General features: G+C 33.0%; 7 protein-coding genes across 8 annotated transcripts in view; 3 read left to right on the top strand and 4 right to left on the bottom strand.

Annotated features, from left to right (window-relative positions):
* Positions 1 to 20,610, top strand: part of LOC108781755 (neurotrimin) — a 67,837-nt gene extending 47,227 nt beyond the window's left edge. Inside the window, exons 2-10 of the mRNA XM_018549830.1 lie at positions 17,369 to 17,572; positions 17,828 to 18,195; positions 18,544 to 18,700; positions 18,808 to 19,098; positions 19,324 to 19,430; positions 19,522 to 19,711; positions 20,008 to 20,034; positions 20,127 to 20,238; positions 20,332 to 20,610. Coding sequence (XP_018405332.1) covers positions 17,369 to 17,572; positions 17,828 to 18,195; positions 18,544 to 18,700; positions 18,808 to 19,098; positions 19,324 to 19,430; positions 19,522 to 19,711; positions 20,008 to 20,034; positions 20,127 to 20,221 — 1,439 coding nt within the window. The 3' untranslated portion in view covers positions 20,222 to 20,238; positions 20,332 to 20,610. The remainder of the gene's footprint in view (positions 1 to 17,368; positions 17,573 to 17,827; positions 18,196 to 18,543; positions 18,701 to 18,807; positions 19,099 to 19,323; positions 19,431 to 19,521; positions 19,712 to 20,007; positions 20,035 to 20,126; positions 20,239 to 20,331) is intronic.
* A 1,814-nt stretch (positions 20,611 to 22,424) lies between these two features.
* On the bottom strand, positions 22,425 to 24,868 carry LOC108781754 (Bardet-Biedl syndrome 1). The gene is made up of 6 exons (XM_018549829.1): positions 24,713 to 24,868; positions 24,167 to 24,376; positions 23,750 to 24,045; positions 23,416 to 23,665; positions 23,161 to 23,340; positions 22,425 to 23,081 (listed from the first exon to the last, which is right to left on the bottom strand). The coding sequence occupies exons 1-6, from the start codon at positions 24,857 to 24,859 to the stop codon at positions 22,455 to 22,457; spliced, it is 1,710 nt and encodes a 569-aa protein (XP_018405331.1). The 5' UTR covers positions 24,860 to 24,868; the 3' UTR covers positions 22,425 to 22,454.
* Positions 24,869 to 26,651: 1,783 nt separating this feature from the next.
* Positions 26,652 to 30,877, bottom strand: LOC108781748 (protein dispatched homolog 1). Its single transcript, XM_018549824.1, has 10 exons — positions 30,740 to 30,877; positions 30,525 to 30,656; positions 29,714 to 30,397; positions 29,242 to 29,629; positions 28,957 to 29,158; positions 28,465 to 28,852; positions 27,788 to 28,381; positions 27,392 to 27,692; positions 27,015 to 27,315; positions 26,652 to 26,883 (listed from the first exon to the last, which is right to left on the bottom strand). Exons 1-10 carry the CDS (start codon positions 30,875 to 30,877, stop codon positions 26,652 to 26,654), a joined length of 3,360 nt encoding a protein of 1,119 aa, XP_018405326.1.
* A 1,799-nt stretch (positions 30,878 to 32,676) lies between these two features.
* On the top strand, positions 32,677 to 35,193 carry Ero1L (endoplasmic reticulum oxidoreductin-1-like protein). Its single transcript, XM_018549825.1, has 8 exons — positions 32,677 to 32,802; positions 33,096 to 33,299; positions 33,374 to 33,531; positions 33,630 to 33,815; positions 33,906 to 33,952; positions 34,232 to 34,580; positions 34,655 to 34,948; positions 35,027 to 35,193. The coding sequence occupies exons 1-8, from the start codon at positions 32,677 to 32,679 to the stop codon at positions 35,076 to 35,078; spliced, it is 1,416 nt and encodes a 471-aa protein (XP_018405327.1). The 3' UTR covers positions 35,079 to 35,193.
* A 2,657-nt stretch (positions 35,194 to 37,850) lies between these two features.
* Ric (Ras-related protein interacting with calmodulin) lies at positions 37,851 to 40,188 on the top strand. The gene is made up of 5 exons (XM_018549826.1): positions 37,851 to 38,031; positions 38,123 to 38,179; positions 39,317 to 39,390; positions 39,483 to 39,674; positions 39,801 to 40,188. Exons 1-5 carry the CDS (start codon positions 37,851 to 37,853, stop codon positions 40,020 to 40,022), a joined length of 726 nt encoding a protein of 241 aa, XP_018405328.1. The 3' UTR covers positions 40,023 to 40,188.
* Positions 40,189 to 44,536: 4,348 nt separating this feature from the next.
* LOC108781752 (uncharacterized) lies at positions 44,537 to 48,305 on the bottom strand. 2 transcript variants are annotated; one of them, XM_018549827.1, is made up of 6 exons: positions 47,994 to 48,303; positions 47,267 to 47,567; positions 47,096 to 47,174; positions 46,487 to 46,660; positions 44,958 to 45,059; positions 44,537 to 44,693 (listed from the first exon to the last, which is right to left on the bottom strand). In XM_018549827.1, exons 1-6 carry the CDS (start codon positions 48,158 to 48,160, stop codon positions 44,560 to 44,562), a joined length of 957 nt encoding a protein of 318 aa, XP_018405329.1. In that variant the 5' UTR covers positions 48,161 to 48,303; the 3' UTR covers positions 44,537 to 44,559. The 2 variants fall into 2 exon arrangements, with proteins under 2 accessions (XP_018405329.1, XP_018405330.1); XM_018549828.1 differs by lacking the exon at positions 46,487 to 46,660 and having other exon boundaries at positions 47,994 to 48,305.
* A 7,268-nt stretch (positions 48,306 to 55,573) lies between these two features.
* The window catches only part of Hcf (Host cell factor), a 12,992-nt gene continuing 7,358 nt past the window's right edge, over positions 55,574 to 61,207 (bottom strand). Inside the window, exons 3-9 of the mRNA XM_018549819.1 lie at positions 60,493 to 60,638; positions 58,909 to 60,423; positions 58,600 to 58,777; positions 57,180 to 58,510; positions 56,878 to 57,105; positions 56,393 to 56,771; positions 55,574 to 56,320 (exon numbers count right to left, since the gene is read on the bottom strand). Of these exons, the coding sequence (XP_018405321.1) occupies positions 56,196 to 56,320; positions 56,393 to 56,771; positions 56,878 to 57,105; positions 57,180 to 58,510; positions 58,600 to 58,777; positions 58,909 to 60,423; positions 60,493 to 60,638 (3,902 nt within the window). The 3' untranslated portion in view covers positions 55,574 to 56,195. The remainder of the gene's footprint in view (positions 56,321 to 56,392; positions 56,772 to 56,877; positions 57,106 to 57,179; positions 58,511 to 58,599; positions 58,778 to 58,908; positions 60,424 to 60,492; positions 60,639 to 61,207) is intronic.

The following is a 61,207-nucleotide window of genomic DNA, read 5'->3' as shown; positions in this document are numbered from 1 at the left end:
ATCGGATTCTGGATATTCTTAGAGCAAATAATTCTAGAAACATTTTGAGACCAAAATGATCCCGGCAATTGATTGCTTTAATGTACTTTACTCTTGTACGCGAGTCAGCACAGCCACAATGTGGGTCGAATTTTTCGACGTAAATGATGAGCAAAATATCGGATTGTGAACATTCTTAGAGTAAATAATTCTAGAAACATTTTGAGACCAAAATGATCCCGGTAATTGATTGCTTTAATGTACTTTACTCTTGTACGCGAGTCAGCACAGCCACACTGCGAGTCGAATTTTTCGACGTAAACGATGAGCAAAATATCGGATTCTGGATATTTTTAGAGCAAATAATTCTAAAAACATTTTGAGACCAAAATGATCCCGGTAATTGATTGCTTTAATGTACTTTACTCTTGTACGCGAGTCAGCACAGCCACACTGCGGGTTGAATTTTTCGACGTAAACGATGAGCAAAAAATTCGGATTGTGAACATTCTTAGAGTAAATAATTCTAGAAACATTTTGAGATCAAAATGATCCCGTCAATTGATTGCTTTAATATATTTTACTCTTGTACGCGAACCAGCACAACTACACTGTCGGTCGAATTTTTCGACGTAAACGGTGAATAAAAAAATAAACTAAATATTGTTTATCAAAATGGTAGAATTAATGTGGCGACCGAAAATGAAATTCTAAAGGTTTTCAAATTTCAGGGAAATTTTGTATTAGTAGGAATTAGAGGAGTTGTTGATTTCAAAACAAGTTTCAAAGAAACATAATTCATAATATTTAAAAAGAGTATAATGAACCATCGCGCGCGTAGCGCACGCAAGGAATGTGCTAGTAGATTAAAAAATAAATTTTCTAATTCAACAGAGTACTCTCTAATTTCTTGGAGTGAAATCACAAGAATCTTCAAGAAATTTAGAAAGTAATTTACATAACCGTAAAAATTAATAACTCATACAGAAGACATTTCATAATTTTACGTACATTTTAATCTAGAAATTATCGGGACATAATTAACTTTAAAAGAATGGGAAATTTTTTTACTAAAAATTATATATTTATATTAAAATGTTAATCAAAAGAGAAAATGAATACATTTTATACTGCCATTCTAAGGGATGATAAATATTATCGATCTTCTTAAGCAGCTGCCAAAATTTTGCGTTGGCGGAGTCCCTTCGAGCGGAACGACACGGTACGCGTCTGGCGTGCGAGGGTTGTCTCCCTGTTCCTTTGTTACAAATTCTATCGTTCCTAATAATAGACCCTCTGCTGAGTCGCGGGTCTCGCATGGAGCGGGTGTTAAAAACGCAGGCAGTTTCCTCGTACAACACACAGTGTGCACAAACAGTGAGAGGGAGGGGGGGGGGGAAGGGAGAGTGTTGGCACGCGGGCAAAACGCAGCCGCACGTAGAAACGAGAGAAAAGCGACGATGAAAGGGCCCTGTTGTTCGTATCGTCCCACATTTTCGACTGTCGTTCTCGCAATCACTTTGTGCGTACATTGCGGTTCTAACGTCTTTTTCCCCGATATATACGGATCAATTAAATCTGGAATTAAATATAACCCGACTATTGTTTATTCGTGAATGCGTGTTTTTCATTCATTTGGAGGCAATAATATTTAACCCGGTTCACACAGAAACTCCAGCCATTCGCGTGCCACTCATTCCTTTCTTTCGATTGATCTCACTTCTTGAATTTTATTTGTCACATCTGCGAAATTACACTGAAAAAAAAATTTCTGGTTGAAAATAGATTAAATCAGAATTTTTTAATTAAATTTTATTAGAAAATCTCGTTGAGCTAACCAAAAACACACACAATATTTCTAATAAAATCTACTAGAATTCTTATTTTTACCAGAATAATTAATATCAATCAGGATTCTAGTTATCCTAACTAGGATTCTAATAGATTTAACAAGAAAATTCTGATTCGTCCATTTTTCATCAGAATTACTAGGATTTAATTCAACTAGACCATTTTTCTCAGTGTATGAATTAAAATATTATGATATCTTTTTTCCTTGATGTGTATTACACATTTTTGTAATTGAATTATGATACTTTAAATTCGAGGCATTTTTTTAATCTCCTAGAAAAGCGGCATTGTCGTGTCATTAAAAACACAAAGCTTTCACTAAAAAATGACTTATAAGTGAAAAATACGTACATATCGACATTCACATTATCGATATACATACAGCTAGCCTTTTGGCAGATAGAAGCACTTTAACATATTTCAGTGTTCAATGTTATATACTTTTCCATTATCAATTCTCATAATATAACTAATTTGCACAGATCTGGAATAGATCTGAAATTCAATTTTAAAGTAAACGTTGCAAGTTTGTAACACTTGGCCTTAAGTGGTTAATGTAGACACTGCATTAACTCAGCCAGTATTCTGATTGCATATATAGAGCAATTAGGCGCAATGGCTTTATCGCTGATACCGATCGCGCTTATCCTTGCGCTTATAAACCGAGTAACCGGATAATTACAACAATGAGTGGCGGCCTGATCGTTGGCCGCGACTAAATTTAGTGCAAGTCATTAAGCCACCATGTAAATCAGTCGGGCCTGTTGCTTCGTTACTTGCCCGGGCCGATGACCTCGGTGCGGCATGCAACTAGGAACAGCGAAATTAACCGCCAGAACAACATACAGTCGACCGTCCATCCCGATATAGCCGGCGTATTACGCGAGCCCTTCCTCTGTCTCTCGTAAAGTCGCACTTCTGCCAAGCTTCATTCTCGCCGCGTGGTACTTGATTTTCCTATTAGTAGAATGTACGAGCGCGACACCAGCCTGGACGCAAACCGAACGACCCGCGATGAAAACTACTGACAAGCGCCACGTCTTCAAGTTTGTATGCTTCTTGAGTGTCGTAAATTGACGGGCGATTAGAGGGATTTTCGAATATAACATTACCTCTTTTTAATATAAGACGGCGAACGTGTCGCTGATGACGATATCTTCGAAAGCGTTGAAAGAATCCAGATTACAGTCGCGATTCAAATAGATTTATTCACCGGAAGAGAGAACATTTTGCTGAAAGATGTAATATTTTGTTGGATATAGATCTGAAAATAATCTCAAGTCTGTTACACAATACAGTAACATTTCGCAATTCGTAAGCCGTAAGAAATTAACCAATTGTGATCGATTATTTTTGTCATATTCAACTGTAATTGGCCAATTTCTTACGGCTTGCGAATGGCAACTCTATTGTGTAACAGGCCTTATTGTACCATTAAAAGAACTTTGTTGGAAACTGGTTGCTAGAATTAAAATAATTTCCAGCATTGCTCATATTTTTTTAGTTTCTAATATAATTATTTTGATGGTCCAACAAAATTATTTTCAGATCTATATTCAGTAAAATTTTAGATTTTCAGTAAAATTGTTCTTACCATATTTCTGCAGCCATTTTTATCTTGTTGAAAAATATTTTCTTTATTTCAGTTTTAAAAATATTCTCACTAGTGTGCAACATTACATCATTTTAGATGTTAATTCTACAATTTGTCGACTTACTAACGCAAACAGACGTTTCGAGGAACAGTACTAGACGTGGAAGCGGAGTCGCTAATGATTATGCGAGACGCACGTCTTGCGCGAGGCGCGAGTCGCGCTTTCATTTAAATAATTCCGTCAACGAGTCACTTCAATTTGTCCACTCAACTCGATGGCCCGCTAAACAGTCATAAGCGTGCCAAAGATTCAGAGGCAGGAAACGGCTCATTTTCGTATATGACCGTTGAGCCCAGAAGATTCCATGAGACTTTCTCCCTCGGGGGGATTGCGATACTGAACTTTCTTGTTCTTTCTGCCATTTCATTCAACGTTCTCAGTAAACTGATAGAAATTATCTTCATTACTTCATACGCGATAATGTCTTGTTTAATGTGTGCGTATGATTCACTGAAGTTCGCCGCCGCCTATTCTGTCGCTTTCCGTTTGAATTTTTTTTGCTAAATAACCATTTAGCAAAAAAAAAAAAAACCATTCGGTCACGTCAACATCCACCACGATGCGGCCTGGCTGTTTCCTCTGTCGAAACTTCGTCGAAAACTTTGGCATTAAAAGGCGAGCAAACATTTACCATCCGTTTCAAGTCCACTTCATCATCGCTGTATCATCGTTTCTCATAGAGTCAAAATAAAAAAGAGAAAAGATTGTCAAATTCCTCATAGAGTCGGTTAGCCGTGGCTTCAAGTACGCTTCGCCTTTCACCTTCCATCGCATTATTATTCTGCTGCAAGAGCTGCTGGTCAACAAGGGAGAGGAAGAGACGAGTTTACTGAAGCCCGGTAGCAACCGCGGACGCGGTTAACTTGGCTCCGAGAAGCTTCTCGGTAGCGTCAGCGTTCGCCTTTTTTGCTCACGCGAGAGTGATCCCGCGTCTTGACCCTCGTTTATAATAATGATGTAATTATCCCGCTGTCTCACAAACGTGTTAGCTACCGAAACCAAGCGAAAGCGTTCCTGCGCGCGACGTGTATATTCATATGAATTAATGGCTGGGACATTTAAGAATCATGAATAATAAATAAATTGTATGAATAATGAACATTAATTTGAGATTTATTAATTTTTTATTAATACAAAAGCATGCATCTGTCATTACGATCGATGTCCTCATTGAATAATATACAAAAGTACTTATAAGTGTAATTACTAATATGATTGATGAAAGCCAATTTGTAACTCTTATAACAAAAATGATTGGAGGAAAAGCTCTGCGTTATTTTATTGGCTCAAAATGGTACATTTAAACAATTAGCGATTATACCATTCGATAGAGCAAAGTTTCAGCTTTATGAATTTGATATTTTAATTATGGTACGATGATTTTTAATTGAGTTACGAGCAATTAAAATAAAAATGTTCCTTTACTTAAGAAATCACTCACGAATAACTCAGGAATAAAAAAAAATCGTAAGAACATTTTTGTAAAGACAAATTTTTAGGAAAAACTTTAAGCTTTCACGTTAAATAGTTGAAAATTTTCGCAAATTTTTTTTTGACACATATATGACAGACTCACAATGAGAAGAAAAATTTCCTTTTTTTCAGCTTGTAGTTCTATATATAAAAATTACCAAATTCACATGAACTAAAAAATTATAAACATTTTGAAAGTAAATATTTCAGGTTTTAAAACCTTTTTTTAAATTAAAATTTTGTTAATTTTTGACGAAGATATTGTATATATAGTTTCGCGCTAACAAAAACCGCAGAACTTTTCTCCTCCAATCCAATATAATTAATTTCACTCGTCTCTCTTTCACTCGTATTACTATTTGATGAAGTTCGTTGGCAGTTTTTACAAGTGATATCCGGGCATGATTTATATTCTTCGATGGAAGGCGCAACATAATTTCTCATTCAGAACTCTTTCGATTCGGAGGGATTCTGAACGACACTTTGTACCGAAGCGGGACAACGATCCCCATTGAGACAGAGGCGAGTTCTGAACGGCGAACATATTAGGAAACAATATAATCCTTGAATGCATCTGCGGCGCCCCGGTGAATGAGGCTGAAAACGGGTGGGTGCATCCTCGGCATGTAAATGCGAACGACAACAATGGAGCCTCGCGTAAGCGCAACCGGTTGCGTAACCGGAAGAGCGCGTTCGGTTGTACTAGGCGGCGAGTAAATTATGCGTTCGACTACGCCGCGAGGGTGATTTATAACGGTCTGTAGAACGCCACGTGAACAAAGAGCCATCGAGAAGAGAATCTTCTCTTACAGAGGAATGCAAAAACCAAGTACCTCTATTGAACCGAATACCAACAATATGAAGCGAGCGATCCATGTATATGAAACTAAATCGAAGATTCAATCTAATTACCAGTTCGTTATTTAACGACTCCACGTATAGTTGACTCGCACTTAATTGACAGCTAGATATTTTATCTTGAATTCTTCGTTCTTATTTTTTGCAAATTTTTATGTACACACAAAGGGTAAATTAGGAAGAGAAAAAGAGAGGACTTTTCAAACTGCAACGGACTATTTCTCATCGCGAGATCGTTCGCAGAGCATCCCTCGCCTAACGGCATTCGATAATACATAACGACTATCTGTGTAATGAGTATCCTCGGTGAGATCTCGAGTCGCGATACGAAGGAACCTCGGGGTGTATAGTGTGGACGGTAACATCGTGCCTTTGATAATCTGTAGGACAAAGGTGTTCTCGAAACGAAGGCCAGATCCGACGCGCGGGAAAGGTCAATGTTAGTATGTGATATCATAAATCGATCGAATCACGCGATGGTATATATTCTCCTCGGCTCGAGTGTCGCTCGGTCGTGTGTCACGTAAAGTGGACTGACTAGTAAATTGAAAGTATAATAGTATGCGACCCAGTATATGAAGCACTTTAGCATTGAGGTTTGCGCGCCGGATCTTTAATGGTATTCGCTTTTTCCAAACGGATTATCATTTTCTCGCTCAATCTATTGTAACGATGTAATATCGATCGCCATAGATGGAAACCTAGATGCGCCTAGATACGATATAAAGGTCAACAAAATTGTTTACGACCGCCGCTGTTCTCCCTCGAGGGAGAACAGCGGAATGCATGCCGGTTGACTTTCCAGTAAGGCCCGTTTTTCCATATACGAAACCCGACAAACTGGTCCAACGAAGTCTTCGCAGAAATAATTGCGTCGCGCGGCCAAGTACTGTATAAATTTTAAAGAACTCGCTGATGTCTTTTTTCCTTGCAGTAAAGTCTTACAACGCTCCACACGGAAGTGCTTAATACAGTTGTCACAATCGATTGTTGTACTCAATCGTAATAAAGTTTCGAAAGAATTTCATCGACTTTCTTATATTCCAATAAAATAAATTATAGATGCGTTTAATGACTTTATTAAAATATAGCTTTTGCAGAAATCAATCTGTATAAAAATAAATGTCAATAATATATAAATATAAAAATATGGATTATTTGGAGTAAAAAATGCAGATTGTTTCTTTGCGAATATAATACATTATCATAATGATGAAAAAAAACTGACAAATAAAACATTAAACCTAATCGTCAAAAATCAATGTATATAATCTTGAACGCGACGGACATCTTTCTTGATCCAGCGACTGCAATCTACGATCTCGCTTCTCTGAACGCCGACGGCTGACTGATCAATTAATGCGGTCCATGACACAGCGATGGTCAGCACAATGCACAACGGTGCATCGATCTGTGCAGTGTCAAGGACCGAGTCGTTATCTGGACGAGTCACGACATGGCGTTTTCATCAGGGATTTACGGGAATCCCTCCTCCGTCGAGTATCCTCGTCGTGTGATTTACCGAGGACCGTCGACAAGTAGGTCAACCGTGACTAACGGTGGGTCTTACATTGTAAACCCCCGATGTGCGGTTCGATTTGCATCGAATCCTCCTCTGTATCGAGAGGAAACGCCGCGCAACGTATTTACGGCCCATTAGAATCCATCGCGATCTCTTAGCGCGAACGTGATTACAGCTCGCGCGAGTGTAATTACTCGAATCGGATATCTCTGTGTAATGATCTAATCTAGACCGGCATCCGTTTGCGATTAATAACGGTCGGACGATTTTCATGTACACAGGTGATTGCGCACCAGCTGCAGAGAAAGAGTGAAAACCATCAATCTATGACAATTGCGGGGTAAACGAAATAAATACGTATTTCCCCGAAGGGGGCGGGAACAATTAGCACGGCGAGTGAGCAACGTGAATGGGCAAATGTCGCGAACGGAAAGGTGAAAGGAGGAAGGGGGAATATATCCGCGAGAAAATTATTACAGACGTAAACGGGCGCTGTGTGCCCATCTCATCCCACTAATTGTGACAGTAATGACGACTGCGCGGTAATTAAGGATGTCTAAGTCGTGGAACGTCGGCTTGGAGGATGACATCATCTAATAGCAGCGTGACAGTAAGCCACGTGACGCGATCGAACGACGTGTACCTCGCGACAAATAAGGACCAGCTGGAGGAAAAGGATATCAATTAATTATCACGGTGGGGTCTGCGTGTGTCAGGTGTTAAGTTATGCAATAAATTGAACGGTTTGAACGAAGGCATTTCGCGGCCGGCCGAGCGTTAAACGCCTAGCTTATCACCGATAGACGCAATTATCATGTTTTAAGGTCGGACCTGCATGCTGGCTGTTGAGGGCGTTAGAACGAGTGCATTTTCTCACCGTTCTTATCTTGTCGTCTATTTAAATCGATGTTAGTCTTATCATTTAACGAACCTTGTGCGCGTTTGCTTACACGTAACGTCGGATCGCGGAATCTAAGAGCTTTGTTTTTCACGGGGTTTTCTTCTTCTTTCGTTCTCGGTGGTTGCCATACGAACGCCTGGACGTAACAGTTTGATAATTGATAAAACCTTGGCGGTTGCTGATTGCAGGTAGTTAACACATATTCTCGCGAAAACTACGTTAATTGCGCGTTGCGTAATTTGCGAGCGAAATGAGACTGTTGATTTATAACGCGTGGGAGATGTCCCGAGTAAAATTTATCGTGTATTTAATATACGCTAAGAATAATTCAACTTGACCTCACTACTTCGCGATGAAACAGTCATTAGCAAATGACACTTGGGCAAACGTTAATGTTTCAAGTGCAATTGTGATGTTTTTTTTTTTTTTACAATAAAAGAGCGACCCTAAAGATCGTCCGTTTTTGGACTCTCGATTTTGAGACTGAACTGTGGGACTGAATGGTATCTTATAATAAGATATTAATTACAGAGAAGTTTTAAGTTTGGTGACAATTGTTATCAGAACTAGGGAGAGGAGGAGTGGAATCGAAGTTTATTATGGAATTATCATTGATCTGTGATGTCCAGTATTTTAAGAAGGTTGATCCTGCAGTTAATGGAAAAAATGTATTAGTCTTATCTCTCTTGATGTTGTTTTTTAGAAATAGTTACTCTGGTAAAAAAATTTTCACTGAAATTATTCCATGTTTTCGAACATTTCAAAGAACGTTTTGAATATGATATATCTCGTCGGTGGGCATATCTAAGGGACCACACATAAATGACGCTTGTTTGGAATGTAAAAAAATCAGGTTTTCGTATAAACGTAAAATTGACTTCCCTCCTCTCCAGCTATGATAACAATTGTCAACAAGAAACTTCTTTGTGATTAATGTCTTATCGTAAAGTATCGTTTGGCACACAGTTCAGTTAAAAAATTAAGGGTCTAAAAAATTACGGCAATAAAGAACTATACCCTTTTTAGGTCACTCTTTACTTGAATCGGTACTGCGGATCAATTTCGACGTACGTTTCCACGCTTCCGATTTTTAGCAAGAATGCAACCGATTCTTTCTTTATCTGGATGTCACTGCATTTACGTGGATCGATGTAATACTTCGGATTGAATTTCGGTGGACATTATTTCGTTATGTCATGCAATCCGATACGGTGGGCGGAGAAATGTGAGGTATCCTTTTCTTGCGAGGTAGTCTTTTACTTATACCGACGGTAATGAAGGAGATAACACCATTACGGTGCGTCGGCGGCGATACATTCCTCTACTTAAAGCGAATGCATTCAACGGATTATTAATTATACGTTGCATTATTTGCAGTGTACTTGAAAAACATATAACGTACTAATTGATGCTTGAGAAAGTGTAGGCTTTAATGACGGGAATATAAAGTAATTATATAAATTTAAAAAAAAAATAGCGGACAACACTCGGAGACAACGTCCTTAATTCAGTATTTTATGAAACGAGGCCGTAATATTTTTATAAGAAAAGATTGCTGTTTTCAACTTCCTGGAAAAAGTCGAACGATAGAAATGAAGTAAAAGAATGTAAATATTCGAAAGCTTATTTTCTTGCAGATGCATTACAGCCGATCCTGCTTGTTCACGCCCAACTCAGAGGAAGATTAATGCTATTCACAGCAACATCTCGTGTTCTTGATACCCGAAACGATCCGGTCACGCGCGATTTAACATGGTCATCTTTCTTTCTCTATGAGCTGACTCACTATTTAACGGCCTTTTAAACTGCCTACGATATACAGCATCGAGTATTCTCGTGAAGACCCTCGATAAGACGAAGGAACAAATAAGACTAATAATACTTCTACCAACGATGGAAATTATCTATATATCTTGTAGAGCAGAAGGTACCAAATGAAACCAATAAATCATCATAAGATGACTTTAAAGAAAGATAGAATTAAAGTCGGCAATATTATACCATAATTGCAGTCATTGTTTGATATAACTTGTATATGTATGATAAATTTATCTTTATTTTTTTTATCTAAATTTAGTGAATTTTTTAACTTGAGAGAAACGTGACGATTAATAATCGAAATAGTCACTTAAATAATTTAAATATCTCTCACTATAAGAGACAATTATAAACTGAACAAAATCTTAATTTCAAAGAAATATTCTTCTTCTTCGTATTAAAAAATATTATGTTTTTGGATCATTGAAAATTTCTTTGAAATGTGAAGATATTTTTTTAACTTAAAAAAAAATTATTCTTTTACTTAAAAAGAATATCTTAATTTGAAAGAAATTTTCAGTGATCCAAAGAAATTATTTGTTTAATACGAGCAAAGAAATATTTCTTTCAAATTGATATTCTATATTCTTTTCTCAGTATGATTCGAAAAGAATTACACATTGTGATAATGTAATTGATAATAACACGAGAATTTTGAGATCCGTGTCTGCATGTTTAATACGTGATTAACCGCGTGATTCTTAGAAACATTGCTTTCCAAATAAGGGAAAGTATTGGTAGGCGGTGATGTATGTACGTGTGCTAGGGCTTGAGCTTCTACGTGACGGGACTACAGGCTCGCTACCGTACTGCGAATCAAGTTCATTGTGCTGTCAAGACAAAGATTCACCACGGAAATCATTAGACGATTCGCTTGTTGTGATTACAACGTTATTAGCTTGAAACCCTTCTATATACTGTGAACAATTTTACGATCACTGGAAAATTGTCTGTTAGAATAACGTTTTGTACTTTTTTGTTATTGCACTCGTCCGTATCAAACTTCTCGGAATATCATTACTTTCGAACATAGTGTAGTCGTATAGTCTCCAAAATAGGCGGCGGTTCTCGAGTAGGTCCGATGAAAGACGGTTTCGGAACTGCTTAGAGCACACTAGTTCTAAAGCGCGTGAGCTGAGTCTAAATCAGGCTCTTCTGAACTCGATAAAAGTCCTGCTGCATACGAGGCAGCTCAGATGCTCCTTACGTTATGCTTATACATTTAGATAAACGTAATCTCCGAGACATTTGAATAAAGATAAAATCGTTGCATCGAAATTTCTCTAATAAAAAAATGAAAATAATAAGAGGATGACAAGTATTAGTAACAATACAATAAAACAAGAAAAGCCAAGATATTACAAACAAAAAACGGATCTAATTATTTTTAATCCATTTTATATTTATTTAGTATAGTTTAATTAACTTAAGGAAATTAAGATAAATAACTGCGAACGTTTCGGATAATAAAAAAAATTAAATTTTAGTAAAATTTTTCACGTCATTCATATCAGACTTATTGGTACATATATCTATTATTCACTTGAGGTATTAACATTTCAGTCTCAGTTTGCGATTCAAACCCGACAAATCAAATTGGCACGCAGTTTCGAAGAAACTGTAGAAACTTATATATGAATTATTTCTCTTATCAACCCAAAAAATGTCTACTTACAACTATTAATTTTAATAAAATACTCAATATAAATCGTGTACTTTAATATTCTCAATTTCGACCATATTGATCATATTGAGCATGCATATTTTTTAGCTACAGATTTTTATGGAAAATTTTCAACGTCTTTCCATGACACTCTCTTGAACGTGTTTCGTTCTTATACATTTTACTGTCACCGAGACGATCGTGCGGAGGGTCGCATGACTGCGGCGATGGCGGAGCATCTGCGGACCTACGTTATCTTCCCACTTGGCACGCGGCCAGTTCCGAATGTCGTCCCTTTTCGCTATTTCTCCCAACGGGCGTTATAGCCGCGTGTGGTTATTTTCGCCAATCTCGTGGTGGCGAACTGGACCCGTGAGATCGGTCGCCGCAATAACGGATTATTCCGAATCGTACGTGCTGGAGATTGCGCAACTCTTTCTAGCTCTCTCTTGACGATAACAGTCTCTCTTCGGAAGACACTAACGCAATTCATTACAGGAAGAAAAAAAAAGGCGATCGCATTGCGGAAAACTGAGACGTAAGTCATTTCTGGAGGCTAAGAGAGTTTTAGTTTTATTGGAATGGAGTCGTTCACCTGTTTGACCGCGTTTGACTGCATCCGAATATAGATAATGAAACTCATGAATATGAATGATAATCTTATGATATAATCAGTCTTAAGTACCAAAGTATTAAATAATTAGATTGTGTTACTAGAGATCTTTCATAAATACATATTACATAATTCTGAATCTATTCTTGTTGAACGTAGAGATAATATAATATTTACATATGAATTATGATTCAAAATGATGTATAATATAAATCAGGTCATGATGTACAATCAGAAATCATATAAATTACATTTTCCTTTTAGATTATATGTATACTCCTTTTTCAATCAAAATTTTACTTGTGCTGTAAAGTATAAGATAATAAATTTTAGATTCCCCTTAAAACTCTTTTTGTTATAAATCTTATGTAAATAATAAATCTTAGAATAAGAGAGGTAACATTAATAATATTGAATTGGGGAAAAAGTTCTTTTACATATATATGGACCCTTCCCCAATCCATTTGTTGTGAAATTTTTATTGCAGTTGTATTATTTGATAGATCAAAGTTTCAACTTTAAGAATCTCTTTTTTTAATTGCGGTATAATGATTTTTAACGAAGCTATGAGCAATCAAAATCAGATCAATACTCTTATACTTAACTCACGAATAACTCAGGAACAAAAAATATAGTAACCTTTCAGAAGTAGGGATTTCAAGTTTTAAAACTCTTTTTGTAAAATTAAGTTGCTTTCATTTTTAACAAAAAAAAATGTAAATTACATATTTAAAAAGACTTTTTCCCCAACCCAATTACAAATAGATAATTTTTTATACACGCATTTGCGTTTATTAGAATTCGAAGAAAAAACTGTTGCCTACTGATTCGAGCAAGCACAACGTCAAGAACATTCAGAAGACTCAACGGGTCAATTCGGCCAATGGCACTCCCCGTTTTGTTATACGCTGCACCGTGTTGCACATTCCGTCGACGTCGTCGTCCACACCACGTCTCCCCTTCATGGTATTCGAACGCATGCGTGCGTGTGCGTCGTCTTGGGGGCCCTGTCGGGGGGATAAGAGTGCGTGCCTCCCGACAATAATAACCATTAAGGCGTGAGAGAATGCGGGGGCTGACGTCACCCATTCAACAATCATGTATACCCATCGAACGCTGTCAAATGCAGCCATCGCGAATTTACTCTACGTTAACACGATGACTTTCCTCCTCCTCGACATGTATAACTTGATTGTCGTCGTCCTTGGAAGAATCAGTGAAAACGATATCGATATTTTCTACCGGGAAAATAAGTGACGCGTTTCAATATTTCATATCACTTGCTCGTAAAAGCTTTCAAAGAAAGACTCCGAACGTTATAAACGGTACCTCTATAAAATAAAGTAGCTAAAATAAGACACGCTTTTTTATTCTGTATCTTATATTTATCCTATCGTGTGTAATTGTCGTAAATAGTCATTGGATTTCAACAAAGAAACTTTGCTCTAAGAACCTCGGAACGTGGTCTTCGACATGCTCGCGGAATGTTGGCACAGACTTGCCAAGCCGACTTCCGGGGTGAAGCAGAGCAGTAGCTCTTTTAAGTACAATGCCTCTCTTGTGGAATCTGAACTTGTGTCAAGAATTTCGTATCTTCCACCCTCTATGTTCGGTGCCGCTTTCCCACGAAAGGGAAGTGAGACTTACCGGAACAAACAAAGACATGGTTAGCCAACGCGAGGGGAAACGACGCGATCGATAAAAGAAACTCCGAGATCGTTAAGACGTTTCCTTTAGCGCCCCATGTGCTAGCTACACCAGACTCTGTCTTTCTTGATAATCGACGAATAATTTCGAAATATATACGAGATTTTTCTGATTGTTTGCAAGGCGACAAAAAATCTTATTAAAATATATTTATATATCTATAGAAATATTGAAATAAGAAAAAATAGGTATTTATCAAAATTCTTATTAGTTTTTATCTATTAATCTCAAAAAATAAAAGTCTCTTTAAGAGCCAAACACAAGATAAACGTGTATAAATAATTTTATTTAATTAATACAATAATTATAGACATTTATGTCAATTTCAATATAATTTAAAATACAAATATGATAAATATTTATCATATAAATAAAAATTGCAAGTTTAAATGTAATAAAGTTTCTGCTACAAGTTGCTTCTAAGTTGTAAGTTTGAATGGGTGTGTTCATTATAATTTTTAAATTTTTTTTAAATGACAAACGCCTGGACTAACTGTCTAGTGAACTCGTCGGATTCCATGCTCGAGATCGTATGAATTTATCTGTTAATTTATATTTATTCCTTCTCTCTTCAAACAAATGTATCTTCATTTGATATTAAACTCGAACTTGCGGGAGATTTCGTTGCATCTTGTAACTTTAAGGTTCTTGTTTGTATCTATTTTACGTGGAATCCGAATGGCTCCAGCTGCCCGCGGGAATCTTGTAAACGGAAGTTAACTTCGAGTTACGATCCAATGAACCCGCTCGATTCTCCTCCTCCTCGTCGACGCGAAGAGGAGTTATTTCTGACGCTCACACCCCGCACGAAACCTCAGATTGCTCGTATCGCTGTAACGCTAACCGCAGATGCACCCTGACATTTTCGCGACGCGAGGAATGTTTTCCGCGCTTCTCGATGTCAATAATTTACGGTTACACCGTTGATTTGTGAGGGCGAAACCCGACAGACTGTCTGCGCTCAACTCCGTCTCGTTTGTTGCTGGAACGTACGTGAGGACATATCGCGGCGGGATGACGTGTCTCGTAGAAGCAACGTGACCAAAGTTTACCCCGTCCTTTTTTCGGGCATGCTGTCATGATATGACATCAGCAACGTGAAAAAGCTTGCCCACGATGCAAAATGGATTTGCGGTTTTCTCACATCCACTATTCCTCGCGGATCACGCGGCATTACTCAAACGGATGGAAATGCGGATGAGACCGGCTATGGTAAACACAGGGGCTTTTCTGTTTCGCGATTCGATGAGTCATTGCATTTCTACGTTGTGATTTATGATAAAAAATCTATACGAATGCTTGCCAGAATTGCTTATCACATTTTTCACCGGCTGATCTTTAAATTGAAAGATTTATTTTTGACAAAATTATCACAGGACACATTTCTCTTTTTAATTAAAAACGTTCTTAAATAAGATCTTATCTTTTATGTTAATTATTTTTTATATTAATTCCAGTTGCTATATTACTTTAATCGAGAGAAAAGGAGAAGGATATAAGTTTCGTAAAGTTTTTCATGATTTTTTAATGCAATTTTGTGATTTCCTATGAAGGCATATTGCAAAGTAATAAACTTAATCTCTCACAGGAAATAAGAAATGGAAGATAAATTAGAGGGCTAGGTTAAAAACGCAAATCTTAGCGGGTCCATCAATGGCAAACCACACCTTAATGTATTTCGTGTACCTGATCAATTTAAATCATTGTGCCGTTCCTTCGATCAATATTCTCAATCTTACCTTTCAATTAAGGTCGACAACATTCCAGTATTCTACTTCAAATTTAAGAAACATTTTAGAACTACGATTAGCTGCTAAAATTAACGTATAACAATTTTCAGTTACAAGAATTTCAAAAAATTTATATTTCAATTTGTATCGTAACTAATATATTTTTCGTATATTTATATTAGAGATAAAATATACGATTTTCTGTATTATTTTATTAAGATAGAAGGAATGCATTCATGATATATGTATATACAACGCAATGAATAGAGAGAATTAATTATTATTTTACGAATGACACCAGTGTGAGATCTTTTTTTTGAAAATAAAGTAGGTAGACACATCGCAAGTGACATACATATTCGTTGATGCGCACCGCAAAGTGAATATAAACTATATGAACGCAATGTTCCACGACATTAGACCGACTGAAAGAGAGTGCGTGGATGTCCATGGAGCTACGCATAGATTGAGCAATGGGACATCGTGGCGCCTATTCACGTATAGACATAGTCTTCGCTAAGGGGATCCGGGGTGGATTTATGGGGATGGGAGCTACAATCTAACTGGAGCACAGGGGTGCTGGCATGTATATAGTAGTCGGCCATTAATCTAGATTCATGGACTTCTTCCCGTGTAATCATTGCACATCTTTCATATTCATTTTTCCGAGATAACATATGCAACTATTTTTCATATCAAAGTACAGAGAGATATAAATATGTACAATATAAATATTTCAAGATTTTTGTATAAAATGCTTGAAAGTTTTATTATTAAATGCAGTTTCCATTGCAGCGTACACATTATTGGAGTCAGGTTTAATCCATTTTTTCCTCGTGCATAAGGTGTGGTTTATATCAGTTAAAATCGAATAATGTCTTGATATAGAAACATCATGACCTGTAAAAAAACGAGGTAAACTGATAGCGAACACGCAAAGAGCTTTCTTCGGCCGGTTTCACAATTTTTGCTTCGCATCTCTGAAAAATTGACAAATCATTGCTGAAAAGGGATGCTACTGAGGGAAATGTTATTGGAAAACCTTGTTTGCTTGTGCCGCGCTTATGCTCCATTCTTCTTAAAATTGAGCTCGCTCAGTCGTGTATCAGAAATCTAATTTCAATCGGCGCACTATATTCGTCGTGTCCATTTCGGATACGATATGGATTGCGGTTTCGATGGACAATCCGATCGTCAGCGAACGAGTTATAGGGCAACTACCAACATTTGCGGTTCAGCGAATTACCGGTTTTTGGCGATCGAATTGTCGCTCCGGAAAAGCAGGATTAATTTCGCGTTAATGCTCCTAGTACCTCTTTGTATAGCCACACAAGAAAGAGAGAGAGAAAGATTCTACAAAATTTTTCTATCATTACTGACATAATTTTATAGAAAATGCTTTATTATATCAACAAACAGTGATGATAGTTTTTCCAAGATTAAATTTTATCGATAAAATTTCTTCTTAGAGTTAATCTTATTATATTTTAAAATTACGAAACTTACTCAAATAATTCAATAAAAGTTTATTAAATTAGAAGTTACGATTTTCTGTATTTGAAGGCCACTTAAGGTAATATTGTGTTAATTAATTACAGGCTTATGTAAACCGACTAAGAGTACGGAGGACTTGAATTACGAGGATGATACCCCTTTAGAGGATGAAAATGAGGAAGATGAAGATGAAGACACTGATAATACCGGCATCGTTGAGGTGCCTCCGCAAATCTTATCACGTCCAGAAAGTATTCGCGTAAAAGTTGGAGACACCATTACAATGCCTTGTCAAGTAATCCATACAGGTTTGTAAAACAACAGTAGTCTATCTTATTTACTAATGAGCATGACAATATGTTTTAAAAGCGACTCTCTATATATCTTTCCAAAATTATCTTGTAACATTAAAAGTTGTTTAGTACTTCGTTAGACTTTTTTATTTAACATGAGAAATATTTATATAGGAAGAAATGAAATAAAATAAAGAATTTTAATTAATTTTCTCTGTATGCAGTTTATTATCTCCCGTTTCTTAATAAATTTATTACGGATTATTTCAGATAATTATGTGGTCGCGTGGTTGAAGGACGATAAGTATCTGTACTTCGAATCGCAGACGTACACAGAGGACGACAAGAGAATCGTAAGATTGCCGAATAACAGCTTGGTGATCTACAATGCGACGGTCGAGGATAGCTCCGACAATTACAAATGCAGTATTCTGCGGAATCCTGACCCCATAGATTTGACTCATCGTTTGCGGGTTGATGAAAATCCGCGTCAAGAATCTGCGCCGCCGCAGCACTCGCTTAAAGGGATCATACGCGTGAAGCCCTCGAAGAAGGTCGAAGTGAAGCAGGGCCATAGTATCACGCTCGGTTGCGAGACCGACATACAGCCGCCGCCCGAGATCAAATGGTTCATTGAGGTGAAACGTCATTAAAAATATCATTGATAACTCTAATGTCATCGCTCTTATTCTCTCTCTAAAACGCTGCTTTATCGCTGTAAAAGTATCACAATAATCGTAATAATTATAGACGCTTACCCAGCAAACACCAATTAATTTACATGTAACGTACATGTTATATAGTTATAATTTCCCACTCAACAATATAAATGTAATGTAACACATGTGTTATATAGTACAATTATATTATTGAGTGAGATATTACAACTAATATGTATAGGTATGTTATATGTGTAACTTGGTGTTTGCTGGGGGACAAGGTTTTAATAAGAAAGATAAAGCTGATTCCGTTTTTTTTTGTTTTAGAACAAGAAGGTGGACGGTTACGATCCTGACGTGATCCTGGATGGAAATTACATCACGATACAGAAAGTGAATGAGTCTCATAGTGGCCTGTATCAATGCCTCGCTGAGGATGGTTCGGAAATGCCAGCGATGGAAGCGATCAACGTCATTGTAAATTGTAAGTTAATAATTAATTGTGCATTCTTATTTGGCCGGTATGACTTTCAATCTGTTTTGCATAAGCATATTGATGTTAGCGATTAACACGTTCCGCTTTCGTGGCAGACAAACCTAAGATCGAGGTAGAGAAAAACATAGTCTACAGCGGTGCGAGTATAGAATCGGAAATTACATGCATCGTGAGCGCTCATCCTGTGGAACTCGTAACGTGGTATAAAGATGACAAAAAACTTATACAAAAGAAAGGATCGATGATGTATCATAAGGCAATACCGAAGAGTAATAAGACTAAGCACATTTTAAAGATCCTGCACACTTCAGCACGAGATTTTGGCGAGTACAAGTGTCGGGCAGAGAATGCCTTTGGCCATGACATTAAATCTGTCATCTTAACAGGTATGATATATTGTTATATAAAATATATGTATATTTATCCCAAACAGCATGCAATATTTATAAAAATTTACAAAAATATTCGTGAGGATATATATTTAATACATATACAATTATATAAAAAGAATAATTTATCAGAAAAATATTTAAATGATTTTGTTTAACTTTTGTAAATTTTTATAGAATGTAAATAGGTAAACAGATTTTTATTTACAAAATATATTTTAGGTGTACCTTCGCAAGCAAAAATATATGGTGCCAAAATGACTGAGGATGATGCAGGAATTATTCTGCAGTGGCGTTTGGAGAGTTATTCACCGATCGACGAATATAAGGTAAATTTATACCAAAAATACATATTGTTCTTATTAAAACTTATGCAGTAAAAAATAAAATGTAAAATCTAATACAATTTTTTACTTACAGTTACAATATCGTCGTAAGGGTGATCAGAAATGGATCTTCATCGAGCCTGAAGTCAAAGACGGTAAAGGAAATCAATTTTCCGTAGAATATCCAATTCTAGGTCTTCAGCCTGGATCCTACGAGGCGATCCTAAAGGCTAGAAATGCATTTGGATGGTCTTTGGACTCAGAACCGCATACATTTTCTGGTGGTGCGTATATTAATCTTATATGAATTCAGATTCATATACTATACATATACATCTTATATCTATATTTTTTGCGCATTTAAAAATATTTTCGTGATTGTGAATTATTTTATTATAAATAAACGTTAAATCAAATAAAATATTGTCGTCTATAAGAAAGACCAATTAATCAATTGTATAGTGATTTATAATTTATTAAATTAATTAGATATATGTTAAACAATTTAAAATATTAACCATATAAATAATATAACAGATTACAAATATTATTATTATTATTATTCTTATTTCCTTTTTAGATTATCCACCTGATTTAGCATTAAAAGGTATAAATACAATTTTTTTAAACAGAACATTCATTATTTTAAATAATCTTTCTTTTTATCGTCATTTTTTAATTTCCTATATTTATTTATAGAAAATTCGGCAACTGTGCGATCTCCTGGAACGTTTTTAGCATTGATCCTAGTCGTTTTATCTTGTGCCTTCACAAGTCTGAAACTCTTTACTTAAATCTCTAAAGTATGTAGGTAAGTACGTATGATGATGTAAATCTATGAAGAAACGATAAAAGCTTATGACACATTTCATTAAGTGACTTAAATGATTTACTTATGACGCAGGTAATTTGCTGCAGCCAAAGCAACACCAGCAAACGCTATGGTGGATTTATTAGTATAGGAACACTTAGGGGAGATATAGCGCTTGATAGCGCACTTACATATTTTTAGTGCAAATTTCCCTTCCATATCAGGATATATTTTATGTACATATATATTTAATAAAATATATTTTCAAACATACGGGCATTATTGAGACACATTAATATACATCTCACATAGTCAAAATTTCGTGATCAATATTAATTTACAACTCACCTAGGTGTTCCATTAAGACGCATTGTAAAGGAAAAAAATAAGCATTTTAATTGTACCGTAAAATCATGAATAATTATTAAGGGATATTGTACTTTAAATATATATATAATTTATATATATATAGTTATCATACACACACACATATATATGAATACGTATGTACACACATATATCCATGTATACGTGTGTATGTGTATACACATAATATAGTATTCACTATACATGCGTAAGCTCACAGAGACACACAATCATATTATTATAATTTATTTTTGTATGCTTAAGATTATTAGAAACGTGTTCAAAGAAGTCGCTTGGTGCCATGTACACGGATCTATTACTTCCGAAAAATCATTGTATAGAATCTGATCTGTTGTCCACAGTGCACATGTGGAAAGACATGTACCTAAAATAATATAGTAAAAGAGAAGTAAATACTATAGAAACGTATATACTATTGCGATAATACGTGTATAACCGAGTCGACAAAGAGCAAAGTTGAAAGCATTCATACTGAGATTATCGTTCATACAAGAATTATTCATTAACATATATTACGTCCACATTCTCGTATGTTTGCTCCCAACAAAAGCAAATCTTTCTTTTTTATTTACTCCTATGTTCTCGATATGTACAATGTGATGCGCGAGTAACGAATGTGATTGGAGCGAGTATGAGAGAGAATGACGTTCTATTTAGTGTTTTCCATAATAGTTTGCTAGCTTTTAGCGCTGATACGTTGTTATATTGATTTATAATTAATGTTATATGCAGTACTATAAGTAACTATAATTGTATAAGAAACTGCCCATTTTAGAAACGGCCGGAGTGCTTGTTCAAGATATGAATAACGTAAAGAAAAACAGCCATATTCTTTCTAAAATATATAAAATATTATTCATACAAAAATAATAAGTTTGTGTATAATTTTAATATTCTTAGACAAAGCAACTTGTATTTTTAAATCGTATATAAACGTTGTATTTAAAAAAATCATAAATATTAATTATTTATGTATTTTCTAATAACAACAAAATTTTAGTCATAAAAGTTATAAATGCTTATTAAAGCACAATTTTATATACTATACTTATTTTATTCTATCATATATAATTTCATTATGTGTTACTTTAAAGTTCTTTATAACCATATGATTTTTCTCAACATATATGATTTATTTTTAGGAACGAAAATGGCTATGGGAAAGTTGCAACATATAAAAATTAAATCTTTGTTATCATCAGTCTATTTCATTATTAATTATTAAAAGTTTTGTAAATTTAGTAAATTTGATAAAACAACGAAACTTATTTATATAAATTAATCAGGTTTGAAATTGTAAAAATACACAATGTACGTATTTTAGTTACACAATTTTATCTTATATGTGTAGACTTGAACGTTTATTTTAAAACATGTCGACAATATATATAAGAAAGTTGTTAGTCAAAATGCTTATAAAATATATTAATACACAACACACCTGATGTGCATATGAATATAGCTTCTTGTTGCCTTAATCAATGTAACATGTACAATCAAGAAAACCGAAAGATATATTAATTCGTAAGATTATACCTGCAGATACATAATAAACAAAGTAAATAAAAACATATTGCGAAATTTTATTATAAATTATTAATACAATCCTTGGAAGAATAGTGTCAAAAGTGTAAAAATGTTTATACTATTATAAACTATTTATCGTATATTTATTATTAGATATATTTTATTTTAAATTGTACAACACGATAATATATATATTTGATTTATTTCACATCTATAAGATAAAATTCATGTTAAATTAATTAAAATACGATTTTATTTCATTTGTACTTGGTTCTCAATTATAATTTACATAATTGTGCTTTTCAGATTTCAAAATCTTCCTCGGCGGCTGGTAATATTACAGTCGTAACAATCAAAGGTTTCGGATTTGATTTCTTGCAAAGTAATATTTTAACTTTCCCTGATATTTGACCTTTCAAGTTTGCGTTAATAGCTAATGGTATAGGCACAGCACTTGGTAGCAAGGGTAAATCTATTACACGAGGATTCACATCGGTGTCTTCGGCTCTGCAGAGAATATACAATTCTGTCGAAGATAAATCCTCAGAAATATTTGTTACTATGATACGAATCATGTAATTGGGACCTAAACCAAGAACATTTGTTTCCAACGTGATAGGATTAGATCCTAGTGCTTGGTTTTCGCTTAAATGTTCGGATGCTTGTTTAGCCGTTGTCAAACGTAAACGAAGAAAGCCTTGCTGAAATGTGTTATGAATCTTCTTTGCCTCGGCTCTTTCTCTTATTGTTTGATCGACAAATAATCGCGTTTTCTTCGGTATCGAGAATTTCGATGTGTTACTCGATGATGAATTCAATATTGAATTATTCGTATTAAAATCAGCAGTGCGCTTTAAGATTTTCATGCATAAACCACCTCCAACAGTGACCATAGCTATTGTCCGTTCCTCTTGTCCCATCCGTCCGTACTACATTTGCAAAAAAAAGATTATATACGTTTATATTTTGTTACTTTTTAAATTTATGTAAATGTTGAATTAAGAGTACCTTAAGAGCGGATACAGGCTCCATAATTTTCACGGTATCGACGTGATGTTTTCCATCATAAATACGAATCCCATAGCCTACTGTGCTTACAGCTAACAAAGACAGCCCACTTTGCGGTACCGGTAAGCTAACTAGATCTAATATTATACCGGGAATATTGATATGCCACAATTTTATTCCCTGTAAAAAATTTATGTATCAGAAAGAAATTTAACATAAAAGTTTCAACAATTAAAATTTTTTGTCCAAGCGTACTGTTTTTGAAAGTCCCACTAGGGTACCATCCATAACAGCTACTGCTGCTCCTTGAGAAGTAAGAACGGCAATAGCTATCGCAGGTGCGGGTAACGTTTCCCAAAGTTTTAGAGAACTTCCTCTCCTAATCGTTCCTATTTTTCCATCTCTTCCAAGAATTATTATGCGACCATCACCCGTCCATAAGCCGCTACTGGCAAATGCTGCTGGTGGCCATTCCACTTTATGCTTATCCATAACTGAAAAAGCTCTGTATGCCAATTAAATAATATACGTACACAGAATATATATAAAATATTTGAATGAATTTTTTCTTAATTATATATAAAAATACCTGGGATCTAAGACAAGAACTTCACCAGTCTCGGTTCCTAATATGAGACAACTACTAGCAGGATCGTTCCACGAGTCTTTGCGAATGATCGCAATTGCCGTTAAAGCATTGGCTTTGACGAGCGGTATCCGTCTATATTGCTCTGCGAAACTCATGCGTAAGTTATTATCTAAAGAGAGAAACTTCAAAGTACGAGGAGAGAGAAATGCTGCACCAAGTTCTTTCAGTAACAACTCCAAATCATCCGCAAGTGTTAATACATTTAATTCTTCGTCCAACCCACATTTATGCCAAATCTGCGTTAAATTATTGAACGTCAGAATATGTACTATTTATGTCAGAGAATAGAAATATCATACACAAAATTGAGATAATCCTATATCGTTATTTATTTCTGTACCAATAAATTATAAGTACTTCTCGTTCTTTTGGATGAGCATCAATATGTGGCAGACAATATTTGAAGAACGGTCTCATATTTTTGAAAATATATACATTAGCTCCAGCTCCTACAGCAACTACAGATGACCGAGGTTCTCCATTTTCTGTATAAAAACCGACTATTCCACAGGGTGGTTCTACCATGTTATGTTCAGTTATCTGATCACCTCCTTTATACACTCGTATCTAAAAATAAAAGAGCAATGCATTTTTTTTTTTTTTTACAAATAAATAATAAAATACAAAATTATTTAAATTATATATTCATGAAAGAGAATGAACATTCCGTATTATTTACTGATTCAAATTTAATTTTATTTTTGAAACTTTTTAGTCATGTAGAATAGAAAATATTCTATTATAATTTACAGAAAAAAATAATTTTTTTTCTTTCTTTATTTGTTTTTTCTATATAAAATCCTAATTTTTATAAATTATTCTATTATAACATTATTAAGCTACATTATTTAAAAATATATTTGTACATGACTCTATTGTATTATTTTCTTGTCATAATTATACTTTTGTTGAATCGCTTCCAACTGGTCCTAGATCAGCACAAACAAGTCTAGCATCTCCATCACCGCTTATATCCAGCATATCAAGTCCACCTGGTAAAGAAAATAAACCAGCACTTGGTTCCCAAAGTGCTTCCAACCAACGACTCATCCCAAGTCCTCCGAGAGATTTATGATCAGCTCTAAGAAGAAATTCCAATAAACATAAGTGTATAACAAAAGCACTAAAAAATGATATCTTCGATATTTTTACATGTACACACAATCAATAAAAAAATGTTTTACCTTAAACCGTGCATGATTACAAATTTTTGTAAATTCTGTTTCTACACAAATAGTACACTTATTTACAGTATAATTATACTAAACTACATATCAGAGTTTTCCTATTTATGACATATCTGTAATATTTAACTATGTATACATATTGCACATTTTAAACCGAGAAAAGGACTTTTTAACTTTTTACATGTTTTATCAATTTTATAACTGGCACAATTTTATAATTTGATAAACTGACATTTCATAACTAGGAGCATTGCATTAAGAATGAGAATGACATTTACATGACAGAATGCCATGTGTTTTGTTTGTGTATTTGTTTCCATAGAAATCTTTTAACAAAAATGGCTCGTGAGCGGGAAATTTAACTACATTTCCTAAAAATTCTCTAAAAATTAAAAAAGAATCATTTAAATTTAGGTTGGTTGCCCTTTTCACAAATGAGTTTTTTTAAATTCCCGAAACCGAGGGAAAGTATGTAAAATCAGAGGAAAATCTATAATTATATAGCGAAATCTATAATTAGAACGCGAAAAAAGGGTAAAAGATAAAAAGATATAAAACATGTTATTAAAATTAATTTTTTAGCAAATTTATACGTAGCTTTTTTCCGACTATAAAAGAACATAAAAATTTAAATATACACAAAAAATTGTAGTATTTGTAAGGAAATGTTTTATTTTGTGTTATACTTTATTTAAATATGTAAAATAAAACAATTTTACAGAATATATAAAAAAAGTTGTACAAATTTTTTAAATATAAAATAATATTTTATTGGAATAAAATGTATATTTTATATAAAATTATTTTATTGTTACTATTTTCATATAAATAATCAATGAATATCTAATGAAAAATAATACATTTATAATTATACTTGCATTGTTAATTTTCATATAATACTGATACTATTCATGAATACACTTTAATGAGAGAAAAAAACGTGTCAATTACACCATCGAGATTTCAAATCCATGTAAACAATATTATTTATCATATTAGTTACATTCATATATGCCATAACACGTTTTTAAAATGTGATAACTGAAACTTATGGAATATACAAAAAATGTTAATATACTTATTATTAAAGTTAACATTCAATTCTTCATAGCCATAAATATTGTACGTATGCACATTAAAGAGCATTAATACTGTTCAGTTCGCTTCACAGTCTTTATAATGATTTAGCAGCTTTTTCTGTTTTTTCACAGAATAAAGTTGTGCTATATGTGCGTGCTATCAACTATATAAATAAACTATATAAAAGATATTCTTCTTAAATATTACAGATTAACCGAGTATGAGCGTACCAAATGATATAGATGCTCTTGATTGATCTATACGTACATATATCTGAACTAATTAGGAAGCCCTCTGTGTACATGTATTTGACTGTGCATATATGCGTATTATATATACTGTAGATATATGTAACAAACGATAGACCATATGTTTGAGTAATGACCTTAAAGCTATTTGAACACAGCCAACAGTCACATTAATTATAATATATCACACCAATGCATAGAATAACATATAAATGATTATTTCATATACTCTACTTAAAAAATATATATTTAAATTTAGATTTAAAAAACTAGCAAATTGAGATTCCTAGAAAATGACACATAATTTCTAATTAAATAGTGATTGTTTTAACGAAGTAATGTTGATAATGGAGACGGTGGCAATGACGGAGATCGAGGCCTTGCAGCAAGAGTTTCCAATTCACTGCCATGAAATTGACCCACAGAGCTAGAGGTGCTCAGAGTTGATTCCGAAAGCATTCCCCGTCCTTTGTAAGCTTTCCTCGCTTGATTGTTATCGTCGGTTTCAACTACACCGCCATCGTCATATTTACGAAAGCAAATTGATAATATTTTCAGTCTGCAAAAAATTCAAGTTGTAATTATTGATTAATTTATATCTTGTAACATCCCCAATTGCTTTATTTTAAAATGTATTTTTGATGTATTATGAACTCTCTCGCTTGCATATTATATAATAAAATTAATTACCTAGGATATTCGAACTGAGCAAATTGTGAAGTCGGTCCTATAACTGCTAACATTGGACACAAAAAAAATGTTGCATATATCCAACTTACTCCCATCACAAGCACTAAAAACAGACCGATTTGGATATATGCTAGTACATGAGAAGGTAACATTAAAGCACCCGCAGCACCGCTTGTAATTGCTGCCATAAGGGTAGGACCACCCATTTGTTGCAGTGCCGTTTTTACTCTGTCTGTTTTCTCCTCAGAGATGCATGCTCTATAACTCACAGCGTAATGCAAGCTAAAGTCCACAGCAAGTCCTAATAAAACACAAAATGTCCAGAAATATTATCAATTTCACAAATAGTTTAAACTCATCTTTTGACTTTTATTTACCTATTGCTGTACTAACTGCAACACTCTCTAAAACGTTCAGCCTCCAGCCAAGAAGAATAAGTATTGCCACGGTTACAACTATTACAGCACCAATAGTTAGAATAGCATATAGACTAATAAGAGGATTTAAGGTCACCAATGCTAATACTATTAGAGCCAAAATTAGCGATACTCCCATCGCACATAAGGTTCCACGATATAATGTACGCTGGAGCTCGTAAAATTCTAAATGGCTGATAAACCATCCGCGACGCATCCCTCGAGGTGCAGTTCTTAACTGATGCTGCATCCAATTTTCAACCTGTTTAAATTTATGAAATTCTATTAAGCTTTACTTCAAGGATTTAAACTTCTACATTATTATTATTAATTCATCTCGTTACTATTTACTAATACTAAAAAAGTAATACTTGCTTCATTAAAAAACTTATCCATATTTTCAAACGAGAGACTATATGCATATGTGCTATCGTATTCGACAATAAGCGCTTTAATCTTAGGTGTTACTTTAATCGGTAACGTATTGTTCGTCGCCTGTGCGGGCAATAATGGTTCTTTGACGAATTTTGGACCAGCAGAAAGTGGACCATTCCGAAACCATAAATGAGGCGTGTGATGTATTTTATCGCTAGCTTCAGCTGCACATTGTTGTAGAACGCTTGGTTTAAAGGGAAATATACTACCATTGCAACATGGCATATACTCTATCTGAGAATCAATAGCATCCTTACAATGTCTGTTCATCCACAAACGTAATGTTTCAATAAAGCAATTAGATAATAAAGGTCCAGTAGTACTGCGGTAAAAAGATTGCCTCCGTAAATTTCGGCAAAACTGATCAAGCCAAAGTTGAGACTTTGGATGAGAAACGTCAAAAGTATCATCCCAGTCAGGTGTTCCTCGTTTACGAGGATCAAGATAATCACCATTATCGACTGGATTTATGCCCCATACAAACCGTAACGGTAAAACTTCAGCATCTCCACCAACCTGTATGAATCAAGTACAATACATTATAATTATATATATATATTTGTGATACAAATATATCTACAAATAAGTAAAGTAAGCACCATTTCATATCGCTCAAACCAGAATTTCCGTGAATATACTAGGTCGTATTGTTCAAATGGATGCGTATTGTGGAATAATTGAAAATCCATATAATCTGGCAGTTGCAAGCCCGGATAATGGAAGACGACACTGCAACACGCTAATGCCGTAATTCCCAGACTCAGTAACCAAAACCATCGTAATCGAAGCACTAATCCAGTAAGAAAGGTGGTGAATCCTACTGTCACTTTGTCTCCCAAGGATCGTAAAGGACGAATAATTTTTCTGGTAATAAAATTGACAGGCGACAGAGTGGACAAATTACAATGCTCTGATACAATCACACACGCAGGTAACCATGTAATCATTAAGAAAAAATTTGCAATGACTGTCATGCCTGCAAATAAACTATACAAGATTTATTATATATATATCTATATATATATAGAAGTTAAGATCATTTAAATATAGAACAGAAATATGTTCTAAAAACTTTACAAGAAAATTAGTACCTGAAGCAATTGACAGCAGTGACATTACTGACAATCGATGCAAAAAAAGCTACTGCTGTAGTAAGAGATGTAACAAACATAGCTGGAAAAGCATGTTTCATCGTTTCTTGTACCAAATACACTAATCCGTCATCAGAAAGTTTATGTTGTTTTCTAGATTCGTATAATTTACAGTAAATAAATGCATCATCTGCTCCAATACCTGTAAAAAATTTATTATAATAATGTATTTATAATATTTTTATGTAGATTCTATTTATGATTATTTTGATATAAAGTACTAACCCACAGCTACAACAATAGCCAATAAATTCATAAACGGGAAAAATTGAATATGTAATACAAGAGTATAAGTTGCATACGAAATGCCAAGGCTAAATACTACTGCAAAAATTGTTGCTACAGTCAACACTATAGAGCCAGTATATGCCCAGATACAAAATGTAACAAAGATAAAACCGGCGAGTACCAGACTCGAGTCAGACAATATATCGCGATCAAATAGTGTACTTTTTAGACCAAGTTGAATGCCTTGTACACGAAAGTTTCCATATATTAAGTCATTGCTATCTATTGCTTTATAAAAATCTAAAGTTGCAGAGCTTGCCGCAATTGGAAGAAATAACATTGCAGAATGCAATGTCGAATTTTGTTTACTGTTAGGATCCGTCTTCTGTAACAATCCAATTAATATTCAATATCAACATGAGTATTTATTTGTTAAAACAATAAAAGTTAAAATAAAACACTCTCTTACACTCGGGATAAAATTAACGTCCAAAAGATAGTGCAGTAAATGATAAGCTGCATTTCTCATGTAACATTCGGTTGGCACATGTTTTTGACAATTGAAGTCTTCTGCACAGTTAGACGTCAACTGACGGTTATGATAGTAATAGGCACATTGTTGCAAAAGTGTCTTTACTCTGCTCAGATCATTCTCTGTTACTCCCAAACAAGAACTTCGATTAGATAAAAGTGCCACATAGTTAGCAGGTGACCAACTTCTACAACATTTATGATCTGCGGCATCATTGCGATTGATTTCCGTCTGACACAAAGATGGAAAGTGAACATTTCCACGAAGTACACCATCAATGTGACATTGAGCTAATATACCTTCCATTGACCATAAATTAAAATTTTTTTCTTCTGAATCTACAGCGATCACGACACGAGCATATGAAGAAGTTGGTAAATTACAGAAAAAATTATCACTATCAAAATGATTTTGAGTCTTGTCACTTATTTCTACAATATGCTTATCTTTTAATTCTAGTAATTCTTCCCATGTATCTTTGTCTTCTTGATTGGCTTCTTTATAGTCTGTATTATTTAGCATTGTTTGATGTTTTTTCCCCTTTTTAATTTTAATTTTTGGTGTTTTATTAAGAATACCCTGAGGAGTAGACCGACTATGATTTTTCGTACTTGCATTAGACTGCAAATCAAGTTCAAAATTTAACAATACATTTTGGATTATTTAACGTATACTAATATTTCTAAATCCAGTTATCTGATTGGATAAAGATATAGGATAGTTGAAAGAAATATCTTATCATTCATACCTGTTGACTTAGTTGATGTTTATAATATTCTAAAGGATTATCAGTAAGTTCTCCTCTTCCTTTTGTAGCTTCTATTAAGTGATTCCACGCTGTCAGTCTTTGCGCTAAAATCGTACCTCTCGCTTCAAAACCCTACAATATAGATATGTATTTAAAATATATCAATTGTATAGAATTTTTCTTTCACATGTCTGCAAAAAAATGTTTCCACATACCATTTGAGGATCCTTAAAATCTGGAAACTTTTCAGTTATAAGCGGAATAATTAGACATACAGAAGAGAATGTAAAAATAATCAGTAAAATAATATATGGATGATGAGCAATCATACGAGGATACCAGGATGTTTTCATTTTAATAAAGATTTCTCTTACTTTTGTATGTATAATATGTATATATATATATATATATATGTATAATTTTTTTAAATATATATTTTAAATATATATATCTTCCGATGAGTTGTAGATAAAAAAACCATCAATGTTCGATTAATAGTTAGTCATCATTTATCATTCGTTTACAGTTTGTTGAAGAATTCGTGCTAATATTAAAATACCCTTCTATAACAAAGGCAATTGTCTCGCTTCACATAATTATGCTCATCGTCTCGTTTTATTCAAATACCTCCGCAGGGAGGTAGCAAATGCGGTTTTTAGTCGAACAATTTTTTGTCGACTCCTTTATTTCTACTACGGTTCACGTTCAGAGTGTAATTTAAAAATCGTCGGAGTAAATTTCAATGTCCGAGCGAATGCAGAAACGACCATACGAATGTAGTGAATTTCAACATACGCATAAACAAAATTATTTGAATCTGTAGATGCTTCTTTTTATTATCATATCAATAATCAATACAAGCCGAATGTGTCGTATTCGTGATTATCCTGTTAATTTTCCACTATTGGAGAATTCGTTTAGTGCATCTACTCCGAATAACAACACGTGTTTACATTACGGTGACAAATGGTACGACCCGTTGCTGCTGGACGAGACGCTTCCCTCACACATGCGCGGCGACAACAGCATCTCGATTCAGAGCAATCAGGAGCTCTGAATTATTTTGGCAGACTTTAATACGTGTGAAAGATTAGATGCTTGAGATTAATTAGAAGTATAAATAACAGTTTGTTAAATGCAGCGTTAAATAATAAGCACAATTTATATATTTGGAGCTCCTAGTAACTTAACTCTCGGCAGCCAATAACACATTGCCATCGTTAGGAACTTTGATTAACGACTTCCTACTCCCTAGAAAATGAATCCTTTGATTGGATAGCGAATCAATGTCGGGAATAAAGTTTTTCGACGAGATTTGCTGAACTCTCTGCACTATTGTCTTTCCTCTCTTTCTCTCTCTCTCCCTTGTCATCCTCCAGGGGGTTAATTGTGTGTCTTGAAATAAGATGAAAATTACAACAGTGAGCGAATTCACCAAGTGTGAGCAATGAAATTATGAATATTCCAGTAAATGTGCTTGTTTTTGTAATTTTTACCTCATTTCGAGATACATAAGCGACCTATCTTATTTTAAGTGCAGAAGAGAAGAAGCAACGTACAGCTGCAAGTAGCAAACTTGTGTGTATCGAATCTTCATTTCAGTCTAGTCGGAGTGTCGGAGTGAGAAAGTGGAGATAGTCGTAGACTTTTTTTGTAGACGTGTTACATCCCGCATGATATCAACCATGGTGATATCAACCACGAATCAACCTATCCCACGTAGTGCATTCGTGCTCCACGTTTCTCGTATATAACATGTACGCTTGCGTACGCATACATACAAATGTCACATAACCCGCCACGGACGTAGGAGAAAGGAGAGACCCAGGAGAAACGGCAGACAGCTCGAAATATTGTCACGTCCACTGGAATAAGACCGTGTCCTTCATACGTGCGTATTACTCCGTTTTATTATAATTATCGTTCTCCTTCGATTGAAATACTCGAGATTCTCAAACACACGTAATCTTGTAATACGTGCAATATTGTTTTATATCAGATCGAATCATCAGATGTTTACGTTTCACGCAGCACGTAGGCGCGCTAATGTGTCTTGAGAGCAACACGGAGTTTGAACCGATTTGAGCTGTCACTTTTATCACGGTCTGATTAATGTTGCGACAAGCCAGGCGCATCAGTGACTTTTCCTGAAATGAATCTTGGAATTGACGAAAGAATGTTCTATCGACTGTTCCTGGCGATTTTGCTTTTCCATCTGCAAGTAGACGGAAATTATTTTGGGACTAATTCTAGGAAAGACGATCAATGCTTCTGCAAGGTATTGAATATTATTCTTGATGTTATTTCCTAAGTTTCAAATTTATTTTGTTTTTTGCATTTATTTCTAGTTTTAGAAATTGTATTGTTACTTCTATATCACATATTTATCTTTCTAATAAAATAAAAAGAGCATGTTTTTATAGAAATATCTTAATGTAATTAAAAACAGTTACATATTTATAATATAACATGTTTATATAAATATTATATTATATAGAAAATATGATGTAACATTTATTAATTAAGTATGAATACTATATTTATCATATAGAAAATTAATTAAAATTACAGTTGAAAGGATCTGTAGATGACTGTACTTGCAATGTTGATACTGTGGACTATTTCAATAATATGAGAATATATCCAAGAATTCAAAGTCTTCTAGTCAGAGATTATTTTAGATTTTATAAAGTAAACTTAAAACAGGATTGTCCATTCTGGGCCGACGATAGCAAATGTGCTATACGTTACTGTCACGTGCTACCCTGTCAAGATGTAAGCATTCTTTATGTTAAATCTATTTTAAATAAATATCACAATATTTTTATATTTTCTGTAATTTTTTGCAGGATGATATTCCTGAAGGTTTAAAGGGAGATATTCCAAGAGATATTCATCTTTATGAAAATCCAGTAGATAAATACAGAGCCGATGCACAGATTAATGACTGCAGGCACAGTGCAAAAGATTATAATATAGAACTTGGTTATTTGAACACAACAATTAGGTAATTAGTAGGATATAAATATATATATTTTGGTATATAAATATTAATATACTATAATAAGAGTAAAAGTCAAAGATAAAGTATAAATCTGATTATAGTTCAGAGAATTACAAAGAATTTGAACGATGGCAACAGCATGATGATGCTCAAGATAATTTCTGTGTAAAAGAATCTAGTCCTGGAGAATATGTGGATCTTTTACTTAATCCTGAAAGATATACAGGATACAAAGGAGCCAGTGCACATAGAATTTGGCGATGTATTTATTTAGAAAATTGTTTTAGGTATATAACTGTGTTACACCAATTATGTTATTTATATTTATTTTATTATATTAATTTTATTCGAATATGTATATTATATTTGTTTCATAGGCCTGAAAATTCACCTCACATTTTTATACAATCTTCTAAGATAAATGGTAAGTGTTGCATCACATCTCAACTTCATTCTTCATATAAACCTATAGTACAAGTAAATAAATCATATTTTTCTATATAGTGCTTAGATTTTTACTTGTGCTTATTTCAGCTTAAATATATTTTTGAAATCATTTATATAAAATATAATTTTAATTTATTTTGAAAAAAATATTAAAAATTTTAATAATTATGTTAACATAATTAAAATTATATTTAATTACATTAAATCAAACATTGTTATATAAATTGTTATTCTTAACATAAATATATTATTTCAGGAATGTGTTTGGAAAAACGAGTTTTTTATCGAGTTATATCCGGTTTACACGCCAGTATCAACATACATTTGTGTTCAAAATATTTGTTGGTTCTGCAAGATAGTTTACAAGTATCACCTGAAAATCAATGGGGTCCTAATTTGAATGAGTTACAAAGAAGATTTTCTCCTGAAACAACAGGTGGCGAAGGTCCAAATTGGCTAAAGAATCTATATTTTACGTATTTACTTCAGTTGAGAGCTCTAGCCAAAGCTGCACCTTATTTAGTAAGAGAAGAATACTATACAGGTAATGAAGTGGAGGATGAGGATACAAGATTGGCTATGAACGACATACTGAACGTTGTTAGGTAAATATTCTATAATCTTTTATAATACATATATGAAGTAATTGTGAATTATTTATATGCAATTTGTATTTTAGATCATTCCCGGTACATTTTAACGAATCAGTTATGTTTACCGGTGGAGCAGAGGCACAAGTGTTGAAAGAAGAATTTAGACAACATTTTATAAATATCTCACGTATTATGGATTGCGTAGGATGTGACAAATGTAAGCTATGGGGCAAATTGCAAATCCATGGACTGGGCACTGCGTTAAAGATATTATTCTCTGGAAAATTTGATAAATGGGAATCAACGCTTAATAATCTTAATCGAAAGTCATTCTTTTTGGAAAGGAGTGAAATTGTTGCTTTGGTGAATGCTTTCGGAAGGTAGATATTCTATTTTTAGTTTTTGTATAGAGAAAAGAAAGTTTCTAATTTATTAATAACATGATCGAATTTTTGCAGGTTATCAGAAAGTATATTTGAATTAGACAGATTTCGCAGGATGATGAGATAACGTATTATCTATTTGTAATTAGAGATTCTTCGTACCACTACGAAACATCACATAAATGCATCACATTGCTTAGATTTTCTAAGTAACCTTTTAAGTACTTTCCTTATTTGTAGATCGCCGATTTTTATGCATCCGATTTAATTGAGTATGCGTTTGTATTAATATAAGTTTTTAACGTTGCATATTTAAATTAAATCAATCTAATTATATATATTTATATATTATACATTATATAATTAAATAGATCTTATTCTATATTTTATATAAAATTTTATACAAGGATTTTTTCTAAACAACAAAGATGAAAAATATGTTGATCCATATTGGAATAATTCAATCACTTGAATATAAAATTTTGAAGCTTCATAATTATCAGTTTAATTGTCAATTGCAATTAAATTTTGACTCCAGTTAATTATAATTATCTCTTCCGATACTATTATAAAGGAATGCTGTATATACATGCACATACTCATAAATATGCATAATATAGAATATAATATGTAAGGGTTGATTGCACCCAGTGTTTACTCATGCAAATAATTTTAATAAGTTTTCTTCCTACATATTGTACTATAATTAAGACTATATAACATAAACTGAGCTGAGAATTATTAATTAAGCTTAAAAAGAAAAAGTTATTGGTAAACAATTGATTATTGTAGTTAGATGTATTTATCTTATAAGACTGGCGTCCGAATTGATATTTTCTTCCGATTTGTATTATAGCTTTCCAACTCCGTCTGTGATAAATATTTTATCTAAGGCAACTATTTATAGCTTAAATTTATGTATATTATGCTTTAAAGTTAGGATTTTGTTTATACAATACATATTTTTATATAATCGCTGGAATATAAAATCTTAACTGATAAGAGCGATTCATTGTTTGCAAAGATACAGAATATCTTATAAAATTATTGTGTACAAATATATAAATAATATCATTTTCGATATGCATATATATATGTATATATAAAAAATGTATATTTTATATATATACATACATATATAATAATATATGTATGGCTTGTGTGCAATAATCTGGATTGTACTTGCGAATTTTTGCATATATGTAACATTTTTATTCATATTATTAGAGAGAAGTTTGGTGTGGTATATATCAATATTTTGTGAGAATGATATAACATGGTAGTTATAAACTGAAGAAAAAAAAATAAATTTGAATACAACATTAACAAAGGTACTTTAATATAATTTCACAATTTTTTAATTCACATTCTCTCCAGAAATTAGAATAAATCTGAAGCTACGAATTTAAATTTCAATGACTGCATTCTTCTTGTAAAAATATGATTTGTTAAAAATAATAATAAAATTTGTTTAAAAAAGTACAAAAGTAGAGCCAAATTGAATTTATTGTATATTAATATTTCTGATTTTTTTAGGATATTGAAAAAGTGCACTCTAATTAATTTTAATTTTAAATTATAAATTTAACATTTATAATATATAAATATTAAACTTATATTATTTCGTTTTAATTAATTAATATTTGACAATAGCTGTTTATGTGAATTCTCGCTCATTTCAATTAAATAAAAGATTAATTAATGTTCTTTTTAATATATCTAAGAAAAATCAGAATATAATATAATATATAAATAATTTAAAAGTTACTCAAGACATATATATTATAAATAATGATACAGAAGAAGGGCTACGAGCCTAATAAATTCGTTTTAATTTAATAAAAATAAATATGAAAATAATTGTTTAATTTATATTAATAAAATATAAAATCAAACAAACAAACATTTTGACTCCGATTGAGTCATTCTCAATGTTTAAAATATAACGATTATAAGATATATATATATATATAAGATTATAATGTATTCTCTCGATTCTTTGTACTTTTTTGTCCTTGACCGACTCTACTTATAACATAGATTTTATTATCTCAATGATGAATATAAAATTCTTATATTTGAAAAAAGAATATAATTTAATATTACTATTTTTTTTGTTCGTTTTTTATCGCAGTGATATTTTATGTAAATATTTTATGTAAATAGTTTTGGTAAACGTTCAGAGTAAAAATATGAATTCTTAATAATTTGTAATTAAATCCAGATTGATTTAGATAATTTGCAAATATGCGATGAAGAGAACATAGTGTGCATTCTATATAAAGATTTTAAAATAATATATATTATATGCGTTTATTAACTTCTACATCAGATGAGCAGATGGTAAGCGAGCTTCTTATGAACAAATTAATTTGCATTAAATAGATACAAAGTCATTAAAAATCTTCCTTTTACCATGGATTTCTAATTCACATACACGCCCCATACATGCACACACGATTAGGACAAAGTACCGGTTTAGCTATTAAATCATACGAATGACAAGCATTTACAGGCTTCAGAACGAAACGCACGCGCGCTGTCATTCTCCGCGAATTTGATCAGTGTTGATCAGTGCGCGTTCCAGGTGGCAGAGAGCACTTGACGTTAAGAGCAACGTCAAGTCATGTTATGCGGTACCACGAGGAATTGAATCTCAACGTGTTTCTCCCACGCGTTAAACATGAGTCACAGCGTCGTCCACGACGTCGTCCATCGCTCAGCAGTCGCCGGCGACAACACGGGTGTGTCCGTTGAATTGGTCGCGCTCCGATACGATGGGATCAAGTGTGCCAGTCGCCGCCTCGTCGTAGGGTAAGTGTGTCGGCGCTCGTCGCGGGTGTCAGGCCACGTACGTACGTATAATAATTATACCTACGCACGTCGCGGTCGCGCCGGTATGCACGGCCGACCAGCCGCCACGATGACTACGGCGACGACGGCGGCTGGCATCCCGCATGACAAGACCGTCGCCTGCAACGGCAAGGACGACGTACGGGTGATAACGCAGCCTACCATCAGGAGCGGACTCAGGGTGTACAAAATCGTGGTGCTAGGCGACGGCGGTGTTGGCAAATCAGGTACCCGTCGTCTGATTGATTTATTAGAATAATGCTTCATCAAACGTTTCACTGTGCATTCTGTACTATAATTACATGCCTTGCTTTTCAGCTGTCACTTTGCAGTTTGTCAGTCACAGGTTTCTAGACTATCATGACCCTACAATAGGTAAGTCGCGTTCTTTGCATTGCAAAGAAAATTGGAGCTTGACTCTCGAGTGAATCTTATAAAATAGCAGAAAACACAATTGAAAAGTAAACTCGTATGAGTAAAATACAATTTGTGTAGATAATAAGTCAATTTTTTAAAAACAAGTAGGATAAAGAAATATAGATGTCTTTTATTCACATTAAAGATCTGTATGTTTAGAATAGATTTAACTTTTTTTACAACAAAATAATTCTTTTTCAGTTTTTCTCTTATTATGTTATAAATATAATGAGGGCAAAGAGCCAAGTAATTTAACAAACAGCTTTAATTCAAATATTCATTATATAAACATTACAAAAGCAAACGTTTCAACTGTGATCGGGTCATTTTCAATACATAAAATATAAAATACAATATTATTATAAGTTAAATTTATACAATTTTGATTCAATTAATTCGTCTTCTTAGTTCTGTGTAAGTATTATATAAAATAATTAATAGACATTACCTTATCTGACATAACTAAGAGTAGTCTGTTTCGTTGCAAATTAGTTTAATCAATTTTTAATATAAACATGTATTTACAACATGATTATTTTGAATTTTTTATTATTGGATGCTGTGCATCTTTTTCTTATATAACTGACAAGATTAATTATGCTTACGATATTGATATTTTTGACTAGAAACTTACACAAAACTAAGAAGACGAATTAATTTAATCAAAATTATATAAATTTAGCTTATAATAATTTTGTACTTTATATTTTATATAACATTGAAAATGACTCGATCGGAGTCGAAACGTTTGTTTTTGTAATGTTTATATCATGAATATTTGAATTAAAGTATTGTTCATTAAATTACTTTGCTCTTTGCCCTCATTATATTATACTGTTTTATACATATAAAGCCTTATAATCACTTTTATTTTATTATTTTCTTTATTGATAAAAAGTTCTGAAGCTTAAAATGTATTTGGAATTATTTTATTTAAAAATGTAAGAATTTGAATTTATCATATTATACTAAATTGTATTATCTACACAAAAAAATAGGAAACAACTGGATATGAATGTATAGTCTGAGAGATTTAATATCTAATTCAAGTTGTCGAGATCAAACAGAATAACTCTTTCTCTTGTTTTTTTACAGAGGATTCATATCAGACACAAGTAGTCATCGACGGTGAGGCAGCTCTCCTAGATATTTTAGACACAGCTGGACAGGTTTAAGACTTATAAATTACAATAGTTACAATATTATACGATACATTGACACGCATAACAGAAATGTCCTGACTCTATATACTATTGTACAGGTGGAATTCACAGCAATGCGAGAGCAATATATGAGATGCGGAGAAGGTTTCATGATATGTTACTCGGTAACAGATAGACATAGTTTCCAAGAGACAATGGAGTACAGAAAATTAATATCACGTGTTCGCGCCAACGAGAATATTCCTCTGGTGGTGGTTGGCAATAAGTTTGATCTACAACATCATCGAAAGGTGCAGCAGATGCTGTCGAGTTGACCATGACATATCAGAAATCGTGAATACATCGCGATATACATACACAGCAAGAACAATGAAATATTGATTTCTCACATACATTGAACTTGTCACCTATTTTAGGTGACCACGGAGGAAGGCAAGGCATTGGCGGACGAGCTTGGTTGTCCATTTTACGAGACATCTGCCGCTCTCAGACAATTCATAGACGACGCATTTTTCTCGCTGATCAGGCAAATTCGCACTAAGGAGAGGTCTCGTAGACGCAGTAGATGGTGGAGAATTCGTTCGATCTTCGCCTTTATCTTCCGACGGAAGAGACATGCTTCTCACCGTACTGCGTAAAACTGATTTTTTATGAGTTCTTCATTAGAGAGATTGTTGTCGAGAACTGACAAACGGTAGCAATGATGGGAGTAATATCAGCGCCACAACGAAATAGATATTACCCATAACTTTAATTTACGCGATACATAGTTACCCTTATTTAGAGACTGACAAATCATTAACATTTCACTGCCTTATCATTGACCCTAGTACGTATTAAGTGTACGCAGAAGTTTTAGTCTTTTTTTTCAACCTTCTGGTATAATTATTTTAAATTTATATAATTTATCACCTTTTCATCTATATGTAATATTAATGTCAAATTATTTGCAACGCTATAGTTTATAATTTAATGATACACATAATTTTGCAAAATAAATAGGAAATAGGAATTACAGTAAATAGGAAAAGTGACGAAAAGCTTTAAATTTGATTCGGCATGAATTGTAGCAAAAAAAAAAATGCTAAAGCATGTGCATCAATCTGTTTTGTTCTTGACGAGAATACTGTGTCTTACAATATTGGTTTCGTTATTTTAAAAATAATAATTTTGATATTTATATAATTAAGGTCTTTGTATATCTGATGAGATATAAAAGATGTGCTCTATTAAGGACTTCTTAAATTGGATGAAATTATTGATGCCAAACACTATTATCAATTGTTTAAATGATTTGAAATGATAATTTTAATATATCATTCAGCATTATTAAGATCAATCTAAGATGCGTAAAAGAGCATAAAAAATTATTAAATTGCTAGTTAATTTAACTCGTGCTGTTATTGCGATAATTTGGTGGAGTTTGCGTTTTAAAACCAAAAAAAATATTTAGCAATTTAAAAGACTACATATGTAGTATATAAATTCACACAGAATTACACAAGTACCTAAGATCCAACTATGGCCATTAAAAGCTTTATTTCTCTTTTGGTTGTATTTCTCACATACGGTCCTATGATATTTAAAATTTAATATTATTTAAATGATTTGGAAAAAAAGCAGAAGAAAAGTACTTATATATATTACATGTAAACAAAACAAAAATTAAAAAAGCTAAAACTTCTGTATACATCTAATATTTTGAGTGCAAAGCAAGGTAAAATTGTTAAATAAGCTGGAACGCACATTTTGTATTCATCTTATAACGTTTTTCATTAACAAAACTAGTGTGTACTCAATGCATTTTAAAGCCGTTGTATACAGATCGATATAAAGATGTAATCTAGATTTCTGTAGGTTTTTAAAATTTCTATGTTTTTATCAAGATTTAATGAAAATATAGAAACGAATTAAACTGCGAAATCCTCAATACATCTTATTGTGCTATTTGATAAAATATATATATTGGGCATTTTATCAATTTAGATACCTCACTTTTACATTTAGATTAGAGTAATGTATGACGGTTTTAATGTGCACTGAGTGCGTATCAGTTCTACCAATGAAAAACGCTATTAGACTTGAGATCTCGAATCAATCATTCGTGCTGCTCAATTAACGAAATATGTATAGAGCATAATACATAATAAATTCATACTTTATGTAGAGAAAACAGCACATATTTGTGACTTCCAGTTTTCTATAATGACGATTTCTCCCTATTTATCTCGCGAAGGCTGTTAATGTTTATTTAAGTTAGGTTTTACAAATATCAGTGGCGATAAACAAAACCTAAGGCAACTAATTTTGAATAAGTAAATATCTGACGAATCACTTTTTTAATAGTTATAGACATGTTACGACACGTTAAATTTTATTTTATTAAGTAACACACGCGACCAAAGAAAAGTATATGAAATGTTAATGTAAAGCAAAAGTGATTCTTAGCGGAGAAAAATAAAAACGCAAGATATAAAAGCTTTATATAAAAACTTTACAAGATGAATAGCTGCAATTTTAAAACGTGTGTAAAAATTGAATTTTATTTTTTTTAATTGAATTCAATGTAAAATATGAAGAGTCTGCTGCTACAAATTATGAATGAGAGCTTATAAAAGTTGCAGTAAATTGTAAAGTTTAGAATTGTTATATATTTAGTATTATTAATTATTATATCTCAACATAAATGATATGAACTCTAAATTATTTAAAAAAAATATTTCTTCATTAAAACATATGAATATGTCTATTACAGACATAAATAATTGAACTGGCAATAAAAGTAAATATATTATTTCTATACAGACACGAAAGCTCAGAAAAAAATATCATGTAGATAGGTGTTAAAATAATCAGAGTTTATATATACATATATGTGGTATAAATTATATTCCAGTTCAAAGAGCATTCGAGTGCAGTTTAATATTTACAATAAATATTCTCATCATATACATCTCATCAAAAATATATAATATATTTATGTAATTTTTAAAAATCAATCTAATCAGTCATTAATTATTCTTTAGTTTAATTTAGTCATCAACTGGTGTGAGAGATTTGTAGTAGTTTTGGAAAGAAAGTCATTAATATATACACATACAAATGTAGCGCAATCATTTAGACATTAATCCATATAGTTATTTTCTAGTCGTTACTTAATTTTTACTAGTCATTTCGTCATTTTGTATTTTGTTGTAATATATATACATATTTTAATTACATATAACCATTGATTAACGCACAATTTTTCATTGTAATTCTCTCGAATTTGTTGTTATGTATTACGATTGATATTACAGTATGTACCGTGAATGTATATATGTGTACTATTATATATGACATTACATACTGTTAAATGAAAAATATTAGATTTGTATACTTGTTTAATATTATGTTTGTATAATTTAAAATTTTCTATGTTCAATGACAGCTTTTGTAAATTATTGCAAGCACATATATATATATATACATAATATATTATACATATTATGTTATTAGAATGTATTAATAATTTATTTTAAAATCATAGCAGCGAACGTGACTCTATTTGTGGCAGCAAATACAAGTATTTTATTGACAGCATTTATGATGATAAGTTTGCAATATATAATTGGTATAAAGAATGATTGTATCGATTGAAATAAACGTACCAATACACGCACACACACACACACACACATACACGCATGTATGCATTTGTGTGTAACTACATGTTTAGAGAAACTTACATAATTTGCGACATTGAAACATAGAATATTCGTGCGTTCATATCAGTAAAAGAGTATTAGAATTATTGTCTTAGAATTAATGATATGAAAAACAGAAGTAATTGTTAATGAGATAAAGTAACTATGGCCATCGTATGTATCATTATGTCGTCTTGTGTTATTATTATCACTATACATAAAAAAGAAAAAAATAGTAAGAAAAGTTGTTACATGTCATTAAAGATATAGGTAACATTATCATGTTATATATCATATTTATCAATTAGTTAGAGATTATGCCTCAAACATAATACCATATAAATTATGGATCTCGTACATGATAAGAGAACATAATGGAAAACAAAGTAGTGACAGGTATGTGTAGAGAACAATAATTTATAATTTACGAGGACAATATGATAATCAACGATCACTTTGATGTTATATTTTTATTTCATTTTTACATAAACTTTAATATGTAAAATATTCAGAAAGAGAAACTGCAGACTAACACATGTAATTTTTTATGCAATAGATGATAAACTCGATGCTATACTATTTAATGATATACATAAACATTGTATAAGTATAAACCGTAGGAATTTTGCAATAAAATTGTGAAATTTTATGTAAGCTGAATATATTTTGGATATATGCTAACATGGATATATTGATAAAACTGACATATATTTTGCATCATGGATATAAAATAATTTTTTTAATAATAAGATATAAGATATGTAAAAAATGCAACTTTAAAATAATTAATCAATACCATGCCTAATTTTCATTATAAAAAATTTGTCACAAACTCGAGCTGTCTTCATCTTTAATAAAAACCGTAACAATACTCTTTATATCGAAATTTCATTCATTATCCATCCAATAAGACTGCAGTAAAATTGGTAAAGAAAAGTTTAAATCAAGATATTTATGTAAATAAAGACTTTTCTCATTTTTATATTTTTATGTAAAACATTTACAATATTATGCACACAGTTTACTATTTCTTTTAAGTCATACACATAAAACATGCCGTATCAAAAAATTATTGCATACACTTTTTATATCTAAAAATTAGCGTAATAATTATTGGCATTCATTTCCAGATCTTTCAATGATCACAGTAATTCGCTCCCTACATAGAGATTTCACATATGGCCTCAAACGTATGTATATAAAAACATGACCACCTTTGGCACATCCATACATTACTTATTATCATTATAATTTCATCTTCAGTATTATAGAACAAAATTATACTTTTAAGATAATAACGTATAAAAAATATTTGTATCATAAACAATTAAATGTGCATTAAATGTACGTATGATACAATTGAGCACAATATTTTACACAATGCATAGTTAAAAGATTATAATCCACGATGTGAATCAGAATACCACTTAATTTATATATATATTTAAAACTAAGTATCTCGCGCTTTGCAAGATTGCATTATTTATGTCTAAGTTATATTTCGTAATACTGACATAATTTTGCTACTAGATTTCTTTGTGACATCTTGCATTTTATCATCTTCTTCATAATTGTCTGGAAATAGCGTATCCTCTGTGTTTTGTACGTCATCTCCATTGTTATCTACATAAATAATAAAAAAATAAAAATTATTGTAGGTTTATTGTCCCTTTCACAAATTTAAAAATCCAGATTTCTATGTCAAATTTAATTTAGTATGTGTAATAATAATAATAAAATAAAAAGAATGAAGTCTAATTGAGATTTTATTAAAAGTAAACTAAGAACAAGTTAAATGCGAACATTATTACTTTTATAATTTACAATATTTCAGAAAGGTAAAATTTAAATGTATGTAGTCATCGCTATGTTCAAAGTTTTAATTACCACGTGCACGATTTTCAGGATCGTCCAAAATGTTGGCAACTGGATTATCCTGCTCTGCGGAATTATTCGTCGTGTCATTGATTCGTTTCGATTCCGTTTCAACTGAAAGCCATGTAAGCTAAATTACTATATTAAAATAAAACATTCATACGTGTTTCTGAAAAATTTTAATTAATGTTTGTTTTGTTATACAGAATATGACAATTGTATGTAATAAGAATTATTATTAGATACGCGTGTTAGTGACTAATAATTATATGCAACTTCCTGAATCAGCACTGGTGCACTCCATGTAGTTAATATAAAATATGTTAGTTTTTTATATACCACAGCTTTATAATAATATTAATAATAATTATCCGCAACCAATCCACTACCTTTGATATAAATAGCCTAAGGCCTAGAAGCAGGAATATCTTTTGTTGAAAGTATTACACATGTAATATGTTTTTTTCATACTACTGAGAAACTTGTTTTACGCTTGATATTTTTAGAGAGTTAAAAATGTTTTATAATTTATCACATTTTGTTTTATTATTTAACATATTTCTATAAATACAAATCAAAATTTATGATGTACATTTTTTTAATGGTTTATATATTATTTAATCATAAAATCCTATTAATAAATACAATATTATAACAAGCTGTAAATAAATCGCAAAATATTCTAAAAATATTCACAAACTTAATAATTGTCGTAACTTAGTTATAAATTATAAATAATTTTATTCCATTCACAATTCTATATATACAGATTTATTTTTACAAAGTACATAATTTAATTTTTTTTAAATTAGCTTAGGAGAAAACAATATATTTATTGTTAAAACAATTTAAATAATACAATTCTTATAAAAAATAAATTATTGCATCTATTAACTTAGAAATTGTACTTGTGCGAATGTGCGATTCTCAGTCTATAAACTGTATAAATTTTTATAAGTATATAAATATTTTGTACTCTATTCTAATATATACAAAATTAGACTTTGTAAGTCTAACATAAAACCTAAGAAAGTTAACTATTACATCTGTATTTCATAAGACACAATTTTGTATTATAATGTTAAAAACAGTCTTTTATATGAAAATTTCAGCGTTTGATAAAGAAATAATAATTTATATATATCATTATGAATGAACCCGAAAGTCTAAGAATGATCCATAATTAAAAGCAATATGTACTGTATTCAATGAAAAATTCATTATCTTTTGCTAATAGGAGGCGATGTAGCAGGCAAAATAGGGATATCGAGATTATTTCGCCCATTTAACTTTCTAAGCGTGTCTTATTTACGTATATAAAATAAGATATATATCTCCACTTTGGCCACTATGTTGCCTCCTATGCACGAAGGACAGTAAATTTCTCATTGAACAGAATATAGTGGATTTGTTTCTAAAAGAGCTTTAGAGAAAGAGTCACAGATATATGAAAATGTGAATGTACAAATCTACTGCAAACTTTTAATTTCATGTTTGTGGCAGCATTCTCTCGCCTCGAGGACGGAGAAAGGTATCACTACCTTTCTTCAACATAGTCACTGAGAAACGAGGAGTTTGGCGCACAGCACCAGGTGGGTTGCTTGGTAGGATCGGAGTTCCGTGGAACATCAAACCTCGCTGACCAGCTACGGATACTCTTACAGCAGACTCCAGTACAGGATGCAACTGAGGCTTGTTAATGACCACTGTCGTTGCTAGATGAGCAAATCCCGACAATATCTTATAATACTGAGTCAGTAAAAAATGTGCAAAAGGGAACGAGCTTGTAGTCGCATTAATTCTTGCGTGAGCAGCCCAATCGGAGTTAGAACTTATTGGGGATATTGACGAGATTAAAAAAAAAAGAAAAATAGAAGATATTTTTTCCCGTTGTTGAAGCAGGGTGTGCAATTAGTAATCTAAATTAGCAATATCTCCATTCGTACAATTATACTAATAATATACTGTAGATATTTCTTATATATTATATTAAACTTATTTAAAATTCTTATATTAAATTAACTACTTTAGAGAAAAATTAATTTCAGTAAACATTTAGTTATAAAAATGCAGTTATTTATCATAATAGAAAACGTAAATTTTGGAGTAAATGTCAAACAAAATTCGTGATAAAGATAATTATAACTTACGTGGTTCAAGATTTGAAATCTCTTTCTTCTCAGGTGGTGAATTGCAACCAAGCTTGAGTTGATCTATTTCTCCTTTCAGCTATAACATCACCATCAATTTTATTACACTTTTCAACCATATTTAACTTTACATTAGTATCTATTATTAATTATTAAATAAAAAGTTCATACTTTATCTAGTTCTTCTTGAAGTTTTTTATTCTCATCTCGCTTCACATCTAATTGAGTATTAATTGTATCCTTTTCTAATCTTAGTGTTTCTAACGTTGCAGTTTTCGTGGCGTCCAGTTTGTTTAGCGAGTCTAGCTCACTTTTGCACATAGTAACTGAATCTTCGAGTTCCTCATTTTTCTTTTTAAAATCCAACTGTTGCTCCAAGCGGACATGTAAGGAAGCCAACTCATCTTCTGTGTGCTTAAACCTTTGTTCCAAGTTACCACGCAATGTTACGCACTGATCTCTTTCTTCAGCACTGAAAGAAAGATTTAATTTTAGAATAAGATTTGAAATTGTGTTAAACATTTTTATATTTTGTAATAATCTGAAAAAAATCTGGCAATGGTGATATTATAAACGTGCATTGTACATACATTTCAATTCACATACATTTATCGCCTTACAAATTACATAACAATCGTAATCTAGAAAGAGTAGAAACTCGCAAAGTTTCTGCAACAATCTGACATCCACATTTCAAGCAGCTACCTTCATTATAAACATTTAAATGGCCTTTAGTAACACAACTCTTTGGTAACCACACAATTACCGCTGATTACCACAACTAAATTATGTACTCCAATGACTGTCATTCATTGCAGAGACAATGGTTAATTAAATTCCAAGTACGCAGTAAGATTTTACTTGATGCAACCAGCGATAGTCACCAGTTTAAACTCACCTTATCTTAAGCTGTTCGTTCAGGTCGTCGATCTGCCTGATGAGCTCCAGATTCTCGGAAGACAGAGTCCACCAGCTGCAGACGAGCATGAGGCACACCAGCAGAAGTCCTCCGACTAAGAGGGGCGGGCATCTGCCACCGCTGACTCTCATACTGTCGATTCCCATCACTCTTGCTTTCGTGTCGTACGCCGGCTCTCGTTCAACGGAACATATGCCACCTTATCGTCGATCTGTTTTCTGGAAACAACCTACGTGTCACGCGCGTTTTTTTTTTGCGAAACGTGAGCCGCGCGTAACCCCACTCCGTGGAATGTGGTTTGATGCGCGATGCTCGTCGGGCGGCGAGGCAAGCCCTACACGTTGACGTCGCCGACGACGCGCTACGCTTCGCCTCTCTCTCAGGAACGGTTTCGCGCGATGGCCATTTGAAAATCGCGTGTTTTTAGGCACTTTACGGCGGAGGCGTTCTCCGATATACGCTGCCGGCGCCGGCAGCGATACGACGCCAGAATCCAGACACGACAGCGCGGTTTGGTGGCTATTTCATTTGTGCTGCGTTTTAATCGCACGACAGATATGTGTGCAGAACAGAGAGGATCTCAATGATATTCAATAACCAATGATATTCAATCAACAGGCTTGAAAAATTTGCCGTACGACGAAAACGCGTACAAATGAAATCCCATCCTTTTCCGATCCTTCCTGCGGACGAGTATATAGGGTGTTCCAGAAGGAACGCATTAAAATATATATAATTACTTTACAGATTCAAGAGTCTATTTCCTCTTCGATCAAATAATATTATACTTCTGTCATTATTATTTTAATATTAAATGTTGGCTAATTTTTTTATTAAATTTGAAATTTATACGTGACTTTATTTATCAGAAATTAATTTAAAGTTTTGTTATATATTTTTATCAAAATAATTCAATGAGATCTTTAGCTTTTTGAGTTGAAAATAATAAAAAATGTATATGTCGTTAGAGACGTCAAAGAAATGTATCTATTGTTAGTTTACTTTGGATGATTTATTGTTTCTACTATAGTGACTGGAATGAAAACTGTTTCAGATTTCAGATCTACACGATAAATCGATCGATCGATATCTCTCGCTGTCTATTCAAATCATTCTCCGTTTGTCGGAAGTATACATTATTGTTTATAATTATTTACACCGCATTCTTTATTTATTTAATATCGTAAAAAAAAAACAAAATTTAGTTTTCTTTTGCAACTATTATATTTTACCCGGCATTTTTATGTGTCAACGCAATCACGAATTATCAGCTACTTGTCTCTAAAAAGATAGAGAAAATTCTAGGTCAGCGGTAACCTTGGTGAGATAAGCGCATATTTAACATAATATTATATGTTATAACTATAAATAGAAGGAACAAATTTTTGTATAGTTATTGGCATTGCTAATCGCGTAACAATATATATAATTATAAATTTGTTTCTTAATGAAATAACATACTTCTCAATTTTAAAATATAAAAATCTTAATACGACTCTTTGTGAATCAGTGAATCATCTTGTTAATAGAAACTTGCAAATGATTTTACGAGAATTTTCCAATTGATTAATCGTGCTTGTCTACATTCTATAACCGTTAATAGAAAACGTATAACACTTTGCATATGGCATGCGATACAATCGATTTCTAGATCCTTGATGGAGATAGATTTACGGTTTGGTCATTTAAGGACGATTATCCCCTCTGTAAACGTTGAATCATCGCGCCGTATAAAATCCGCTGGATATGCATTGGAAAAAATGACCCTGCTGCTATCTTTCCTTTCACGATTCCCAACAAAATATCATATATTGATCTATACCATTTGCAATTTAAATGACTGAAGAAATTTTAATATACATACAATGTATAACAGCAGATTGAGTTAATTTGACGTAAAAGAAATATTAATCTATAAAAAAGTTGATCGAACGGTAAGATAAATCATCTTTTTACTTTATACATTTTTCACAAGTATAGGTAATAAAAGTCATAATCCAGTCTCTTACATGCATTAAATTATATTTTTATAAAGAATTAATCTTGTTATGCTTATACATCAAATATTGAAATTAAAAGTAAAATGACAAGAAAGTTAATCAACTATTAACTTAAACAAGCGTCAAAATTAAATTATGTAATTTATACGTTCTAACAACAATACCTTTAATTGTAGTTTCACGCTAAAGCAGATCGGGATTTTAGCAGACGAGCACAGGTAAACATCTACAAATTATGTACACTTATGTACAAAAACATCGCATTTATTCTGTTTTTTATATGTATATATAATATATATTTACTTAACACTGTTTCATCGAAGAGAACTCATAGCCGATTAGAATTAGAGCAAACAGAATTATATCCGGTTTGATGAAAAAAAAAAAAAAAACCAACAGGATCTTGTCACCGGATTTACGGCACGCGGTTCCTTCTAATGAACTAATCAGATACAGAGTTCAGGACAATTGAAGTTCGATCGTCGATTGTGATGCACAGTGTGCAGTCCTGTCCGCCAACAGGATGAGACTGATGCGCGACTCGCCGTTTGTTCGCTTATTATCTCGACGAGCGTGATCGCAACCAGTAACACCGGTCTGATAAAACGCATTCCCGCTCGCGATGCACTGTTTGCAGCGATCGAAACTGTTTCTGACACTTATCTATACAGTAATAGGATCGTTATTATTCAGTTATGCAGTTATCTCTTTTCTTACAGGCTCTATTTTACACAATTTGCTCGATCTACTTTTTGATTTCGACAAATCTTAGAAAAATGGAAATTCGACGCGTATAGATAAATTTTTATCGATCATCTGACGCGAGAATCTTAATATCGTTATTAACGTGAGCCGATTATTTATATCGTAATTTTATATAATTGTGGACTTGATTTATACTTTCTTTAATATTCGATTATTCATATTATACAAAATATATCCGAATTATAAAATAATAGAAAAGAACACGGCTGTTCCCATCAATTTCAGAACTTATTTAATTTTATTTAATTTATTCATGTTCGTGAGTTTATTTTTTTTTATTAATTTCACATCTTATGCTGGGTTGTTCCATCTTTCGGTAAACTCCAGTTCACTGTGTTACTCTCTTACTCTTCTGTATTCTTTTATTTATAATCCAATAAGAAAATTATACGGTTTATTTGAAGATGGAACAATCGGCCCTTAATGCTATATATACAATTGAATAATTTTAATAAATTATTTAAAATAAATCAAGTCATAATCAGTATTAAAAATGAATAAATGTATGAGAAACGCAATTTATTCTTTTCTTTCAAGCGGAAAACGATCACCACTTTCGGAACATCCGGTATTGTTCATTTATTCATAGTGATGTACTCGGTATCGATGCATCGTAATGCGTCAGAGTCGCGTGAAGGTTGTCTTGAAAGTGAACAAATCGAGTACGCAACATTTTCTTTTATCACCTTTTCACATTCTTTTCAATATACTCGGCTATATATTTCAAGAGAAATAAAATATATTCTTTTTTTCGAATGGCTTTTCTCGTGCTTTTTTGCATCATTGCGTGTCAGATGCTGGAATCATTTAAGGATCATTTGTCGTGACCTGTATTTCTTGATTATACTGATACTTCTAGGAAACATGAGCCGGTCATTACATTGTTTTTGCTTTGTCTATTGCGAGGAAGAGATCAAGTTTACTTGATCGAATTACGAGATGTATAACGTAGTCAGATAAACCGAACGGCAGATTTAAAGTAGTTTAATTTATTTTTATCTCAATTTTGAAAATACGGTTACAGACAAATTTTTTTAATGTTCGTCGAAAGTTTACGAATTAAAAGCAAATGTATTTGCCATCGACAAATTCAATTAATTTCCTCTTTTTAATTGATTTATTGTCAGTGATCAGTAGCACATGTACTATACATGCAGTTGTAAAAATTGTGATGCATATACAGTGAGACTTTGCATTTTGCAGTATTAAATTCGTGCGATAAAAGCGACGATATTTCCTGCCTAGACTCTGCAGTTGGAAAATATTGCACTAATCAGTTCTAAAAATAATCTGCAAAGCCATCGTGTTAGACGAACGAATTAATAGATATTTGACGTCTCTTCCATATAGATGTACAAATAATGATTCATCAATGAAAAAGCAATTCGTTCCTTAGGCTAACCATGCGTCTTTATTTTTCTGCTGTCAATCGCAGACCCTACTTAATAATATCGTATTAATTAACATAGATATAACATAACATACATTTTGGGTAATTTTTTACATTCTTATATTAAAAAGAGATACGAAAACAATGAAAAATATATTTAATACAGAGATTCTTTTTCATTTTGAACGCTCGATTCTGTAACGTTATCGTTTTACATTCATCGTTGTGCAACAGAAAAAAAAATTTGAAACAGGTATTTCATACATGCAAAGACAAATTTTGAATATGCAATTAGAATATCGATAAAAATTTGTGTTCCATATGTGCATTAGTGTTTATGTGGGTCTGCGATTAGGCACGCTAGTTCCGTAAATATGGCGATATCCGTGTATTATCTAATGTGATTCGAAGGACATATTTACAGTGTGATTCATTGCAAATCCTTAGAAGATGTGTACGAGAGAAAGGATTGTAATTAACACGATCTTCACTTCCTTACTTTTATAATTTGTTACGTATATTTAATCTTATATACGCGATTTCTACACACATACATCTTTTTATAATTCCTCTCTCGCACGCATCATTCCAATTTACATATAGTTATAGCTTATTACAAAACGGTATAGTTATTATGTATCCATCACTATATGTTGCGAAACTTTCGTCGTGTGATGTACTATTATAAATCAATTAGATACTCACAATCAAAAGTATCTAATCTTGCCCGGCGACATGTGTACATCAAACCGGTAATCCTTATCAAAAAATACAAATCCGCTTAATATCATTGCAGGTTTCATGCAGTGCAATATCATCCATTTAGCACACATTATCCACAACGCGCTAAATTATATCCGTTGAAATATAATTGGAACCTTTTATTATCCTATCATATGGCGCGTAAATCACTTTCACCATAATCTCTTTGCCGGTGTTTTCTATTAACCTGCGAATTTTTAAATATACGATTAAGATTTAGTATAGAAAAAGGATTTGTATAGGAAAGTTATGGTCCAACGTTGACTTGGATCTTTTGGTCTCTCGTACAGCAGATTAGTTCAATCAGATTGAAAAGTTTTTTCAATCAGTATATATAAAAATAAGTAGATAAATAAATTATGTATTCGTCAATCAGTATTTTCTACCTTTAGTAACTTATAAATTGAAAAACTGATTCATCACAAAAACGATGTCTAAATTAATAAGTCTGATTAATTTTGCCCAACTTAATACATGTCGTCTTTGTATTATAAAATCATCGAAGTAACATAATTTTTTAAAATTATTAATATCAGTACCAAATGTAATTATTCTATTCTTTTTTATTTTCATGTACTTATAACAATTCTGCTCGATTATGAATAAATAAAATAAGATAGGTATTAAATAAATATGTATGATTTGTTACTGCCAAATAAGACATCAACTTTCGAAAAAATAACATGAAATATTTCGAAGTTATTAATAATTGTAACAAATTTTGTAATGTTTTTGTTGTTGTCGCTGTAGTATTTTTGCAATAAAACCTATTTATAATATTTATACGTAAAGGAAAAACAAAATACAAATTTGTGAAATGGAAAGTTTATAAATAATCTAATATAGAAAGTAAAAAGTTAATTATTATAAGTAACTAAATTAAAATCAAGTAAATGTTTGTTTAATTTTAAAACATTATGCATGTATACATTTTTATAAGAATAAAAAATATTGGTTTCTTTCTAGTATCCATAATTACAATTTGATATAAAGTAGAAAGTATAATAAAGGTAAAGATTGTATATCGTATAAGAAATTTATCTATATTTATTTGCACGACATACTTCGGTGAAGAGTATAAATGCAATAGTAGCAGGCGATTTACAAAGAAAGGAATACCGGTGAGACGCATGGTTGTAGTGACAATTCCAAGTTATTTTTACACAAGACTCGTGTGTACAGACACAGTTACAGATTAGTATCATTTCCAATCAACAAAATATATAAACAAAATTAAACAGCTGATAACTCCTTACTGATTATTAATGATACAGATGGTCGTTTTATTTTTCCTCTTTTTTTTTTTAAACATAGAAAATCACAAACAATATTAAAACAATGCATTTAAAAGTATATACCATTTACACTATGTTTTTATTTGTATTCCCAGGCAATGTTTCTAGAGATGTCGAATATAAGAACTCACGTAAAAGATAAACAATTGCAATTGTACATTTAATGTAAAGTTCATTGATACTACGAGAGTAGTATCAATGAACTCCAATTGTTAGAGATAATCTTTTTATAACATACAGATTTCCTAGTAAACTTTGTAAACGTAAAACGTCAATATAACAAATTAAGCGTTTGGGACGCTGTGTTAGTAAATGGTGTTCTATTTGCTTATGACATATATGGATAACGGAAAGCATATGTATATGGATAATCTAAAGTAAAAATATGCGCTTAAATTATTGCAACTTCAACATAGTCCCAAAGTCAACCGAGAAAAGTGAGACTGCCGACAGCTTTTGTAATAAACTTTTCCACTTATCAAAAGCTTATATCCAGTATTTTGATTAAAATATAATATTATGCTCAAAAAAAGGATTAAAGGGATATTACATGTGTCCCTTTCTAATACGATATTGTATATTTCTCTTACCTTTCCTTCGCGCATTAATTGTCCAATTATTTACTATTTGTCTTAGAGCTATAAAAGATTAGAATTTATGTTAAGGATATACAGCCTACAGTTATTCAAATATATCAATATTCAAATAATTGTTTCGTTGCTGTCTAAAAATATCCTTAACTTTTCGCGTGTGAAGTTTTCTTTTATTCGCTAAAATATGAATAATCATCCATCCTAGTGCCCGATTCTTAAAGATATTCATTAATTACATAATTATATAGTATAATTCATTTAATAGATATATTATACAAAATATTTCTGCATCGTTGCAACTGACAAAAGCATACAAGTAACTTAATGTTACACATGTATAATAGATAATTTTATATTACGGGTTCTTAGTACATTTGATATTTTCCTGTCGCATTTGGCAGTAACACAAAAATATCGGAATAATATGTAGCATCAATCGTTACATAAAATTGGATCGATGACAATAAAAACTTCCCTTATTGAAACTAAAACATAACCGAGCAGATTGAAATAGGAAACTAATCAAGATTAGATAATACATGTATCTTTCAATTATTCTACCTTATCAGAAAGTATTTTATTATCTCAGAATAAACACAATTTTTTTCGATGCATGAATTTTATGTACACTAAATCCCTACGTTTCAAAAGCGAGCTTTCTCTGCATATAATGGTGAATGCAAAAAAAATGCAGATACTCGATCAATGATAAATATATTATAAAGAATTTGGATGTTTAAAATAGATCTTCGTCGAACATATATATAATTATTTAAACAAATATGTAAAATATCGAATATGAATCCTGGTTCGGTTATTCATTCCCATACAATGTCATACATTGAACTCATCTGTGTTGCCAGATAATGAGAAAATCATAAAAACATGAACGTGCCAGTTTTTACGTGATGCAAGTATGAGCATTTAGATGCGATATGTCGTACCGTCTGTTAGAAAACGCTATAAACATGGAAAAACTTACTTAACTCCAAAACATAACCATGTTGCCATTTATTAACGGTACTTATGTCTTTACAAAAAAGATTTTCGCGCACTCTCACGAAAAAATAGGATGACGAGTAAGAAACGTAGTACAGAAAGACGTTGACGTTCATACTGAACACCAAAAAATACTTTTCTCTTCCAATTCCTACACATAGACTGAGTTTACAGATACCTTTTTTTTCTTTCTCCCTCCTTTCATTATTTTCTCGTCGTTTCTTATCGCACGTTCATATCTTTCGTTTACTTGTATATCACGCCATTTAGCTGATAATATAATGATTTCATTATCGTTGTTAGGCGTACAGAAATTAAATAATGAGTAGCGTTGCTTATGGGAGTTTCGGCTGTACGAGGCCAGGGAGATAACAGGCTCACGAGAAATTATCACTAGGTGATTCTGTTTTCATTTTCTTCTGTGGAGAAGTCACTTGCGAGCGTAGATCTGAGCTAGCGGGTCTCTTCGTTTGCGAATTACTTTTCACTGCAGTGGTTGGATCTGTTAATAACAAAGTGTTTATTCAGATGTATTCTTTTAAAAAGATTCGTTAAGACAAATTACGCGACTAACCTTGCAACCACCTGACTTGAGTGGCTGGTCCGTATCCCTTGTCGTTTCGTGCTGCTATTCTAAAGATTATGGCCGGTTTCGTAGTGGTGTCCACATGAGCGGCATTAAGGGCACTATTGTTCACCGAACAAGAATTACTCGAACCGCAATAAACTCTAATAAAAGCTAACTGATTTGGATTCGACACAACTGTTTTTGGTTCTCCGTCATTGTTCAACGCGGTACTTCGCACTGCCAGATAGACGGAATACTCGAGGATGGGTCCAACGTTACTAGATGGTGGTTCCCAAGAGATTTGTGCGCCGTCTACGGATTTTGATATTTTTATAGCACTCGGTGCACCCGGGAATCCCGGAAGACACGTCTTGAATGCCGCTACCTATAACAAAAGTAAGGATTCGTAATAAAAAAACTCAAGATTTTTTTCTCTGTTGAAAAAATTTCTCTTCTTTGAATGTCGTTAAATATAGAATTGAATTGATTACCTCGCTCCAGGCACTTCGTCCACAACTATTCACAGCGGCAACTCTAAACTTGTAGGCAGTTCCAGGTTCTACTGCTATTTTAGTTCTTCCTTTAAAAACATCCATTGTCAAATTCTGCGTTACATCTAACGGCTCGTCACCAGGAAGGTAATAATGCTGAACAGTAAAACTAGTTCCTTTTATCACTCCAACATCATACCATTCAGCTTCTTTCTTCTCCTCTTCGCTCTATAAAAAAAAGTTAATGGCAATTTATATTTTATTTAACATAATAAATGATACAGACAATTAATAAAATCTACCTGTTCATTCTTTATTTTCATCGCTGGTTCTGCCGATCCTAAAGCAGCAGTAGCCAATGTCGTCAAAGCTGTCGAATCATCTCCAGTTTCTGATCTAGCATCATTAATCTTTTCTTGTTTCTCTCTTTGAAGATTCTCTTTCTTTGAAATAACGAAGTCATCTTTTACTTCCATTTTTATAGGAGTATGTACTTTTTCAATTTCTTTCTCGAGAGGTGCGGCGACACCATTGATCGATGACATGGGCAAATCGGGCAATATAGCCTGTTCGTGTTTCATAAATTCATCTTCCGGCTCTGATTTCATTTGAATGGTTGGTATAATAACGGGAGTTATTACATTATTTGACGCAGCCGATGAATTGTTATCAGTAATCATCGGTTCATCATCTTCGTTCGATTTTATAAGAGAATTCTCTGTTGGAAGATCAGATTGCAGGTCTTGAATTTCGTCTTTTATCTCAATTTTCTGAGTATCGTCTTGGGACTGATGGGATACATCTGTGTCTTCGATAAGATTTTCAGTTAGCGATTTTTCGTTTTCAGAAATTGATTCACACTTTATGTCTTTCGCTATGCTGTCCTCATCCTGCCGAATTTCGTCGATTTCAGTTGTCGGATTCGCGATATCTATTAGAGAAGTCTGTTCGGATGAAGCTTCTGCGGCTGATTGAACTAAAGGCAATTCGGATTTTATTATTTTTACGTCATCGACTATTGACTGAGACTCCTTTGTCTTCTCTTTTTCATTTGGTAACTCTGAATCATCAGCATTAGTTTCTATAGCTGCTTTATCATCTACTGGTAAATTATCAGTATCCTCAGTTTTCACCTCAGTTTTAGTAGTGGTGATCAATTCAGGAAGATCGGCTGTCGTCGCTTCTTCAATCTTTATTTCGGTAACTTCTTTTACAGATGATTCCTCTGTTTGAACATCGGATGCATCAATATTTTGTTCCGTTACTTCTGACGATTCAGCATTGGATGATTCGGTAGCATTTTCTGCAGCGGGTTCTTCATCTACATCCATTTTTTCATCTTCTAGTAAAAGATCATCTATCGGACCATCTACTTGAGGAAGTACAAAGTTTCCGTCACCGTCGACTTGCATCGGTTCTCCTGCACTCATTTGAGAAACTAAAGCAGCCGCTGTGGTCGCCTCGTTACCATTACAGCTATCCTCCATTTTATCGTCACCGCCAGTACCATCGTCCGTAGCTACCATAAACGATAAACCACCAGATGGCTCTTGAACCGGATCTATCAAACCAGCTTCTGCTGCTAACGCAGCTAATGCAGCATCAGTAGTAGCGGGGCCGTCAGAAGTAGATGCTGAAATATTATTTTATCGTGTAAATTAATGTCGTAAATAATTTTCATCGTTTCAGGCTTTATATATATTGCAACATAACATTACCCACCTAGAGAAGCCGATGGCTGTTTTTGCGGTGAAACAAACAGCATTTTGCTAGGGTCTATTGAATCTGACGCGCTAGTAGTTATGGCGCTACTACTTGTCGGTAAAATTGTCACCGTCTTTGCGCTTATACCCGCGGGCATTTGCAAAGTCACTGGTTTTCCAGATACAGTTACTGCTTCCTACAGTTTGACAAGTACTTATAAAGAATCTTTATATGCTAATTATCATATTATTTTTATAGTGATCGATTTAATAATAATTTTAGTTTATATCTTGTAAAAAAATACATAAATATTTTTATTACACTTACAGGCGTCTTTTGAATCTGTGGTACTGTAACGAGTTGATTCTTGCCAGTATTAAAGAGGGTTTGCGCACCGCTCTTTGCAGCAATAGTCACTGTTTTTGGTACACCGCCTTGTCCTGGAACTGTGATAGTTAAAGGCTTTCCAGCGGTTCCACCACCCATTGCACCAGAGGAAACAACAATCATCTTGACACCCTGCTGATTCGTGACATGATTGGTAGCTCCTAATGGCAAAACGTTTACGGGAGTAGCTACAGAAGTAGTTCCTTGTCCTGCACCAGCTTGTGATGTTGTTACAGCTTGTACAGCTCTTAAACCAGAGCCTGTGGTAACAACGATAAATTGGTTGGTTCTACCGACTAATCCACTATTTCCCGTCGGTTTAGTGATCATTATAGTTTGCTTGCCCGTAATGTTTTGTCCTTTGCTCATCGCCACTATGTTAGACGTCTTCATGGTTGTAAGGATTTTTGATCCCGCAACCGTATTAGGATTTACCAACCGCAGTATTGTCGGTCCTTGATTGAGAGGTTTTGCACTGGTTGCTTGGACACCTTTGCCAGGAATAAGACTTACCTTCGGTACCGTGGCCACCATTCCTTGACCAGTTTTCAAAAGATGCACAATCTGTGGCTGACCGGCTATATTTTGGCCGGGCTTTTGCAATATGATCTGCTTGCTCTGCTGTGGGGAAGTAGTACGCAATACTGTCGCGCCAGGTGGGGCAAAACGTATTTGCTGACCCGGTTGAACGTTCTTCATCCTGATAGTGTTGGATGCAGTCGCGGCCGCGACTGCTGTTTGTGGCACGATCGAAACATTGTTCATAGTAATCTTTGGAGTGGCTGCTGCTGCCGCGGCCAAAGCAGCAATTCCAGACATGGCAGCGGGCGTTTGACCGGCCGTAGTTGTGGTGGTAGTAGTAATAGTAGTAACAGTTGTTTGTTGTTGCTCAGTGGTAACCACTGCCACTGCTGCTGTAGCTACTGCAGCTGAGGAAGTGACCAGAGGAGACCGAATACGTATGACGTTACCGGTTGCGACTCTCGGAGTCATAGGACTTGTCGACTTTTGCACCGCTTGCGATGGTACTGGTTTTTGCACGGGACTTGCACTTTGGACTCGTAATGGAGTTGCCACTGCCGTTGCTACAGCTGTCGCGGATGCTCTGACAGCGGCAGCAACAGGTGATGTAATCGGAGGAAGAGCGGCAATAGTAGTCACAGGCGGAGATGTGACAGGTACAGTTGTAGGAGTTGCTATCATTGAAGAGGTTGTTACCGCAATAGGAGTGCTGACGATAGGCGCAGTCGGCGTCGGTGCGCTTACCAACGGGAAGGTACCAGTAGCCGCTGCTGGAGGCATGTCATATTTTTGTATTTGAAGAATATAGTATTGCGCGGACGGGCTTGCTGTCCAGCTGACTTCCAACGACTGCGTGGAAGCCCTAATCAGCTGAACTCTGGAAGGTGCCGCTGGCTTACTGACTTCAAGATACCACAGATCTTTACAACAAACCTAGATCGAAAGAAGAATCATATCGTTAGTACGACAGTATTTCATCCAATCATTATAATTAATCCTAACCTGATTATTCCAAGCTTTGCGGTAACCATCTCTACCAGACCATACATAAAGTCTACTGTGTACACCAACTGCACAATGACCAGCACGAGCACGAGGAACATTTTCCTCCATGGAATCAACGGTCAATTGTTCCCAAGTAAGAGTTTCTGAAACATTTGGTAGCATTGATAATATTTCTATTTTCTGGACTGCATTGATTATCCATTATATAAGAAATTTAATATATTTAATTGTATATTTAACAATAAACATTATAAACGTGGAAATGGCATTGTAAGAGTCAAACGAAAAGAAAATTAACAACAAATTAATACATATATTCTAAAATGAACTTATAAAAATTTACATAAATGTAACGATTAAAAAAAACAGATGTTAAATTATATTACTAGTTTCGACCACCAAATCTGGTCCTCTTCAGATGAAACACTTAACGTTGAGATGTACATAATTATGGACAAACATCAATACAAAAGAAAATCTTGTGCATAGTTAAATATATAACAAAAAATTTGCAAATCTATGCGTGAAAATATTAGTTGGTCCGTGTATCCATATATTTACAAAAATAGTCATAATGATAATTGTCACACAATAAAAAAACAGTAAAAAATTTTTTCTTTAAAAAAACTTATGTCAGAAATATTACAAAACTGTCGAAGTACATCTTGAGATAAAAAGTAATACATGGAACACGTCAAACATCCTCAACGGA

The sequence above is a fragment of the Cyphomyrmex costatus genome, unplaced genomic scaffold, assembly GCF_001594065.2.
Source record: "Cyphomyrmex costatus isolate MS0001 unplaced genomic scaffold, Ccosl1.0 scaffold90, whole genome shotgun sequence".
NCBI classification, from domain to species: Eukaryota; Metazoa; Arthropoda; class Insecta; order Hymenoptera; family Formicidae; genus Cyphomyrmex; species Cyphomyrmex costatus.
The sequence above is the reverse complement of the archived record's forward strand: the minus strand, read 5'-3'. Positions and strand labels throughout refer to the sequence as shown.

What these genes read in the sequence shown, in the direction of transcription:
- LOC108781754 (XM_018549829.1), bottom strand. Translation starts at nt 24,859, where the DNA reads ATGAGTCGTTGGTTGGAAGCACTTTGGGAACCAAGTGCTGGTTTATTT. An exon ending in CTCATCCAAAAGAACGAGAA is followed by an intron (nt 24,046 to 24,166) that starts GTACTTATAATT and finishes AATTTAACGCAG; the next exon opens with ATTTGGCATAAATGTGGGTT. An exon ending in GTTCTTGTCTTAGATCCCAG is followed by an intron (nt 23,666 to 23,749) that starts GTATTTTTATAT and finishes ATTGGCATACAG; the next exon opens with AGCTTTTTCAGTTATGGATA.
- LOC108781748 (XM_018549824.1), bottom strand. Translation starts at nt 30,877, where the DNA reads ATGAAAACATCCTGGTATCCTCGTATGATTGCTCATCATCCATATATT. An exon ending in AACATCAACTAAGTCAACAG is followed by an intron (nt 30,398 to 30,524) that starts GTATGAATGATA and finishes CTTGATTTGCAG; the next exon opens with TCTAATGCAAGTACGAAAAA. An exon ending in ACTGCTGTCAATTGCTTCAG is followed by an intron (nt 28,853 to 28,956) that starts GTACTAATTTTC and finishes AATCTTGTATAG; the next exon opens with TTTATTTGCAGGCATGACAG.
- Ero1L (XM_018549825.1), top strand. Translation starts at nt 32,677, where the DNA reads ATGAATCTTGGAATTGACGAAAGAATGTTCTATCGACTGTTCCTGGCG. An exon ending in TATTTAGAAAATTGTTTTAG is followed by an intron (nt 33,816 to 33,905) that starts GTATATAACTGT and finishes TTTGTTTCATAG; the next exon opens with GCCTGAAAATTCACCTCACA. An exon ending in TTGGTGAATGCTTTCGGAAG is followed by an intron (nt 34,949 to 35,026) that starts GTAGATATTCTA and finishes GAATTTTTGCAG; the next exon opens with GTTATCAGAAAGTATATTTG.
- Ric (XM_018549826.1), top strand. Translation starts at nt 37,851, where the DNA reads ATGCACGGCCGACCAGCCGCCACGATGACTACGGCGACGACGGCGGCT. An exon ending in CGGCGGTGTTGGCAAATCAG is followed by an intron (nt 38,032 to 38,122) that starts GTACCCGTCGTC and finishes CTTGCTTTTCAG; the next exon opens with CTGTCACTTTGCAGTTTGTC. An exon ending in CTATCATGACCCTACAATAG is followed by an intron (nt 38,180 to 39,316) that starts GTAAGTCGCGTT and finishes GTTTTTTTACAG; the next exon opens with AGGATTCATATCAGACACAA.
- LOC108781752 (XM_018549827.1), bottom strand. Translation starts at nt 48,160, where the DNA reads ATGGGAATCGACAGTATGAGAGTCAGCGGTGGCAGATGCCCGCCCCTC. An exon ending in AACGAACAGCTTAAGATAAG is followed by an intron (nt 47,568 to 47,993) that starts GTGAGTTTAAAC and finishes TCTTTCTTTCAG; the next exon opens with TGCTGAAGAAAGAGATCAGT. An exon ending in TTCAAGAAGAACTAGATAAA is followed by an intron (nt 47,175 to 47,266) that starts GTATGAACTTTT and finishes GTGATGTTATAG; the next exon opens with CTGAAAGGAGAAATAGATCA.